This window comes from Helianthus annuus, chromosome 14 (assembly GCF_002127325.2).
Source record: "Helianthus annuus cultivar XRQ/B chromosome 14, HanXRQr2.0-SUNRISE, whole genome shotgun sequence".
Taxonomy (NCBI): Eukaryota; Viridiplantae; Streptophyta; class Magnoliopsida; order Asterales; family Asteraceae; genus Helianthus; species Helianthus annuus.
In genome coordinates, this window is record NC_035446.2 from 32,219,625 (window position 1) to 32,291,713 (window position 72,089).

At 38.8% G+C, this 72,089-nt stretch overlaps 2 protein-coding genes and 1 long non-coding RNA gene across 27 annotated transcripts; all 3 read left to right on the forward strand.

Moving 5' to 3' along the window:
* Nucleotides 1–554: 554 nt before the first annotated feature.
* On the forward strand, nucleotides 555–1,570 carry LOC118486465. Its single transcript, XM_035982939.1, has 2 exons — nucleotides 555–867; nucleotides 1,407–1,570. The coding sequence occupies exons 1-2, from the start codon at nucleotides 555–557 to the stop codon at nucleotides 1,568–1,570; spliced, it is 477 nt and encodes a 158-aa protein (XP_035838832.1).
* Nucleotides 1,571–20,099: 18,529 nt separating this feature from the next.
* LOC110906593 (cold shock domain-containing protein 3-like) lies at nucleotides 20,100–46,944 on the forward strand. Its single transcript, XM_022151703.1, has 3 exons — nucleotides 20,100–20,793; nucleotides 40,017–40,061; nucleotides 46,775–46,944. The coding sequence occupies exons 1-3, from the start codon at nucleotides 20,100–20,102 to the stop codon at nucleotides 46,942–46,944; spliced, it is 909 nt and encodes a 302-aa protein (XP_022007395.1).
* Nucleotides 46,945–52,119: 5,175 nt separating this feature from the next.
* On the forward strand, nucleotides 52,120–56,032 carry LOC110908265. 25 transcript variants are annotated; one of them, XR_002574385.2, is made up of 8 exons: nucleotides 52,138–52,566; nucleotides 52,645–52,734; nucleotides 52,896–53,051; nucleotides 53,488–53,592; nucleotides 53,948–53,990; nucleotides 54,627–55,108; nucleotides 55,223–55,339; nucleotides 55,791–56,032. It is a non-coding gene; the product is annotated as an uncharacterized LOC110908265 (long non-coding RNA). The 25 variants fall into 25 exon arrangements; XR_004879132.1 differs by adding an exon at nucleotides 53,324–53,387 and having other exon boundaries at nucleotides 52,123–52,566; nucleotides 53,488–55,108; XR_004879134.1 differs by adding an exon at nucleotides 53,334–53,387 and having other exon boundaries at nucleotides 52,123–52,566; nucleotides 53,488–55,108.
* Nucleotides 56,033–72,089: the final 16,057 nt, after the last annotated feature.

The window sequence follows — 72,089 nt, forward strand, 5'->3', positions numbered from 1 at the left end:
ATCAAATTCGACAATTCACTATATGATTAAACAAATTATTATTACTTGGTTTGTAGCCCTCAAAGCTTCACCATGGCTGACTCCTTTAAAGCTCACAATCATCCAATTGATCGGAATGATGATGCAAGACTAAACTTAACAAGCACCGAGTTGCAGGCTATGATAGATACAGCCGTAAACAACGCTGTGGACCGTGTGTTGAAGGATCATAAGCGAAAGCGCGATAATACCCCAAATAAGGGATACAAAAGGGAAAGACTGGTTCAAGCTATAACCAGTCCAAATCAAAGAAGGCAAAACCCGAATGTAAAACCTGCGGGAAGAAACACTTCGGAAAATGTTTCTATGATCAGACCAGGGGATGTGTCATCCGTAAGGAGACGGATCACAAGACCCATGAATGCAAGGATATGAAGGACAAACAGCAGACCGGTGAAAAGACCAGATGCAAAACCTGTAGGAAATACCACCTTGGGAAATGCAGATTAGAATCTCAGCCTTCACCTTGTGGAATCTGCAAGTCCAAGGAGCATAAGACCTTGGATTGCAAGAAGATGGAAGATGCGACCTGTCATGGTTGTGGCGAAAAAGGGCACATAAAGACCAGCTGCCCAAAGAAGGCGACTAAAGGAAAAGGCACTTCAAATGCGCAAGCTAAGCCTTGTGGAATCTGTAATAGGGGAGGGCACAAAACCTTGGAGTGCCAAGACATAAAGGACGCAACCTACTATGGTTGCAATGAAATAGGGCACATCAAAACTAATTGCCCTAATAAAACCAAGAAGCCTGGGGAGGCTAAGAAGACCAAAGCTGGAAGCTCTCAAATGGATACTCAAGAGGCTATTCAGGATGACAATGTCACAACAGGTACTTTCTTTATCAATAACGCTCATGCTAAAGTATAATCTGATTCAGGTTCAGATAAGTCTTTTGTAGACAATAGAGTTTGTAACTCGTTAAAATCTGCCTGTTAAAACTCTAAGCGTTAAGTATAAAGTAGAATTGGCCGATGGTACCTCAGAGACTGCTTCAGCAATATTAGATGGATGTTTTATATCCATTAGGAATCATTCTTTTTCCAATGTCCTAGTTTCCGTTAAAATAAGGACTCAATATAGTGGTAGGAATGGATTGGTTATCCTGTAACCAAGCCCATACTTTGTGTGATTAGAAGCAAGTAGTTATCAAGACTCCTTATGGTGAGCCTTTGACCATTCAAGGAGATACTGGGTATGGATTGCCCAACCACTTGTTAAATTTGGTGTCTAATACCAAAGATTCGAGTATGGAAAACTCAGAAAATACAAACAATAGACGCGATGTTGGAGATGCACAAGTGATAATGGTGCATCCAATGTGAACCTCAATGTTAATGGAGTTAATCTCCAAAACGTTGATTAACGCAGCTATTAGAAAGGCTATGAGAAAAGCCATGAAAGGGTTCAAGAAGCCAGATGCTGCACGCTTTAAAACACATGTCGCTGCTCATAAGAAGAGCTCTATTCAGGCTTCAAATGCGAAGTATAACCCGAACAAAAATCATTTGTGGCAAGGAGCCCATTCCTTTTAGAATGTACTTAAAAGTACTCCGTCTCTTGGAAGTCAAGAGACTTCAATAGTAAAAAGGGGCCATCGATTTCAGGAAATTGATGGATGAAGTAGAAACCGTTAGGTATCTCAGCGGTTATGTTTGAAAGAACATGGTAAGATATACATCACAGTCATTCGATGGAAATGCCCTTAATTGGTGAGGACATTAATGAAATCCTCAAGAAGGATCCTCTTATACATTGTGGGATGGTCCAAGTTTTAAGGCCCTTATTAGAAAAACCTAGGATCCGCTTCGCCTAATGGGAAAAGATGGAATAAGAATTTTATGACCCTCGCCATAGAAGTTCTAGGTTGTTGACAGTATGTTACAAATTTTAACGCATTGGCTGAGATAGTGCCCCAATCAGTCTACCCGAAAATCTATGCTTAATGCAAATAATTATTGGTGGTTAGTATCGGCATTAAGAAGGCACATTAAGGTTTCAAAGCCTGCTTGTTATAAATCCATTATGGATCTACCTCAGCTACTCACGTTATATAGATTAAGAAATAACCAGTCAAAGCTAAGACTGCCCTAAAGTTGTCTAAGATTTTACAGCTAAGTTTAAAGGGGTTAAGAATGGAGGCGTTTAACCCTCCTGGTGAATGATTAGAGGCAATTCATGTTAATAATGACACCAGATAAATCCCTCATTTTGATTTGATTGTTGGGAGACACGTTAGGTTCAGGTGTTGCTAAGTCTCTCATAAGAACCTAAGCTTAGCAAACTTTTAGAAATTTTCCGGTAATAACTCCAGATATTAAGTGTAAGATAAAACTTACCTGCGAAATCATAAGAACCATTTCTTTTGTTCTTGTCAGAAACCTTCAGTCGTAGAATTTTAGAAGTATTCTCTCTAAAAAGAAGTGTGTCAGCATACGTAGTTGATATTTCTTTGATCCCTATCAATTCAGAATACCCGATGGTATGATAAAAGCGTCATATGAGGATTGGTGTATCTTAATAAGTTCCATAGATTGCTTCCATGCCTGAGCAGTATAGAGGTTTAATGCATGGAGCCCCAAAGATACTCCGATAGGTCATATGGTGCTAAAGTCAACTAATGGTATTCAAAGGAGATATCCAGAATGGAATTGTCAAGTAAATGTTCCCGATTAAGGAATTCGTGGACTTGTAACATAAATGTGTCACTTATTTGACACGAGCAATGATGGATGAATTGGAGCCTGAGATTTGTAAAAATCTCTGTAACCTCCTTGTATCTTGATTATCTTCTCCTAAGATTACCCTGTTTACCCCTGAAATGCAGGTAGGATTAAGATTTATATCCCATTTAGGGCTGTATCATTAGGAAATTTCCAAGACAGCTAGTGCCATTATTGGAAGAATCGAAACCCTAATTAAGTAAGTGTTTGAAATAAAGATTTCATATAGCCAAACTCAATATCCTGAGAATTTGGTATAGTTAACTATGAAAGACGGTTCATTTTTTTTCTTATGCATTGTTTACCGCAACCCTAATTAGGCAACGATTAAGAATCGCCATCAGATGCCCAGGATCGTCGATTTGTTCGACTAACTGTAAGGATTAGCTACTCCTTAAGATTAGTTTTAAGCAATGGTTGGACTAACCATCTCACCTTAAGATAAGTTTTTCAATAATAGTTGTTATATAAGTATCAAGGTGGCTCTTTTGGAGACCTTGTATAGATGAAATATCAAAACATCCGTTGGATGGACGAGACTTTGGGAAGTCCACTTATCAAGATCTGAAAGTTTCATTGGAAACAAAGAATAAGATCATACGAATCCCTAATCATCCGTAAGTTGCCAGTATTCGGCAGAAAATCAAGAATTAATGAAAGTAGCAACCCTCCTAAATTCTTGTTAAGGAATAAGGTTCAACAAAAGATATCACCCAGGAAGGGTGTGCCAAATTGTTAAATTTTCAGGCTAGTTAAGCTCTGAGTATATAGAATCATTCGAAGGAAATCGAATGTATCAAGATCAAGTAGCTTATAAGCTAAAACCTATTTAAGGAGCTTGGCGGAGCTCGCAATACATTGCACACTAGTGACTGAAGGATGTGTTTCGCCAATAAGTCAAGAAGCACTATCACATAATGATATGCAGATTTATGATATAATGAGCAACCTATGTCGATTAAGGATCGACAGGTGAAGAAACTCCAAAAGGATACATGTACCCATTATAAAGGTCAACTTGGGAGCTTGGAAAGACTCCAGGTATGCTATAGAAGTTAAGTCTATTACACGACAAAAAGTACTTTCAGCATTTCAGTAAATCTCAAGGTCGAGATTTCTTTTAAGGGGGTGAGGATGTAACACCTCAAAAATTCGTGTCCAATAATGTATCGACACGTGTCATGAGCTTTAAACATGTAAAAGATCTCTTTAGAAGGACTAAAGTTGACAAACGAAGAAACTATGTGAATATAAGGGTTCAAAGTGTCAACGATGGATAAATATACTTCACAATAACCCCACATGATGTTTATACCCTTAAACGAATAAATCATGGATCATACGAAGCTAACTGTGAAAGAAAGTGGGAGATTACAAACTACGGGGGGTTAAATGTGTCAACATGTTTAGAGTATACCACTGAGTGATCTTTTAGCAAACCCGAAGCTTTGTAATGATTAATTATGCTCACTAGAATAAGTGATTAAAATTTCACAAAGTTTTGGTAAAGAATGAGGAAGTTATGACAATATTCGTATACGAAGGGTTAAAAGCGTCAACGTTGAAATTTATGACATTTCGGGTAAACATAAAGTGACCAAGGACTTAACGAAGTGGGTAAAAGTCTTGAAGCCCTTGTAAGCAAATGTGAAGGGGCCATAGTGCAAGAAACAAAGTTGGATTGCCCTTTCGAAGAACCAAGAGCCAAGATGTAATAATTGGAAAGTTTCGAATCTGATCAGAAGACCCACACGGGCCGCGTAAGCCTTGTTAAGGCCTTACGCGGGCCACCTGACTTGCCCAGATACAGAAAAATGATGGCAGCAGCTTGTTTAGCCTTCTAACCGACTTAGAACGATATTTTCACCGCATGGGCGACCCCTAAATAACCCCTAGGCCCTTAGGGACATCTGTGGATGATCCATGGCCATTGCTAGGCTTGTGTGTCAATGATCTAGTGAGTTTTGAACACTATATAAAGGCCCTTCTTGCAACCATTTTGATCACACCTCACTTCTGCATTTCTGGAGCTTCCTGGAGCTTAAGAGCAGATCCTAAGCCTTCCTAATCGTGCATAGGACTTCAGTAAGTATGCTTAACCTTTCTTAGTTGAGTTTTCACTTAGTTTTAGCTTAAAAGTCAAACCGTCATAATTAACGGTTGACTTAGCGCTTAATCACTAATGGTCCAGTGATAAGTCGAATTGAACGTAGTTATAAGTTGGTAATTATGTGGGCAGTAAACCCTTATGGGGGCACCCTCTGATTCCCGCTCTAACTAGATCAAATGTCGGGTCAAAGTTGTTTAGAAAAAGTCAACAGAATGCTAATTTTCGAATTAACGCATAATTAACAATGTAGAAGGCATGTAACCTATTTTATCACTCATATAACTTGGTAATAATTATAAGAACTGGTCTAAGCTTGTGTGATCCGACAATTTTCTGTTTTGACCCGGTTCGGAACCGAAAGTCGCAAAACTTTGACTTTTGCTTTGACTTCAGTTCTGACCTGTTTTAATAGAGTCTAGAAATGCCTTAGGACTTCCTTAGGACCAGGTTACATGATAGTATAACCCTCTGTGACTGGTTCATTGATTGTCCGAGTCGTTTGCACATTTTCGTTAAATGCTTAAAAGTTGACTATAATGCCCTTTTGATCAAATAAAACGAGAATTTTGGGAATGTGAGAGAGCAAAAATCTTTGTTACTGATTTATAAACATGTCCCGAAAGTTTCATAACGGTTCGATGTCCAGAATAGGAGTTATGCTAAATAGCGCAATTAAGAAACTTTTGTTAATTAAACGGCGCACTTAGCATAAAGCCTATCTAAAACCCAATTTCGACACCAAACCTTTTACACACTGATATAATATAATATTTTGAGATTTTTAAAGATTTTTAATTATTTTTAACCTGCTCATAACCTAAGGTTATGGCATTGATTCGGTAAATACCGATTATACCCTTTTCAGGCATAAAATGAGGTCTACATAGTATTTTGACACAAATCCAATTGCTACTGATTTTATATGATAAATAAAGTATTTTGAACTATATAACCTGATCAGAAAACTCAGATTTCCTATATAACCTGGAAATCGCTTAAAATGGCTTTTTTCGCATATTAAACACCTAGTATAGGTTTAAAACCATTTTGTCATATAAAGATTTATTACCTACTGATGTAACTTGTTAAAGTAAGTGGTTTTACTGATCGCTTCATACCCGAACATCAGAATTATAATTAATCTCTTTTATAATCTTTGAAATGACCAAAATACCCCTACGGGGCGTATTATGGGATTAAACTCGTTTTGGCATGATGGAAGATATCCTACTGATATCACAACATATTTAGGGCATATTAACTTAGGGAACCTGTATAGGACTTTTACGGTTACCCATTACGCTATTTACGCATTCGGTTCGGGTTATGTAACTAGTTTGCATAAATCAGCCGAAACGGGTCAACCCTTGTCGTTTTTATCTCAAAATCCGGAATGTGGTTAGATTACCCATATTATACAAGTCTTCAAACTTGTCGCGTCTAGATCACATTCTATTCCGGTCTTCGCTTAATCACACGTTCGAACCGTATCTTCCTTTTGAAAATTAACCTGTTTAAGTCAAGACTTAATTAAAGACCGGTTAGGATTCTAATAGGTTGTTAAAAACCTTCATTCCAGATTAGGAGCCCAGTAAAAGCTCTCTATACTTGCTGAATTGATATACGGCTGGGATTGAATTTATATTTAGCGCAAGTAAATACTTTTAACTATTTTCCCTTACACGGGCTTGGGGTACGGTATATAAAATACCGCTTGGTCGGGCATTTGACCTTAATCGATTGGTGGTTAAGTATTATCAAGATGACCCGTTTAAAAATTTGTTTTGTTTGTTTTACGCCTTTGGGAGTTTAATGACCATGTCCCGGATATCCTTGGCATCATTCATGAAATGGCCACGACCTAAGCACGGGGTGTAGGCGTACACCTGACAGCTGCATATGTAAAAACTGGTATCCCACTTAAAGGAATAACCTTGTGGGCATTATACCTATGGTGTGTCTATTAGTCTTTAACCCGGCATGATCCGGGCAACTGAACGCATAACAAACATGTAATTCTTTACAAGTATTATATTCAAATAATTATCCCAAGTTATAAAGAGTTTGTGCCACGTGCATTCAAATCAATTTTATTAAACTTTTCAAAATGAGTCAGTTAATTGTATTTACCAGTGTAAACTGACGTATTTTCCAAAAAGGCTAAATGCAGGTACTATACGTAATAGGCTGGCTACTCCAGGCATCAATAATCAAGTCTCGCAAGCTTTAGATGTTAAAGTCCGTTGAACAGTGTTATCTTTCTATATTAGATCCGCCTGTGGATCCATCTTACATTCCGTTGTAATATTTGATATTACTTTATATCGGGTTGTAATATATTTATCTTTTGCTTCCGCTGTGCATTTATATATTGTGTTGTTTGACTATGATGATATCAACTACGTCACGATACTCCCCACCGGGCCCACCGGTAGTACGTGGAAATATCGGTGTGTGACAATTAGTAAGTGGATCTCACGGGTCTTGGAAGTTTCATGCTGCGTTGTGAATAAAAATGTCATCCATGGTGTTGAGGTTTGGGTTGGGTGTCTTATTCCTGGACGAGACACATCTTCCAAACCTTGGTTTTATTTAATACCTTTTGATGAGTCCTTAGTGAACTCGTAAACAATTCGCATGGTTTGTAAAACTTGAATTTGAAGTCTATGCTTAAACAATGATGTTGTGATGTTTTCAAACTTATTTAATGGATGACAAATCTATGGTTTTTATCATATAGTTGTTGTTATAATTGAATGCAATGGTAATAAGAAAGTCACACCATAATCACGCTTCCGCAAAAGTCAGGGTGTGAAAGGTTAGTATCAGAGCTTCGATTGTAGCGAACTAGGATTCCATCTCGAGTCTAGACTACAATCATTAGGGCTCTCATGAAAATGTTTTCATAACCTATTTTCATTGCATACACGAAACGCCCAGATCCTGAAAAAACAAACATTTTTACAAACAAAAGACACAAAACACATTTCAAGGGTTATGTTTATGGTTCAGTCTGAGAGACTGGGTGGTTCAGTCTGAGAGACTGGGTGGTTCAGTCTGAGAGACTGGGTGGTTCAGTCTAAGAGACTGGGTGGTTCAGTCTAAGAGACTAGGTGGTTCAGTCTGAGAGACTAGGTGGTTCAGTCTGAGAGACTGGGTGGTTCAGTCTGAGAGACTGGGTAGTTCAGTTTGAGAAACTGAGAGGTTTAGTCTGAGAGACTAGGTGGTTCAGTCTGGGAGACTGGGTAGTTCAGTCTGGGAGACTGGGTGGGATTGTCTGGGAAGACTAGGACGGATACGTGAATACATTGTTATTAACTACATGCTTAATGATTGTTGTTGATATATGTGCATATGTTGTGATTGTTTTGTTACAGACACTATGTCTTCGTCTGAGAGTGGACTGTCTGATACTGTCGACCCCATGGCCATTGTTTCTGACGATGAGATCGTCCTAGAGCCAGAGATCTTTACCTCCGACACCGAGAGTGACCCGAAGATGATGTCGGATGACGAAGACGATTTTCAGCCATTTGTGCTGCCCGACTTTGGCGATGATGTACCGCATGCTGATGGTCTCCCCGACGAGGATCCCTTTCTTATTCCTATTCCTGCCCAGGACCATCTCATCCTCGGACATCCCGATGGTGAGCACGTCGTGGCTCCGATCCTCGCCCCTTTGACTCTTACGGCCTTTCCTTTCGAGGATTTGCCTTTTGATGACTTGTCTGATGATGATGTCGATCTTTTTATTGATGGTCCCCCTGATGATGCCCAGGGAGATGGAGTTTTAGCTGAGGATGTCATTGTTGTTCCACTTGTTGAGATTCCTATTATTGAGGTTTCCTCTGATCATTCTGTTCCAAATTCCTTCGAGTCTGTGTCATCCACCGCCTTGCATGCAGTGGGACTGCGATGTTACGCCCCTGATACTGATGGCGACACAGCCATGTCGGCTGCACCAATTCCCCCACCTGACGTTGAGCCTGGACTTGAGCATGATTTTATTCCTGTCGATCAGCCTATTGATGCACCCGCTGATCCTGAGCCGATACCAGCTCCTGAGCCGATGCCCGCTCCTGAGCCTTTGCCTGATTTTGATCCTATCCCACTTGGCATACCTGATGTTGCACCGCTCATACCAGATCTGATTCCTGCACCTGCTGATCTTGCTGCTTTTGCCAGTCAGATAGACCCCTGATACGCTTCCACCAGCAATGGGTGGATAAACGATGATGATGATGTACCCCCTTTTGTTGAGCCAGTCACTCCCCCTCATGCACCTGCACCTGCTGATGTTGCCCCTTTTCACCCGATTGTGTCCGATGTTCACCACACTGACCTGGCTATCACTTTCTTGTAGGAGATTCCCACACCCCGTCCAGGGGAAGGCCCGTCTAGCCAGCAGCCTAGCCATGTTCCACACATGTCAGCAGCTTTTCCTCACATGCCTCAGTATACACCTACTACTCATTTTACTTCTTCACCGCCAGGTGAGCCACTCATATGGTTTCCCCCGAACACCATGCCAGTTTCTGATCCCTACCATCCCTCACACTTTACTGGTTACACACGGGTGAGTTACTCTTGTCATTGCAGCTTTAGTATGAGATCCTATGTCGTAGAGTTATGGAGCTTGAGAGGACTCCACATCCTCCACCTTGTTCATGTCCGTCACCTTTTGCGACTCCACCTGCTCCTCTTTTGCCTTATCCAGATTTTGATGTTCGATTTCTCACCATGGAGCAGCAGATCAGTTATCTGTTGCGTTATGTTTATGACCTTGAGGAGGAGCTTGCGCATGTGCGCAGCTTGCTTTTTGTTCCTCCACCTCCTCCTCCACCGCCATCAACATAGCCGGTTTTTTGTTTTATGTAGGTAGCTTGCTTTTGATGAGAGCACCACTATTGAGCCTACCTTGCAAAGCCTTTTGGAGACCACTTTTTGATTATATGATTGTTGTAGACTGATAGACAGTTTGGACAAGGGTGGTGTGACCCTGTAGTCCCTTTTGATGTGATACGATACATTGTAGAACATGTAACTGTATTTGTGGTCAATGATTAATGGAAGCTCAATCGTAATGTTCTCATTAAATACGGTGATAAATTACTTGTTTATGCCATGACTGTGATGATTACATGCTTACTTGTTATGACAAACACTATTATACACACACTACTTATTATATACATAAGACCTGACCAATACAATCTTCTTTTAGAAGATGCCTCCTCGAAGAAACAATCAGTTGCCCACCAACAGAGGCTGAACTGCAAGAACGGATTTCACAAGCAATCGCACAGCATCAGGCCTTGCGCTCTGAACACAGCGGAGGTACCTCAGGAAATAACCCACCTCACGGTAATGTTTAAGTCACTTAAGACACATTATGTTTGGACATTCCATGTGTGTTTGCTAATGCTTTCTATGAATGACGTTTCTTGTACAGGTTGTACTTAAAGCAGTTCCTTGACAGCAAGCCTCTGAATTTCGACGGCACTGGAGGTGCTGTAGCTTTTGTTAGATGGGTTAAGAAAACCGATTCTGTGCTGAGAATGAGCAAGTGTGCGTCGGAGCACCAGGTCACCTACATTTCTAGACTTTTCCTAGACGGAGCTCTTTCGTGGTGGAACCTCCAAGTTCAGACTCTGGGAGAAGAGGTTGCGTATGCTATGACTTGGGACGAGATGAAAGAACTTATGCGCAAGAAGTACTGTTCAAGGGCTGAGATTCAGAAGTTGAAAACCGAGTTTTGGAACCTTAAGATGGATGGTCCAAAGATTGCTGAGTACGTGCAGAGATTCCATGACTTATCTCGCGTTGTTCCTTACATGGTTGAACTAGAGTTCAAGCGAATCGAGTGTTTTATTTGGGGATTGGTACCCCAAATCATGAGCATGGTGACGACATCAAAGCCTCCAACGATCACTAAGGCCATTGATCTAAGTGTGGCATTAACTGAAGAAGCAATTAGGCTGAACAAGTTCTCAATCTCTGATGGAAAGAAAAAGGAGACTCATGTTGAGTCGTCAGGCGAGAACAAAAGGAAGTTCTCGAACTTCAAGAAAGGTACTCAAGGAAACAACGGTGGTAACAAGAAAAGATATGCGAACCCACTAGCCGAGGTCAAGACTGGTGTTGCAAGTTCAGAGAACAAAGGGAAAGGATACATGGGCACCTTGCCTAAGTGTGATGTATGCCAGCTCCATCATGCCGGCCCATGTAGGTATAGGAAGTGTGAATCTTGTGGGAAGAATGGTCATTCGAAGGAGACATGCTGGGCCGGTACTGGTCGTGGAAATGGTGGTCAGAAAGGAAATAGTAGTGGGAACAGAAACCGTGGTGGAAACGGTTACGGAAACCGCAATCAAGGAGGAAATGGCGGTAATGGTAATCGTGGTGGTACTGGAAACCAAGCTGGAAATGGAAACCGCAGCAACAACCAAGGTGGTACTAGAAACAAGCAAGGATGCTTTAGTTGCGGAGATATTGGGCATTTCAAGAGAGATTGCCCAAAGAACAACCAAGCCCAAGGAAGAGTTTTCAACATTGGAGCTAGGGAAGCTCGCCAAGATCCGAACATAGTCACGGGTACGTTCCCTATCAACCAACACTTTGCATCTGTACTATTTGATACTAGTGCCGATTATAGCTTCGTATCCCTAGAATTTAAGAATATACTTGGGTTAGTAGCTAGTAAACTAGATATTCCGTACTCGACAGGACTAGCTAATGGAAAGCTAGTAGAAGCAAACGAAGTAATTAGAGGTTGCGTTATAGAGCTTGGAGAGCACGAGTTTACTCTTGACTTTCTGCCAGTCGAGTTGGGAAGCTTTGACGTGGTAGTTGGAATGGATTGGTTATCGAGTAACCGAGCTGAGATCGTAAGCCATGAGAAGATCATTCGCGTCCCGATGGTGAATGGAGAGACAATTGTAGTGCATGGAGAGAAGCATGATACGCCTCTAAGGGTTATCAGTTGTTTGAAGGCCCGAAGATGTTTGCCGAAAGGATGTGTTGCCTTCTTGGCACACGTTGTGGACAAGGAAGCCGATGAGCCGAAGCTGGAAGATATCCCAGTTGTAAGGGAATATCCTGAAGTCTTCCTCGAAGACTTGCCAGGATTGCCGCCTCAATAACAAGTCGAATTTCATATTGACTTGGTTCCAGGTGCCGCGCCTGTAGCCAAGGCACCTTATCAACTTGCGCCTTCCGATATGCAAGAATTGTCGACGCAACTTCAAGAGCTTTTGGACAAGGGATTTATTAGACCAAGCTTCTCGCCTTGGGGAGCTCCAGTACTGTTTGTCAAGAAGAAGGACAGTAGTTTTCGTATGTGCATTGACTACCGTAAGCTAAACAAGTTAACCATCAAGAATCGGTATCCCTTGCCGAGGATTGATGATCTCTTCGATCAACTTCAAGGTTCGAGTTATTACTCCAAGATCGATCTTCGATCAGGTTATCACCAACTGCGAATTCAAGAAGAAAGTATACCAAAGACTGCCTTTAGAACTCGTTATGGACATTATGAGTTTCTAGTAATGCCGTTTGGGTTGACAAACGCGCCGGCAGTATTTATGGATTTGATGAATAGAGTCTGCAAGCCATATCTCGATAAATTCGTGATTGTGTTTATCGACGATATTTTGATATTCAAGGACGAAGGAAGAGCACGAACAACACCTTAGAGCCATTTTAGAGCTGCTCAAGAAGGAGAAACTATACGCAAAGTTCTCAAAGTGCGAGTTCTTGTTGCGTGAGGTTCAATTCCTTGGTCATGTAGTAAATGAGGATGGAATCCATGTGGATCCCACCAAGATCGAGGCGATCAAGAATTGGGAAACTCCGAAGACGACAACCGAGATCCGCTAGTTTCTAGATTTAGCTGGGTATTATCGCAAATTCATTGAGGATTTTTCGAAAATCGCTCAACCGCTGACTTCCCTTACTCAAAAGGACAAGAAATATGAATGGGGAGACAAACAAGAGGAAGCTTTTCAGCTGCTTAAAAACAAGCTTTGCGATGCCCCTATTTTATCCCTACCCGAAGGCACCAATGACTTCGTGGTGTATTATGACGCCTCGCGTCAGGGATTGGGTTGTGTGCTGATGCAGAAACAGAAGGTTATCGCTTATGCTTCGCGCCAGTTAAAGGTTCATGGGAAGAACTACACCACACATGATTTGGAATTAGGCGCAGTTGTGACAACTGGCACAAAACCGGTAACTTCCGTACACTTTAATTATTATTTAATGACTGCAATTATGTGCTTAAATGTCAACATTGACTGATTAGATGCTAAGCAAGTGAATTCATGCACGTTGTATACTACAAAATATTGCTTCATGCAATCGAGGGCGCTGCGTCAGAAATATTAGTAAACTCACCGGTAAGACACACTGTGTCAACGGAACTACAGAAAGCAGTCAGACATTAGAATTGAGGCCTAGGTGTAGGTCCTACGACAAAGGTACATTAAAACCCAAGAGTACATATAAGGGTTTAATTTATGGTCATTACGAAAGCTAAAACACGCACTAAAAGGCACCCGAAACACACTTTAAGTGCAGAACTTTATTAAATTCAGCACAATTCAGCTTTTAACAACATAAATATTGTGCAGAGATGTCGTTTTATCATCCAGAATATTTCCCTAAGTGACGGGAATTCTTTGTGTCACTAAAAATAACACTAACGACACTTTAAATGCTTATTAAGCACTTTAACGAATTAGTATCTAACCGAAAAACCGAACAATTTGATTCGATACCGATTTCAAGCTTTAAATCACTTTCTGGAAGGTTATACGCAAACTGGTGCTTAAAAGCAATCAGTTTAACGCGATGTACACTCCAGAACTGTGACGTAAGCCAAATATACCCTAAATATCCCTTACGTAACTTAGAAATAAGTTTCGAAGGATTCGGTATGGCGAAAACATGTTTATTTGAACTAAAGAACTAATTACGACAAAACTGCGAAACGAACGTTGGTGGCCGCCCGGATAATATTTAATCCCACAAATATTCTGTTATGATTAAAATTTTATTTTAATCAGGTTCGTGTTGAAAAGTAAATTAAAACGCTTAAAAACGTTATTTTTCAAGTTTAAGCGCGTACCGTGTGTTCCTACGCAACACAGTGCTTACACTGCAAAACACAGACAACGCAGTAAACCCAGGAATATGCCAGGAATATGCCAGGAATATGCCAGGAATATACCAGGAATATGCCAGGAATATGCCAGGAATATGCTAGGAATATGTCAGGAATATTCCAGGAATATACTAGGAATATGCCAGGAATATGACAGGAATATGCCAGGAATATGCCAGGAATATGCCAGGAATATGCTAGGAATATGCTATATGGAAGGTCTATAAATACCTTCCCTCTCTCCCTCCCTTGTTCTCGGCCCAACCAAGCACCACCGCCACCCTCATTTTCCAACATCATCCATCCATTCCAAGGTGATATTGAGGAGTAAGAAGGCCACTAACGAAGCTCGGTGCAAGCAGATCTTGAAGGACCTTCTTCATTTGCTTTTATCCACCTCTTTTGTCCTCTTGAACTCCCCTAGCCTTGTGCTAGTAGTAAGTGCTTCTAAACATCTTCTTGTTCTTGTTTATGATGGTTAATAGATGATTTAATGGCTAAAAATCATAAACACTAAAGATCACCAACTAAAAGTCTTGTAAAATGATGAACTTAATGGATAAAAGGAAAGTAATGGTGTAAAACTTGTTAAACTTGTTTTGTGATGATTATTTTGTGTTGTTTAATGCTAGTAGTAGTTCGGATCGTCATCTAACCCGGCTAGGTTATGTTCATAGAACATGAACTAGTGTATGTCAAAGTATGAAAAGGACTAGATGATGAACACTACTACACAATAACATGAACTTGTGTAAAAGTAAATTTTCTTGTAAAATGAAGTTCTAAACTAGTAGATCTAAAGATCTACAAGTGGTATTTTCGGGAAACCAACTGTAAGACGAAACCATGTTTTAAAACCGGATCTTTCATGAACTAGAGGTGTTTTTATGAACAAACAAGTGTGTGGACACTTGTGTAACAAAAGTTTTAACAAAGAAATAATTTTCGTAAAAACCGACTAGAAGTTGTGAAACTTCATATTCCTTAAAAATAAAGTTTTTAAGAAATTAAACTTATTTTTAAAGATAACAAGACTTACTAAATGTGCTAGTAAGTTACTACACATTTTTGTGAATATTCAAGTTCATGGAATAGAGGAATTAGTATATATTGTTGGTGATTATTGTTGAAGATTGATTGTTGATTAATTAAAAGAAAATAAACACATGTTTTGAAAACATGGGAAACCTCCATTTTTAGGGGAAACTCTGTCAAAATTTTTATAAATTTTGACACTTAGAAAAATATAAGTATTTGAAAAACTTATTCCCTAAAAATGTATTTAAGAGTATTACCAAGGTTTCCCTAAATTTTTGTGATAAGAAATAAGGATTTCTTCAAGAATAAAAATGGATATAAGTATGTATATTTTTGAGAGAAAAATATATATTATTTTATCACCAACTTTTGTGCTAAGTGTATATAGTATGTGTTATACGTGCTAGCGTATTAAAACTTAAAAATACACTAAATACTCATGAGGAGTATAAACATAAGAACACACATACAACATACAAGAAACATAATTCAGGTGCAAAGTGCAAAACACGAGATACTTAAATTAATATGTGAGGAAATAATATAAGTAAGATGCTTAGTTAAAAATATAAAATATTTTTAACACAACAATACGAATACAAATGAGAGTGACTGTACTTGTGCGACGCAAGTCTAGTGACTAACGTTAAGAAAACACATATAGGTCGCGACGTTAATTAAGCAAACCCGGTGAAGTTTACGACGCACAGGAACACAAAGTTGTGAGTTCATGCTCCCCCTTTTCTTTTAACTGTTTTTAGCTTTATAACTCGGAGGTGAAATACATGTTACAAATACTTCAATATTATATGTTGTGTACTGAAACGAGAAGTACTCTTGGCGAAAACTAGTGCCAAGAATTGATACGAGAAATCGTGTCACGGATAGGGTACCATAAGCACCATTAATCGTGTACATACTAAGACCGCAGAACAAAAGGTTAGATCTAATGGGTTTCAGGGCAGCCCCACTCTTGGTGACAACTAGAACCAAGTAGTGTTTTTGTGTCTCAGTCGTGAATCGACTATAGAAAAATGCCTATGGTTTGGTGACTTCCTATGTCGTGTCACATGTTAATGGCTTTGAAACCCATTAACACTTGATACATATAGAGATACTTGACTCATTCATGAATACGCGTTTTGAAACAAAATACATACCATGTTTTTCAAACAAAGTATACAAACGTTCAATACAAAAACTGCATGAATTCACACCAACATTATGTTGACGTTTTTTTTTCCAAAACTCACATGTATTTCAGGTAATTAAAGGTGGATGTGCGCGCGGTCTTACTTATGCTCGTGGATGTCGCTATGTTTTATTTTCGCTAAATAAAGTTGTAACTCTTAAGACAATATGCTATCACGTGTTGTAAGCACTTGACTTATGTTTTGGTAATGTAATGTTTGAAGTTATTTTGAGCATATAGTATGTTTACCTTTCGTATGCAATGAGAACCTTTCATGATCACACCTCGTGCTTCCGCCGTAGAAAGGGGTGTGACAGATTGGTATCAGAGCTGCGATTGTAGTGAACCAGGATTCCTTCTCGAGTCTAGTCTACAATCTCTAGGATCCTATCACGAAAACAATTTTTCAAAAAGTTTTCATTGCATAAAACGTCCCGCGACATCCACTGCCTAAAACTATTTGCATGAGTCTAGAAAAAACGCTACGTGACCTAGGGTGCACTGGGGTAGCACTTGTCTATGATTAAGGATTACTTGCAAATATGTGTGATAATTAGCATATACATGTACTAGATGTAGAATACCCCTAGTATACATGGCTTTGCCTGAAAACAATGATGTTGTGATGTTTTCAAACTTATTTAATGGATGACAAATCTATGGTTTTTATCATATAGTTGTTGTTATAATTGAATGCAATGGTACTAAGAAAGTCACACCATAATCACGCTTCCGCAAAAGTCAGGGTGTGAAAGGTTAGTATCAGAGCTTCGATTGTAGCGAACTAGGATTCCATCTCGAGTCTAGACTACAATCATTAGGGCTCTCATGAAAATGTTTTCATAACCTATTTTCATTGCATACACGAAACGCCCAGATCCTGAAAAAACAAACATTTTTACAAACAAAAGACACAAAACACATTTCAAGGGTTATGTTTATGGTTCAGTCTGAGAGACTGGGTGGTTCAGTCTGAGAGACTGGGTGGTTCAGTCTGAGAGACTGGGTGGTTCAGTCTAAGAGACTGGGTGGTTCAGTCTGAGAGACTAGGTGGTTCAGTCTGAGAGACTAGGTGGTTCAGTCTGAGAGACTGGGTGGTTCAGTCTGAGAGACTGGGTAGTTTAGTTTGAGAAACTGAGAGGTTTAGTCTGAGAGACTAGGTGGTTCAGTCTGGGAGACTGGGTAGTTCAGTCTGGGAGACTGGGTGGGATTGTCTGGGAAGACTAGGACGGATACGTGAATACATTGTTATTAACTACATGCTTAATGATTGTTGTTGATATATGTGCATATGTTGTGATTGTTTTGTTACAGACACTATGTCTTCGTCTGAGAGTGGACTGTCTGATACTGTCGACCCCATGGCCATTGTTTCTGACGATGAGATCGTCCTAGAGCCAGAGATCTTTACCTCCGACACCGAGAGTGACCCGAAGATGATGTCGGATGACGAAGACGATTTTCAGCCATTTGTGCTGCCCGACTTTGGCGATGATGTACCGCATGCTGATGGTCTCCCCGACGAGGATCCCTTTCTTATTCCTATTCCTGCCCAGGACCATCTCATCCTCGGACATCCCGATGGTGAGCACGTCGTGGCTCCGATCCTCGCCCCTTTGACTCTTACGGCCTTTCCTTTCGAGGATTTGCCTTTTGATGACTTGTCTGATGATGATGTCGATCTTTTTATTGATGGTCCCCCTGATGATGCCCAGGGAGATGGAGTTTTAGCTGAGGATGTCATTGTTGTTCCACTTGTTGAGATTCCTATTATTGAGGTTTCCTCTGATCATTCTGTTCCAAATTCCTTCGAGTCTGTGTCATCCACCGCCTTGCATGCAGTGGGACTGCGATGTTACGCCCCTGATACTGATGGCGACACAGCCATGTCGGCTGCACCAATTCCCCCACCTGACGTTGAGCCTGGACTTGAGCATGATTTTATTCCTGTCGATCAGCCTATTGATGCACCCGCTGATCCTGAGCCAATACCAGCTCCTGAGCCGATGCCCGCTCCTGAGCCTTTGCCTGATTTTGATCCTATCCCACTTGGCATACCTGATGTTGCACCGCTCATACCAGATCTGATTCCTGCACCTGCTGATCTTGCTGCTTTTGCCAGTCAGATAGACCCCTGATACGCTTCCACCAGCAATGGGTGGATAAACGATGATGATGATGTACCCCCTTTTGTTGAGCCAGTCACTCCCCCTCATGCACCTGCACCTGCTGATGTTGCCCCTTTTCACCCGATTGTGTCCGATGTTCACCACACTGACCTGGCTATCACTTTCTTGTAGGAGATTCCCGCACCCCGTCCAGGGGAAGGCCCGTCTAGCCAGCAGCCTAGCCATGTTCCACACATGTCAGCAGCTTTTCCTCACATGCCTCAGTATACACCTACTACTCATTTTACTTCTTCACCGCCAGGTGAGCCACTCATATGGTTTCCCCCGAACACCATGCTAGTTTCTGATCCCTACCATCCCTCACACTTTACTGGTTACACACGGGATGAGTTACTCTTGTCATTGCAGCTTTAGTATGAGATCCTATGTCGTAGAGTTATGGAGCTTGAGAGGACTCCACATCCTCCACCTTGTTCATGTCCGTCACCTTTTGCGACTCCACCTGCTCCTCTTTTGCCTTATCCAGATTTTGATGTTCGATTTCTCACCATGGAGCAGCAGATCAGTTATCTGTTGCGTTACGTTTATGACCTTGAGGAGGAGCTTGCGCATGTGCGCAGCTTGCTTTTTGTTCCTCCACCTCCTCCTCCACCGCCATCAACATAGCCGGTTTTTTGTTTTATGTAGGTAGCTTGCTTTTGATGAGAGCACCACTATTGAGCCTACCTTGCAAAGCCTTTTGGAGACCACTTTTTGATTATATGATTGTTGTAGACTGATAGACAGTTTGGACAAGGGTGGTGTGACCCTGTAGTCCCTTTTGATGTGATACGATACATTGTAGAACATGTAACTGTATTTGTGGTCAATGATTAATGGAAGCTCAATCGTAATGTTCTCATTAAATACGGTGATAAATTACTTGTTTATGCCATGACTGTGATGATTACATGCTTACTTGTTATGACAAACACTATTATACACATACTACTTATTATATACGTAAGACCTGACCAATACAATCTTCTTTTAGAAGATGCCTCCTCGAAGAAACAATCAGTTGCCCACCAACAGAGGCTGAACTGCAAGAACGGATTTCACAAGCAATCGCACAGCATCAGGCCTTGCGCTCTGAACACAGCGGAGGTACCTCAGGAAATAACCCACCTCACGGTAATGTTTAAGTCACTTAAGACACATTATGTTTGGACATTCCATGTGTGTTTGCTAATGCTTTCTATGAATGACGTTTCTTGTACAGGTTGTACTTAAAGCAGTTCCTTGACAGCAAGCCTCTGAATTTCGACGGCACTGGAGGTGCTGTAGCTTTTGTTAGATGGGTTAAGAAAACCGATTCTGTGCTGAGAATGAGCAAGTGTGCGTCGGAGCACCAGGTCACCTACATTTCTAGACTTTTCCTAGACGGAGCTCTTTCGTGGTGGAACCTCCAAGTTCAGACTCTGGGAGAAGAGGCTGCGTATGCTATGACTTGGGACGAGATGAAAGAACTTATGCGCAAGAAGTACTGTTCAAGGGCTGAGATTCAGAAGTTGAAAACCGAGTTTTGGAACCTTAAGATGGATGGTCCAAAGATTGCTGAGTACGTGCAGAGATTCCATGACTTATCTCGCGTTGTTCCTTACATGGTTGAACTAGAGTTCAAGCGAATCGAGTGTTTTATTTGGGGATTGGTACCCCAAATCATGAGCATGGTGACGACATCAAAGCCTCCAACGATCACTAAGGCCATTGATCTAAGTGTGGCATTAACTGAAGAAGCAATTAGGCTGAACAAGTTCTCAATCTCTGATGGAAAGAAAAAGGAGACTCATGTTGAGTCGTCAGGCGAGAACAAAAGGAAGTTCTCGAACTTCAAGAAAGGTACTCAAGGAAACAACGGTGGTAACAAGAAAAGATATGCGAACCCACTAGCCGAGGTCAAGACTGGTGTTGCAAGTTCAGAGAACAAAGGGAAAGGATACATGGGCACCTTGCCTAAGTGTGATGTATGCCAGCTCCATCATGCCGGCCCATGTAGGTATAGGAAGTGTGAATCTTGTGGGAAGAATGGTCATTCGAAGGAGACATGCTGGGCCGGTACTGGTCGTGGAAATGGTGGTCAGAAAGGAAATAGTAGTGGGAACAGAAACCGTGGTGGAAACGGTTACGGAAACCGCAATCAAGGAGGAAATGGCGGTAATGGTAATCGTGGTGGTACTGGAAACCAAGCTGGAAATGGAAACCGCAGCAACAACCAAGGTGGTACTAGAAACAAGCAAGGATGCTTTAGTTGCGGAGATATTGGGCATTTCAAGAGAGATTGCCCAAAGAACAACCAAGCCCAAGGAAGAGTTTTCAACATTGGAGCTAGGGAAGCTCGCCAAGATCCGAACATAGTCACGGGTACGTTCCCTATCAACCAACACTTTGCATCTGTACTATTTGATACTAGTGCCGATTATAGCTTCGTATCCCTAGAATTTAAGAATATACTTGGGTTAGTAGCTAGTAAACTAGATATTCCGTACTCGACAGGACTAGCTAATGGAAAGCTAGTAGAAGCAAACGAAGTAATTAGAGGTTGCGTTATAGAGCTTGGAGAGCACGAGTTTACTCTTGACTTTCTGCCAGTCGAGTTGGGAAGCTTTGACGTGGTAGTTGGAATGGATTGGTTATCGAGTAACCGAGCTGAGATCGTAAGCCATGAGAAGATCATTCGCGTCCCGATGGTGAATGGAGAGACAATTGTAGTGCATGGAGAGAAGCATGATACGCCTCTAAGGGTTATCAGTTGTTTGAAGGCCCGAAGATGTTTGCCGAAAGGATGTGTTGCCTTCTTGGCACACGTTGTGGACAAGGAAGCCGATGAGCCGAAGCTGGAAGATATCCCAGTTGTAAGGGAATATCCTGAAGTCTTCCTCGAAGACTTGCCAGGATTGCCGCCTCAATAACAAGTCGAATTTCATATTGACTTGGTTCCAGGTGCCGCGCCTGTAGCCAAGGCACCTTATCAACTTGCGCCTTCCGATATGCAAGAATTGTCGACGCAACTTCAAGAGCTTTTGGACAAGGGATTTATTAGACCAAGCTTCTCGCCTTGGGGAGCTCCAGTACTGTTTGTCAAGAAGAAGGACAGTAGTTTTCGTATGTGCATTGACTACCGTAAGCTAAACAAGTTAACCATCAAGAATCGGTATCCCTTGCCGAGGATTGATGATCTCTTCGATCAACTTCAAGGTTCGAGTTATTACTCCAAGATCGATCTTCGATCAGGTTATCACCAACTGCGAATTCAAGAAGAAAGTATACCAAAGACTGCCTTTAGAACTCGTTATGGACATTATGAGTTTCTAGTAATGCCGTTTGGGTTGACAAACGCGCCGGCAGTATTTTATGGATTTGATGAATAGAGTCTGCAAGCCATATCTCGATAAATTCGTGATTGTGTTTATCGACGATATTTTGATATTCAAGGACGAAGGAAGAGCACGAACAACACCTTAGAGCCATTTTAGAGCTGCTCAAGAAGGAGAAACTATACGCAAAGTTCTCAAAGTGCGAGTTCTTGTTGCGTGAGGTTCAATTCCTTGGTCATGTAGTAAATGAGGATGGAATCCATGTGGATCCCACCAAGATCGAGGCGATCAAGAATTGGGAAACTCCGAAGACGACAACCGAGATCCGCTAGTTTCTAGATTTAGCTGGGTATTATCGCAAATTCATTGAGGATTTTTCGAAAATCGCTCAACCGCTGACTTCCCTTACTCAAAAGGACAAGAAATATGAATGGGGAGACAAACAAGAGGAAGCTTTTCAGCTGCTTAAAAACAAGCTTTGCGATGCCCCTATTTTATCCCTACCCGAAGGCACCAATGACTTCGTGGTGTATTATGACGCCTCGCGTCAGGGATTGGGTTGTGTGCTGATGCAGAAACAGAAGGTTATCGCTTATGCTTCGCGCCAGTTAAAGGTTCATGGGAAGAACTACACCACACATGATTTGGAATTAGGCGCAGTTGTGACAACTGGCACAAAACCGGTAACTTCCGTACACTTTAATTATTATTTAATGACTGCAATTATGTGCTTAAATGTCAACATTGACTGATTAGATGCTAAGCAAGTGAATTCATGCACGTTGTATACTACAAAATATTGCTTCATGCAATCGAGGGCGCTGCGTCAGAAATATTAGTAAACTCACCGGTAAGACACACTGTGTCAACGGAACTACAGAAAGCAGTCAGACATTAGAATTGAGGCCTAGGTGTAGGTCCTACGACAAAGGTACATTAAAACCCAAGAGTACATATAAGGGTTTAATTTATGGTCATTACGAAAGCTAAAACACGCACTAAAAGGCACCCGAAACACACTTTAAGTGCAGAACTTTATTAAATTCAGCACAATTCAGCTTTTAACAACATAAATATTGTGCAGAGATGTCGTTTTATCATCCAGAATATTTCCCTAAGTGACGGGAATTCTTTGTGTCACTAAAAATAACACTAACGACACTTTAAATGCTTATTAAGCACTTTAACGAATTAGTATCTAACCGAACAACCGAACAATTTGATTCGATACCGATTTCAAGCTTTAAATCACTTTCTGGAAGGTTATACGCAAACTGGTGCTTAAAAGCAATCAGTTTAACGCGATGTACACTCCAGAACTGTGACGTAAGCCAAATATACCCTAAATATCTCTTACGTAACTTAGAAATAAGTTTCGAAGGATTCGGTATGGCGAAAACATGTTTATTTGAACTAAAGAACTAATTACGACAAAACTGCGAAACGAACGTTGGTGGCCGCCCGGATAATATTTAATCCCACAAATATTCTGTTATGATTAAAATTTTATTTTAATCAGGTTCGTGTTGAAAAGTAAATTAAAACGCTTAAAAACGTTATTTTTCAAGTTTAAGCGCGTACCGTGTGTTCCTACGCAACACAGTGCTTACACTGCAAAACGCAGACAACGCAGTAAACCCAGGAATATGCCAGGAATATGCCAGGAATATGCCAGGAATATACCAGGAATATGCCAGGAATATGCCAGGAATATGCTAGGAATATGTCAGGAATATTCCAGGAATATGCCAGGAATATGCCAGGAATATGACAGGAATATGCCAGGAATATGCCAGGAATATGCCAGGAATATGCCAGGAATATGCTAGGAATATGCTATATGGAAGGTCTATAAATACCACCATTCCATCACTCCATCTTCGCTTCCCTCTCTCCCTCCCTTGTTCTCGGCCCAACCAAGCACCACCGCCACCCTCATTTTCCAACATCATCCATCCATTCCAAGGTGATATTGAGGAGTAAGAAGGCCACTAACGAAGCTCGGTGCAAGCAGATCTTGAAGGACCTTCTTCATTTGCTTTTATCCACCTCTTTTGTCCTCTTGAACTCCCCTAGCCTTGTGCTAGTAGTAAGTGCTTCTAAACATCTTCTTGTTCTTGTTTATGATGGTTAATAGATGATTTAATGGCTAAAAATCATAAACACTAAAGATCACCAACTAAAAGTCTTGTAAAATGATGAACTTAATGGATAAAAGGAAAGTAATGGTGTAAAACTTGTTAAACTTGTTTTGTGATGATTATTTTGTGTTGTTTAATGCTAGTAGTAGTTCGGATCGTCATCTAACCCGGCTAGGTTATGTTCATAGAACATGAACTAGTGTATGTCAAAGTATGAAAAGGACTAGATGATGAACACTACTACACAATAACATGAACTTGTGTAAAAGTAAATTTTCTTGTAAAATGAAGTTCTAAACTATTAGATCTAAAGATCTACAAGTGGTATTTTCGGGAAACCAACTGTAAGACGAAACCATGTTTTAAAACCGGATCTTTCATGAACTAGAGGGGTTTTTATGAACAAACAAGTGTGTGGACACTTGTGTAACAAAAGTTTTAACAAAGAAATAATTTTCGTAAAAACCGACTAGAAGTTGTGAAACTTCATATTCCTTAAAAATAAAGTTTTTAAGAAATTAAACTTATTTTTAAAGATAACAAGACTTACTAAATGTGCTAGTAAGTTACTACACATTTTTGTGAATATTCAAGTTCATGGAATAGAGGAATTAGTATATATTGTTGGTGATTATTGTTGAAGATTGATTGTTGATTAATTAAAAGAAAATAAACACATGTTTTGAAAACATGGGAAACCTCCATTTTTAGGGGAAACTCTGTCAAATTTTTTATAAATTTTGACACTTAGAAAAATATAAGTATTTGAAAAACTTATTCCCTAAAAATGTATTTAAGAGTATTACCAAGGTTTCCCTAAATTTTTGTGATAAGAAATAAGGATTTCTTCAAGAATAAAAATGGATATAAGTATGTATATTTTTGAGAGAAAAATATATATTATTTTATCACCAACTTTTGTGCTAAGTGTATATAGTATGTGTTATACGTGCTAGCGTATTAAAACTTAAAAATACACTAAATACTCATGAGGAGTATAAACATAAGAACACACATACAACATACAAGAAACATAATTCAGGTGCAAAGTGCAAAACACGAGATACTTAAATTAATATGTGAGGAAATAATATAAGTAAGATGCTTAGTTAAAAATATAAAATATTTTTAACACAACAATACGAATACAAATGAGAGTGACTGTACTTGTGCGACGCAAGTCTAGTGACTAACGTTAAGAAAACACATATAGGTCGCGACGTTAATTAAGCAAACCCGGTGAAGTTTACGACGCACAGGAACACAAAGTTGTGAGTTCATGCTCCCCCTTTTCTTTTAACTGTTTTTAGCTTTATAACTCGGAGGTGAAATACATGTTACAAATACTTCAATATTTACAAATTGATATGTTGTGTACTGAAACGAGAAGTACTCTTGGCGAAAACTAGTGCCAAGAATTGATACGAGAAATCGTGTCACGGATAGGGTACCATAAGCACCATTAATCGTGTACATACTAAGACCGCAGAACAAAAGGTTAGATCTAATGGGTTTCAGGGCAGCCCCACTCTTGGTGACAACTAGAACCAAGTAGTGTTTTTGTGTCTCAGTCGTGAATCGACTATAGAAAAATGCCTATGGTTTGGTGACTTCCTATGTCGTGTCACATGTTAATGGCTTTGAAACCCATTAATACTTGATACATATAGAGATACTTGACTCATTCATGAATACGCGTTTTGAAACAAAATACATACCATGTTTTTCAAACAAAGTATACAAACGTTCAATACAAAAACTGCATGAATTCACACCAACATTATGTTGACGTTTTTTTTTTTCCAAAACTCACATGTATTTCAGGTAATTAAAGGTGGGTGTGCGCGCGGTCTTACTTATGCTCGTGGATGTCGCTATGTTTTATTTTCGCTAAATAAAGTTGTAACTCTTAAGACAATATGCTATCACGTGTTGTAAGCACTTGACTTATGTTTTGGTAATGTAATGTTTGAAGTTATTTTGAGCATATAGTATGTTTACCTTTCGTATGCAATGAGAACCTTTCATGATCACACCTCGTGCTTCCGCCGTAGAAAGGGGTGTGACAGATTGGTATCAGAGCTGCGATTGTAGTGAACCAGGATTCCTTCTCGAGTCTAGTCTACAATCTCTAGGATCCTATCACGAAAACAATTTTTCAAAAAGTTTTCATTGCATAAAACGTCCCGCGACATCCACTGCCTAAAACTATTTGCATGAGTCTAGAAAAGACGCTACGTGACCTAGGGTGCACTGGGGTAGCACTTGTCTATGATTAAGGATTACTTGCAAATATGTGTGATAATTAGCATATACATGTACTAGATGTAGAATACCCCTAGTATACATGGCTTTGCCTGAAAACAATGACTTAACTGAAGGAAGAAATACGAGGATGAAACGAACTGTGCGGACTGTGCAAGGAGTTACGTAATTATGGATGCATACATAATTATGGAATTCAGTGCACAGAAACCACAGCAGGTCTTGTCACGTGTAGATTCCCTCAGTGCAAGCCTACTAAGTACTCTGCTAGAGTAATAATTGTTTGATGTTAATTATGTGGTATATACCTGTGAATATATATGCTACTACCGTTTAGTACGACGACATCAAACAAATATTTAACCCTGTTGTGTTATGTTCTATCAGAACATGGCACCCAGGAGAGCTGTGAATGCTCGAGGTGGTGATCAACCTCCTTCTCCCCCACTGCCAGAACTGCTGAAGAGCTAGACGCTCTACTGGAAGAGAGGATCTCTGTTGCTATCGCCCAGTATGAGGCGAATCGTACCCAAGACAGTAGAGGGCCAAGCAATGCTAGGCGTAACGGACATGGAGATTCGTCAGGAGGAAACGCAGCCCAAGGTAACCTTAAGACAATTTGCTAGGCATGGAGAAATTTATGAACGGTCCTTGCTTCATTATTTCTCCAATTGCTCATATGTGAATTGGTTGGGTTAATTACAGGCTGCACCTTCAAGCAGTTCCTCGACTGCAAACCAATGAACTACGATGGCACTGGAGGAGCGGTAGCATATGTGCGTTGGACGGAGAAGACTGAGGCCACTATCCGCATGAGCAAGTGTACCGCGGATCAACAAGTCACCTTTGCAACTGGGTTATTTGTCGATGAAGCTTTGACTGGGTGGAACCTACAAGTCCAAACCCTAGGCGATAATGCCGCGTATAGCATGACTTGGGATGAACTGAAAGAGAAAATGCGAGAGAAGTATTGCTCTCGTGCCGAACTCCAAAGGTTGGAGACGGAGTTCTGGCACTTGACTATGGTAGGTGCTGACATCACAGGGTATACTCGAAGGTTCCATGATTTGTCTAGGGTGATTCCCTACATGGTAACTCCGGAATTCAAGCGCGTTGAACGCTACATTTGGGGATTGGCCCCGGAATTTCGTGGCATGGTGACTTCAGCCAAACCCCAGACAATCACTGAGGCTGTAACTCTGGCTGTCAGCCTTATTGAAGACTGTGTTCGCATGGAGAAGCTATCACTGAACCCGACAGAAAACACCGAGATGCATGCTGAGTCGTCCGGTGGCAAGAAAAGGAAACATGCAAACTTGAATCAAGCAACTCGTAACAACAAGGGTTCCAACAAGAAGCGTGGCCCCAACCCGCCTCAGGAGGCGAAATCGCTTGCAGCCATGGACGGCGCTCCAGCTAAGGGATACCTGGGCACCTTGCCCAAATGCCATTGGTGCAAACGCCATCACGAGGGAGTTTGTCGCATCTCAAAGTGTGACAAATGTGGAAAGTTGGGTCACCGCACTGAAGACTGTTGGAGTAAGAGGAACGGGAATGGAAATCGTAATGGGGCTGATAATAGAAACAATGGTGGAAATGGAAATGGTGTTGGCAACGGAAATGGGCGAAACCAAGGATGCTTCAGATGTGGAAGCAAAGATCATTTCATGAAGGATTGCCCAGAAGGAAACAATGCTTAGGCCCGAGCATTTGTAATTGGAGCAAGGGACGCACGCGAGGACCCTAACGTGGTCACCGGTACGTTTCTCGTTAACAATCACTTCGCATCCATATTATTCGACACTGGAGCCGATTATAGTTTCATGTCCGTGGAATTTAAACGTACGCTTGGAATAGAATCTAGTAGATTAGAAATTCCTTATTCCATAGAACTAGCCAATTGTAAACTTGTTGAATCGGGCGAAGTTGTTAGAGGCTGTACACTAGAACTTGGTGAACGAAAATTTAGCATCGACCTCTTACCTATCCAATTAGGTAGCTTCGATGTAGTAGTCGGCATGGACTGGTTGTCCACAAACCGAGCTGAAGTTATTTGTCATGAGCAAATCATTCGCATCCCTTGGGCAAATGATGAAACTCTCATCGTACATGGAGAAAAACGAGATGCACCTCTTCGAATCATCAGTTGCATGAAGGCACATAAATGCTTAAGGAAAGGATGTGTTGCCTTCCTAGCACACGTGATAGATAAGAAGACTAAGGAGCCGAAACTTGAAGATATTCCTGTAATGAAAGAATTCCCTGATGTCTTTCCCGAAGATCTGCCAGGACTACCTCCGCAACGACAAGTCGAATTCCGTATCGACTTGGTTCCAGGAGCCGCTCATGTAGCCAAGGCGCCCTATAGACTTGCACCATCCGAAATGCAAGAATTATCCACACAACTCCAGGAGTTGTTGGATAAAGGATTCATAAGGCCAAGCTTCTCGCCCTGGGGAGCTCCAATATTGTTCGTGAAGAAAAAGGATGGAACTCTGCGAATGTGTATCGATTACAGAGAACTGAACAAGGTCACTATCAAAAATCAGTACCCACTACCGAGGATTGATGACTTATTTGATCAGTTGCAAGGATCAAGCTACTATTCCAAGATCGACCTTCGATCTGGATATCATCAGTTAAGGATCCAAGAAGAAAGCGTACCAAAGACGGCATTCAGAACACGTTATGGACATGACGAGTTTCTTGTGATGCCATTCGGGCTGACGAATGCACCAGCGGTCTTTATGGATCTGATGAACCGCGTATGCAAACCATATCTCGATAAATTCGTGATTGTATTTATCGACGATATCCTAATCTACTCAGGGACGAAAGAAGAGCACGAACAACACCTCAGAACCATCCTAGAACTACTGAAGACAGAGAAACTGTATGCAAAGTTCTCAAAGTGCGAATTCTGGATTCGCGAAGTACAATTTCTTGGTCATGTGATGAATGAGAAGGGAATTCATGTAGACCCGTCCAAGATTGAAGCCATAAAGAATTGGGAAGCTCCCAAAACCCCGACTGAAGTTCGGCAATTTTTGGGCTTAGCGGGCTACTATAGGCGATTCATCGAGAATTTCTCAAAAATAGCTCACCCACTAACCGCCCTTACGCAGAAAGACAAGAAGTATGGCTGGGGTGTTAAGCAAGAAGAAGCTTTTCAGCTACTCAAGATCAAGCTATGCGATGCACCAATATTGTCACTACCCGAAGGCACAGAAGACTTCGTGGTATATTGCGACGCCTTGCGACAAGGACTGGGTTGCGTACCTATGCAACGCCAAAAGGTCATCGCTTATGCTTCAAGGCAATTGAAGGTGCACGAAAGAAACTATACCACTCACGACCTGGAACTGGGCGCAGTGGTATTTGCCTTAAAGATCTGGCGATACTATCTATATGGTACTCGATGTACAATCTTCACAAATCACAAAAGCCTGCAACACATACTTGATCAAAAGGAACTGAACATGCACCAGCGGCGATGGGTCGAGCTGTTAAATGACTACGACTGTGAGATTAAGTACCACCCAAGAAAGGAAAATGTTGTAGCGGACGCGTTGAGCCGAAAAGAAAGGGTTAAGACCCTAAGGGTTCGAGCATTGGAAATGACTATCCGAACGAACCTCACTTCACGTATTCGTGACGCACAACAAGAAGCCCTTAAGGTGGAAAATCACAAAGCTGAATACCTCCGGGGTGCATTGAAGTACATGGCGCCAAATGAAGAGGGGGCCTTATACTTTAAAAAGCGCATTTGGGTTCCGCTCTATGGTGGCCTACAAGAAGTCATCCTTGATGAAGTGCACAAGTCAAGAAACTCGATCCACCCAGGGTCGGACAAGATGTATCAAGACTTAAAAGAATATTATTGGTGGCCAAGACTCAAAAGCGACGTTGCTGTCTATGTAGGAAAGTGCCTGACCTGCGCTAAGGTTTGTGACAACCAGTAACTTCGACGAATTAAATCTATACTTATTTAGTTTATGGTGTGTAAACGTGTAGTCGAAACCAAGTCCATATTGTGATGAACCGACTCGAACCGTTTGAACCATGACATAACTCGCAACTTATGAGCCCTGAACCTGAGCATGATCATTATTACATTATATGGGTTGATTAATTATAGTCTTATTGTTAGTTTGTTTTAAAAAAATAAATAAATAAATAAATAATAGTAATATTAAAACAACGAAGGCTGCCCAATCCTATCTCACACCAATTCTATTGCTTTGTTTTGTACGGCCCAATCATTGTTCCCAAGCCCAGTTGCCACATCCCTTACCATGCGGCCCAACCTCAAACAATTCTCAAACCGCCTCAATATGAAGGAGACATTATATTTACGTTCATGCTATAGGACATGATCACAATCCCAAAAAAAAAGGGCTTAAACCCTAATCTCCTCTTCCTGGTCATCTATACCGACGGCAGCCCCCTCCCCCTCCACTCGAAGCAAGATCCTCTCCTGTTCTTGATGTGTTCCTTCGAATCCCGAGTCTCGGTTAGTTAACTCACACCTAGTTTGGCCTGAATTTGTATTATAATTTATGGTGATTATGTTTGATAATGATTAAGCGATTACGTGAAACTATATGGATGTATATGTTCGTTTGTTGGTGTGTATATGTATCGTTCCTACTCGATGTTATGCATGAAAGTATGGCTATGATAAGTGCTTAGTTTGCACGCAATACGTATGACGCATATGATGCTGGATTCGCTTCACTCTTACCGGTCGACTTCGTTTTAAAACTATGAAAATTTACATGAATCCTAGTAATACATGTACACGTAACTACGTATATCTTTGTTACATATTGTATCCGAACGGAAACGTAGGGAGTAGATTTGAATGATAGTTTCGGTACGACTCCGGCATAATAATATGAACACATATACGGACTGGCATGCTTGGTATAGACGTGTGATTGTATATGTGATACCGTGTTCGGTCGATCGTTGGTAGTTATAGAGGGTCTAAGGCTTTAAAATTTAACATATATGTGCGAACACATGTGAAGTAAATGATGATATGATAGTGTAGATTATAGTTGTTTGTGTTATCATCACTTATTTGATATATGAATATGTGTCATATGAACTTGAAGTATAAACTACACAGTTTAATGAATGCAAGATTTCTTCTTGATAAAATGCTAATTTAAATATCTTAATTTAAAGAAGGACGTTCAGATTTGTTAACTTGATAATCATGATGATAGTTGTTGATGTTCATATTGTTTCCTTTTAAGCGTACAACCATATATACTTAGGGTACAACCTGGTCATGCACATCTAAAAAGTCAAGGATATATAAGTGATGTTCTTTGCATGTTGAATGCTCGGGCCTGTTGTCTGATGGAACTATAATAATGATGATGTTAGGGATTCTATATATATGTTGACTAATATTATATGAACATGTGATTGGTGTTATATAAACATGTTGACTGATGGACTCCATAGTCGAATAAGGAATGATAGTTTTCTGTGATTGGGTCGATCAAATAAGTAACATGAAAACTGATGTGGGCCTCAGGTTAGCGGTAACATCTAAACTCGGTCAGCTTAGTGGGCCGAAGAGTTATGTGATTTCTTGATTGATGTTGGGCCATGCTATATGGGTTATGGAATATTATAAACTATGGTTAAATGCACATTCTTGAGTTGTGAACTGTGTTAGTGTGATATGTGTTCATGTAATATGAAAATACATAGGGCCCGAACACCTATTATAGTTTGTGTAATGATACGTGCCATGCTTGTTCATAATTACATAATAGGAATAGGTGAATTATGTGTGTAAGTAACTAACTGGCGTTGAAACCATACTAGGATTGGATTGATCGAACAGTGAACACATACTTTAATCTTACCGAGCAAATCGAGGTGAGTTCACACTCTTACCAAGGCATGGGGTTCCCAGGGTGGGAATGGGATTGAATGATTTATTCGTACATACTTAGTTAATCGAACCTAATGATATGGTCCTCGGGTGAGGAAGAGTAAAGATAAGATACGGCTAGACTAGTATACCTATTGAACTGATCTTCGCATACACGCCAAGGGTTGGCCGCGATATTATGACTAATCATTCGCACACATGCCTTGGGAAGGCCGCGAACTATAGATACTAAAACTTCGCAAGTAATGCCAGGGTGGCCGCGATACAAATATACAGTCTAGGACATTTGGGAGTATTTCCCCAAATCTTCGCATACATGCCGAGAGGGCCCGCGATGGAAACTAATACGATACATGACTTAATGAACGAACACAAGGCTTACTATACTATTACGATTACTGAACTATTGACTGTGAACTCGCTCAACTAGTTGTTGACTCTCTGCTGCATGCCTTGCAGGACCTTAGGTACATATGGAGCTTGCACAAGGAGGAGCAGGTCGTTGTGGGACATGGATCGTGGATGCCATGTTAACATTTAAACATTGAACCTATGATTTACATTGGATTTACATACTTACGCTTCCGCTACTCAAATTACGTTTTGTTAAACACCAATTATATTGTGATGGGTTGTTTTGATTAACTTTACTATTTAAATGTTATGTTCAATATGATTGGTGGCTTGATCCTGGTCATGTCACGCCTCCAAGCGGTGGTACTCCGCGTGTGGATTTTTGGGGGTGTGACAAGGTTAAGGCTGAATACCAGAAACCGTCTGGCCTACTACAACAACCAGAGATCCCCATGTGGAAGTGGGAGCAAATCTCGATGGATTTCATAACAAAATTACCCAGGACCCCGAGAGGGCACGATATGATATGGGTAATAGTTGATCGATTAACAAAGTCTGCGCATTTCCTACCAATCCGAGAAAAGGATAGCACTGGAAAACTGGCAGAGATATGTTTGAAAGAAATTGTGGCACGTCATGGAGTGCCGACCTCCATTATTTCAGACAGAGATGGACGCTTTGTCTCAAGAATCTGGCAATCATTTCAGGAAGCCTTTGGATCTTAGCTAGATCTAAGCACGGCATTCCATCCACAAACAGATGGCCAGAGCGAACGAACCATACAAACATTGGAAGATATGCTTCGCGCATGTGTCATGGATCTAGGCGGCAGCTGGGATACTCACCTACCCTTAGTTGAGTTTCCCTACAATAACAGTTATCATACAAGCATAAAGGCCGCGCCGTTCGAAGCTCTGTATGGCCGCAAGTGCCGATCGCCCCTATGTTGGGCAGACGCTGGTGACAAACGTATGGTTGGTCCTGAACTAGTACAAGAAACAACCGACAAGATTGCGCAGATCCGAGAGCGCATTAAGGCGGCTCGAGATCGACAGAAGAGCTACGCTGATCAAAGACGAAAACCCTTAGAATTCGAGGTGGGAGACAAAGTGTTGTTAAAGGTCTCACCTTGGAAGGGAGTAGCCAGATTCGGAAAACGTGGGAAGCTGAATCCACGATACATTGGACCATTCAGAATCTTGGAGAGAATTGGTATCGTGGCTTACAAGTTGGAGTTACCGGAAGACCTTAATGGAGTACATGATACGTTTCATGTGTCCAACCTCAAGAAGAGTCCAACACAAGAGAACGTGATCATCCCCGCGGATGAAGTGCATATTAATGACGCCCTCCGATTTACCGAACAACCCGTTGAGGTTACCGACTGGAAAGTCAACAAGACCAGGAGGAGCAGTGTGAAACTTGTCAAAGTACGTTGGAACTCTAAGCATGGGCCCGAATACACATGGGAACACGAAGACCAGTTCAAGGAAAAGTATCCCCACTTATTCAAGAAGACTCCTGCGAGAGTTAGTTCAGTCTGAATTTCGGGACGAAATTCTTTTAACGGGGGGAGACTGTGACAACTGGCACAAAACCGGTAACTTCCGTACACTTTAATTATTATTTAATGACTGCATTTATGTGCTTAAATGTCAACATTGACTGATTAGATGCTAAGCAAGTGAATTCATGCACGTTGTATACTACAAAATATTGCTTCATGCAATCGAGGGCGCTGCGTCAGAAATATTAGTAAACTCACCGGTAAGACACACTGTGTCAACGGAACTGCAGAAAGCAGTCAGGCATTAGAATTGAGGCCTAGGTGTAGGTCCTACGACAAAGGAACATTAAAACCCAAGAGTACATATAAGGGTTTAATTTATGGTCGTTACGAAAGCTAAAACACGCACTAAAAGGCACCCGAAACACACTTTAAGTGCAGAACTTTATTAAATTCAGCACAATTCAGCTTTTAACAACATAAATATTGTGCAGAGATGTCGTTTTATCATCCAGAATATTTCCCTAAGTGACGGGAATTCTTTGTGTCACTAAAAATAACACTAACGACACTTTAAATGCTTATTAAGCACTTTAACGAATTAGTATCTAACCGAACAACCGAACAATTTGATTCGATACCGATTTCAAGCTTTAAATCACTTTCTGGAAGGTTATACGCAAACTGGTGCTTAAACGCAATCAGTTTAACGCGACGTACACTCCAGAACTGTGACGTAAGCCAAATATACCCTAAATATCCCTTACATAACTTAGAAATAAGTTTCGACGGATTCGGTATGGCAAAACATGTTTATTTGAACTAAAGAACTAATTACGACAAAACTGCGAAACGAACGTTGGTGGCTGCCCGGATAATATTTAATCCCACAAATATTCTGTTATGATTAAAATTTTATTTTAATCAGGTTCGTGTTGAAAAATAAATTAAAACGCTTAAAAACGTTATTTTTCAAGTTTAAGCGCGTACCGTGTGTTCCTACGCGACACAGTGCTTACACTGCAAAACGCAGACAACGTAGTAAACCCAGGAATATGCCAGGAATATGCCAGGAATATGCCAGGAATACACCAGGAATACGCCAGGAATATGCCAGGAATATGCCAGGAATATGCCAGGAATATGCCAGAAATATGCCAGGAATATGCCAGGAATATGCCAGGAATATGCCAGGAATATGCCAGGAATATGCCAGGAATATGCCAGGAATATGCTAGGAATATGCTATATGGAAGGTCTATAAATACCACCATTCCATCACTCCATCTTCACTTCCCTCTCTCCCTCCCTTGTTCTCGGCCCAACCAAGCACCACTGCCACCCTCATTTTCCAACATCATCCATCCATTCCAAGGTGATATTGAGGAGTAAGAAGGCCACTAACGAAGCTCGGTGCAAGCGGATCTTGAAGGACCTTCTTCATTTGCTTTTATCCACCTCTTTTGTCCTCTTGAACTCCCTTAGCCTTGTGCTAGTAGTAAGTGCTTCTAAACATCTTCTTGTTCTTGTTTATGATGGTTAATAGATGATTTAATGGCTAAAAATCATAAACACTAAAGATCACCAACTAAAAGTCTTGTAAAATGATGAACTTAATGGATAAAAGGAAAGTAATGGTGTAAAACTTGTTAAACTTGTTTTGTGATGATTATTTTGTGTTGTTTAATGCTAGTAGTAGTTCGGATCGTCATCTAACCCGGCTAGGTTATGTTCATAGAACATGAACTAGTGTATGTTAAAGTATGAAAAGGACTAGATGATGAACACTACTACACAATAACATGAACTTGTGTAAAAGTAAATTTTCTTGTAAAATGAAGTTCTAAACTAGTAGATCTAAAGATCTACAAGTGGTATTTTTGGGAAACCAACTGTAAGACGAAACCATGTTTTAAAACCGGATCTTTCATGAACTAGAGGTATTTTTATGAACAAACAAGTGTGTGGACACTTGTGTAACTAAAGTTTTAACAAAGAAATAATTTTCGTAAAAACCGACTAGAAGTTGTGAAACTTCATATTCCGTAAAAATAAAGTTTTTAAGAAATTAAACTTATTTTTAAAGAGAACAAGACTTACTAAATGTGCTAGTAGGTTACTACACATTTTTGTGAATATTCAAGTTCATGGAATAGAGGAATTAGTATATATTGTTGGTGATTATTGTTGAAGATTGATTGTTGATGAATTAAAAGAAAATAAACACATGTTTTGAAAACATGGGAAACCTCCATTTTTAGGGGAAACTCTGTCAAAATTTTTATAAATTTTGACACTTAGAAAAATATAAGTATTTGAAAAACTTATTCCCTAAAAATGTATTTAAGAGTATTACCAAGGTTTCCCTAAATTTTTGTGATAAGAAATAAGGATTTCTTCAAGAATAAAAATGGATATAAGTATGTATATTTTTGAGAGAAAAATATATATTATTTTATCACCAACTTTTGTGCTAAGTGTATATAGTATGTGTTATACGTGCTAGCGTATTAAAACTTAAAAATACACTAAATACTCATGAGGAGTATAAACATAAGAACACACATACAACATACAAGAAACATAATTCGGGTGCAAAGTGCAAAACACGAGATACTTAAATTAATATGTGAGGAAATAATATAAGTAAGATGCTTAGTTAAAAATATAAAATATTTTTAACACAACAATACGAATACAAATGAGAGTGACTGTACTTGTGCGACACAAGTCTAGTGACTAACGTTAAGAAAACACATATAGGTCGCGACGTTAATTAAGCAAACCCGGTGAAGTTTACGACGCACAGGAACACAAAGTTGTGAGTTCATGCTCCCCCTTTTCTTTTAACTGTTTTTAGCTTTATAACTCGGGGGTGAAATACATGTTACAAATACTTCAATATTTACAAATTGATATGTTGTGTACTGAAACGAGAAGTACTCTTGGCGAAAACTAGTGCCAAGAATTGATACGAGAAATCGTGTCACGGATAGGGTACCATAAGCACCATTAATCGTGTACATACTAAGACCGCAGAACAAAAGGTTAGATCTAATGGGTTTCAGGGCAGCCCCACTCTTGGTGACAACTAGAACCAAGTAGTGTTTTTGTGTCTCAGTCGTGAATCGACTATAGAAAAATGCCTATGGTTTGGTGACTTCCTATGTCGTGTCACATGTTAATGGCTTTGCAACCCATTAACACTTGATACATATAGAGATACTTGACTCATTCATGAATACGCGTTTTGAAACAAAATACATACCATGTTTTTCATACAAAGTATACAAACGTTCAATACAAAAACTGCATGAATTCACACCAACATTATATTGACGTTTTTTTTTTCCAAAACTCACATGTATTTCAGGTAATTAAAGCTGGATGTGCGCACGGTCTTACTTATGCTCGTGGATGTCGCTATGTTTTATTATCGCTAAATAAAGTTGTAACTCTTAAGACAATATGCTATCACGTGTGTAAACACTTGACTTATGTTTTGGTAATGTAATGTTTGAAGTTATTTTGAGCATATAGTATGTTTACCTTTCGTATGCAATGAGAACCTTTCATGATCACACCTCGTGCTTCCCCCGTAGAATGGGGTGTGACAGCAGTGGTGTTTGCATTAAAGATTTGGCGACATTATTTGTATGACACCCGATGCACGATCTTTACTGATCACAAGAGCTTACAACATATATTCGATCAGAAAGAGCTTAACATGAGACAACGACGATGGGTTGAGTTGTTAAACGATTATGATTGTGAAATCAAATATCACACAGGAAAGGCGAATGTAGTGACAGACGCCTTGAGTCGAAAAGAGAGGATTAAGCCCATAAGGGTTAGGGCTTTGGAGATGATCATTCAAACAGACCTCTCAAGAAGGAAAACTTGAAGGATGAATACCTCCGTGGGATGGAGAAGCAGTTGGTACCCAATGAGGAAGGAACTTTGTGTTTTATGGGACGAATTTGGGTTCCCCTCTTTGGTGGTCTCAGAGACGTGATTTTTGATGAAGCACATAAATCAAGGTACTTGATCCACCCAGGATCGGATATGATGTACCAAGATTTGAAGGATTTCTACTGGTGGCCGAGATTGAAAGGTGATGTTGCAACTTATGTTGGAAAGTGCTTAACCTGTGCCAAAGTAAAGGCCGAGTATCAGAAGCCCTCAGGTCTTCTACAGCAACCCGAGATACCCATGTGGAAGTGGGAGCAAATCTCAATGGATTTTATAACGAAGTTACCAAGGACACCTAGAGGTCATGACACGATTTGGGTAATCGTAGACCGTCTGACAAAGTCTGCGCACTTTCTGCCGATCAGAGGAAAAGGATAACACTGGTAAGCTAGCTGAGTTGTACCTAAGGGAGATAGTAGCACGTCATGGAGTGCCTATCTCGATTATTTCTGACAGAGACGGAAGATTTGTATCAAGGATTTGGCAATCTTTCCAGGAAGCGTTTGGTTCTCAACTGAATTTGAGTACTGCTTTTCATCCGCAGACGGATGGTCAGAGCGAGAGAACAATTCAGACGCTTGAAGACATGTTACGAGCTTGCGTAATGGACTTGGGTGGCAGTTGGGACACTCACCTACCTTTGGTTAAGTTCTCCTATAACAACAGCTACCATACAAGTATACAAGCTGCACCGTTTAAAGCTCTTTACAGACGCAAGTGTCGATCACCGTTATACTGGGCAAATGCGGGCGATAAACAGCTAGTTGGTCCCGAGTTGGTTCAAGAAACAACAAATAAGATCATACAGATCCAAGAGCGCATTAAGACGGCTCGTGATCGACAAAAGAGCTATGCAGACCAAATAAGGAAACCTTTGGAATTCAAAGTGGGAGATATGGTTCTATTGAAAGTCTCACCTTGGAAAGGTGTGGCACGCTTTGGGAAGCGTGGAAAGTTAAACCAACGATATATTGGACCGTTCAAAATCCCGGAAAGGATTGGTCTTGTAGCTTACAAGTTGGATCTACCTGCGGAACTTAACGGTGTTCATGATACATTCCATGTATCCAACCTGAAGAAGAGTCCAACACAGGAAACGGTGATTATTCCTGCCGATGAAGTTCACATTGACGACACACTCCACTTCACCGAAGAACTCGTTGAGGTTACGGATTGAAAAGTTAACAAAACTCGAAGGAGTAGTGTTAAACTTGTCAAGGTCCGATGGAACGCACGTCACGGACCAGAGTTTACTTGGGAGCGTGAGGACCGCATGAAAGCTAAATACCCGCATTTATTCCCTAACACCCCTGCAGGTAGTAGTAAAGCTAAAAATTTCGGGACGAAATTTTCTTAACAGGGGGAGAATGTGACAACTGTAAAAAATCCAGGTATCCGTATAATTAATTAATCTTGATTAGTGTTTAATGACTATGCTGAAATTTCAATTAACTGCATTTTGATTACTGCCATACACAAACATGTGCATCATACATTGTCAAATGTCATACCAATATTGCGTGAAAGCTATATTGCCTCAAATGATGCATTAAGTACAGTTAGTACAGTTATCTGATAAAGCAGGAATATGCTGACGGAGTTCAGTACATAGGCAGACAGTGTGTTGAGACACAGAATGAGCCAGAGACTAAGTACTAAGTACTACATAGGCAGACAGTGTGTTGAGACACAGGTTGAGAAAGTTGTTGAAGTCGAAAAAATAGTCGAAAAGATTGTTGAGGTTATCAAGCCGTGTGAAAAATGCTTGGAATCTTGCAAGCAGTTTGCAGAAAAAGATGTGAAACTGAGTGAGAAAGACAAGATGATAGAAAAGTTACTGTTTGATCTCAACTACGTGAAAGAATCTTACGATGTGTTGAACAGAATGGTAACTGGTCTGTAAAAGACTAATTCTGAAAGAGAAGATGCACTGACAATGCTGAATGCAGTGATGATGTCGAAGCAGAAAGCTATCAATTTCTATATTGAAGAAAGTGCAAAATGGAAGCAAGAGTTGGAAACTGAAAAGATAGAAAATGAGAGAATCAGACGATTATTACAGAGTTATTCTAGTTCTGATTATCTTATTGACCGAATTTATCCAACTGTTGCAGGTATGGAAGCATTTAAAGATGAGAAGCTGAAGAAAAAGGATACTGGTAAGAAACAGAGTGTTAGTTACAACAAGTGTCCGCCTCCAATCTGGGAAGGATATTCTCCTAGAAAACCAAATGAGGAGCAAGTTCAAAAAGCAGTCAATATAAAACTGAAGTCTGATATAACCGATGAGTTACCAGAAAACATTGACATCACTTTTACATTGTCTGACACTGATCATGAGTCCAAGTTGATAAAAAAGATGGTCGATCAGGTGTTGGATAAAGATGAGGAGTCTGAGTCTGGAAATTCGAGTTCGTCGGTCAACAGTCCAAAGACATCGGTTAAACGGGCTTACAGTAAAGAGTTTTTGTTATCAAAATCAAATTTGGATGATGAAACATTCGAAGTTGCATATACTTTGAATGATTCTGACAAATTATATTTTGATAAAGAATTTCCAATAAGAAGTGTTAAATTTGAAATGATCAAAAAGGTTTTCAAAATGACAGAAATTAATATTTCTGAAATAAAAGATTTAAATCTTACTGAAAACCTAAAAAATACACTTCAAGAGTTCAACAAAGATTAAACAAGAAAAAAGGTTACAGTTCTGGTTCAGGTTTTCACAAGAAGCCAAACCATAACGGTAATTTCAAAAAGAAAGGTTTAGGTTTTATTGCACCTGAAAATTATAAAAATGATAAAATTTCTAAAACAAACACAAAATTTGTTTCAGGAGGAAGTGCTGAGGAAGAACAGAAGAAACCATTCTGGAGACAATCAAACCAGGAGTTTCTTGCTGAGAAGAAGAGAATAGGAACTGTTGTTTTTCATAGAAAAGATACGAGAACCTGTTTTAAATGCAATGAATCTGGTCACATTGCATGGAATTGTCCGTTGGATACAAAGAAAAAACAGGGAGTTTCTGAAAAATTCAAAGAAAAAGTTGTCGATGTTGAACCACCAACTGAAAAATTCAAAACTTTTGAAAATTCTACTTATGAAGTTGGTAAGTGTTCAAAGAAAAATTTTTACAAAAAGAAAGCCAAAGACAACCAGATGTGGGTTGTTAAGAAGTCTGAAGTAAAATCGGCAATGATTCTGGTTCTACAAAGCCAGAAGAGCCACAGATTGAGTGTAAAGAAGAGAATTCAGTACCTTCAGTGAATGATGATAATTTTCCATCATTAAAGGATGAAAATGTTAAACAAAAGGTTGGTAAGGTTGAGATTTCGAATCAATTCTATTCTGAAAAAAAAGAATTTGATGTCGAGAAAGCATTTAATGGAAATGTGAAAAAAGATTTTTGGAAAAATGGTTGAGGGTAAAGTTCAAGGGGTTAAAGATTTTTATGCGACAAAGAAGGCAACTTATAACCCAACTGAATCAGAGTTAAAATCACCCAAGGTTGGTAAGACTTGGGTGGAAATTATTTTTCCTTAAAAATCTGACTTGCCGGAGCTCCCAAGTTTGTAATCGCGGAGCAGGAATCGACATCATTCTTGATAAAAATTGATTTTGTGAATGAATTTTAAAGTTAAATTTTACAGGTTGTGACTTGCCGGAGCTTCCAGGTTGGTAAGTGTGAAGCAAGAATCGGCATCTTTATTGGTAAAATGAATTTATGTAGATGTTTTATTCCTACATGTGGTGCAGATGGTAATTTTACAAGTGATTCGTCAAGCTCATTAGGTTGAACTTGATGTAATCTTCTTTCTAGTGGTTGATAATGGGGTTCATCTATCTTAAACAAGAAAAAAAACAAAGTGATGATCTTATCCGGGAACCTACAAGTGGTTAAAACAAAAAACTTATTTTCCGAAAAAACCATTTTGATTAAAACAAACTTAAGTGTTTTGAAATCTTAATGGGAAAATAGTTTGTTGTAAGGGGGAGTTCTGATTGTTTATGCTAAGTGGATGGCGAATTGAAGCGATTCACAGTAGTTGTCAATTTTCTTGTACAGTTTGTTTTTAAATTTTTTTAATTGTGTTTGCATTTTAGGGACAGTAAAAATTTCAGAAAATCCAAAAACATTAGAAAATTTGAAAAAGCCAAAAACATAAAAAAATTCAAAACTGAGTTTTGATGTATAAAAGAGGAAATGATAGTACATCAGTGGACTATCACAACATGCTAAAGAAATGGAAAGTCAAAATGTGATAAACAATCTCACTGCGGATTTGCCAGTAGGTTTTTGCACATTTAGTAGATTGTGACGAACATTTCTTGGATATATGGGTAACCCCCAAAATCTTGTTTGAAGGGTCCATCTTTCTGAGATACTAGGTCTTTATACTCAGTGATATCTGGGGTATTATCCCGGGACTTCTGATTTTGCGGAAGCAATAGCCTAGTCCCCGTATAATACTTTGCAAAATGCTTTGAAATATAAGCTCACCCTCAGCATAAAAAATGATAAAACATTGAAAAATGTAAATCATGTGATGTTGAAGAAAAGATTCTCTAAAGGGAACACACCAAAAGTCGAGCCGTCATCACTCTGCTGAACGGAAGTTCTGACCTGAGCTCTCACGGTTTCGCATTTAACCCTTTAACAGATATCATCTAGGTATACTCACCTATAAGACTGAATATTGGGATCTGGATACGGGAGTATATTCAAGTGGTGGGACACGCGAATAAGTTTAAGTCATTAAAACATTAATCTCGTATCTCGAAACAGTTGAACTTTGTGTGAAAGTTTAAGTGGACCAATATACTGACAATCTAGGTGAATTGTTTAGAACTTAAAATGAAATGAAGCTTAACGATGTTAGTGATTTGTCTCAAAAACTGATATGATCCTCTTACACAAACTCACAAAAATATTGTCTATAAATATTTCTTTACTGCATTTCTTTAAAATCAAAAATTCAAAAAACAATTTGAGTGTGTTTTAGCAAAATTTTTGAAAAATTAAAAAAGATTCTCGACAACTGGTGTTGAAGAGCTGATTTTCAAAATTTCAAGTGCTAAACATGATGACATTTCGTGAGGGGGAGTTTGTGTGTAAAAGTTTTAAAATAATTAAATCATTCTTTCAAGAGGTTCACCAGAAAGAGATCTACAGGTGGAGTCTGTGTTTGTCAAGTTTTAATATCATAAAACTTATGTTTGTGGTTGAGACAATGCAGGGTTGAAATTTGAGAAAGAGCCCGGTTTGTATACCTGAGGACTCTGTGATAAGAGAAAGCCAGGTTCCGATACCTGAAGATCAGAATGGATGCCAGGTGATGATCCTGATTACGAGCATAACTCGAGGGAGAGTCTGCTTGTAAAAGAGGAGCCTGTGGATGCAAAGAGCCAAGTTACGATTCTGGAACTAAAGTTCACGCAAGCTGATGATGCTGATGAACTTAAGGAATCAAGAGATCTGATCAAGAGAATTGGAGAAAAGTTTGAGCCATGTTCTGATCCTGATCCTAAAAAAGGCATGTTGAGAGAAGGAGTCGGTTTGGTGCTGATAGAAAAGAGAGCAGTCAGACTGATAAAGACTGAAGATGCAAAGACTCGGCATACAGTAGACTCATCAACATCTGAGGGGGAGTCTGTTGGTTCATACATCGGTCGACTTCGTCTTGTATCGAGTTTTGCATTTCACATGGCATAAAGATCGAGGAATTATGACATAGAGCTAATTTCGCATGTAGATGGTAATTCCGCATGAAGACATCTTTCAGTAATTCCGTGCGGAATAACATTGTAATTCCGCATGAGTATGTTAATTCCGTTTCTGATGTAATTTCGCATGTAAGTGATTTCATTTAAAGTCTGTTTCAAACGGAATTAGCTTGTCTATATATAGGGTTGATTCCGTTTCACTTGGTACGGAATTAGACTGTGATACCGAGGTGCTGCCGGTTTGTCTACTGATTGTAAACTGTGTTATATCAATATACAAGACAGTTTAAGTGAAGATGTAGCTGAATTCATGCATTATGTCTCTTTCCACCTTTCATAGTGTATAGAACACCTCTGATTGACCCCCTTTTACTTTAACTGTTTTCAGTTTTATAACTTCGGGGGTGAAGTACATGTTACAACTGTTTACAAACGTTATTATTTGGTATGGTTAGCTAAGGAAGGGTACACTTAGATCATGTGAGTGGTGGGTATAACGCTTAAGGCCATCAATCCCCGTAGTAAGACCGAGGACATGAGTGATAGATCTATTTGGGTGTAGCGAGCCCCGCCCATGTTGGACCAGGGTTTGGCCCATGGGTAGACTATGTCTTACAGCCGGAAGCCCGGTGCAAATCTGCTAGGTTTGAGCTTTCCTACATCACGTTACACATATCAATGGCCTTGCAATGGTTTCAAAGGTTTCAAACTTACATTCATACTTACAATGGTTTCAAAGGTTTATCCATACACACAAACAAACACACGAACTCGCTCAAATTTTGTTGATGTTTTTCAAAATATATGCATTTCAGGGAATTAGTAAGTGGATCTGGCGGGCGTTGGAAGTTTCATGTTGCGTTGTCAATAAAGATGTCATCCATGGTGTTGAGGTTTGGGTTTGGTGTCTTATTCCTGGACGAGACACATCTTCCAAACCTTGGTTTTATTTAATACCTTTTGATGAGTTCTTAGTGAACTCGTAAACAATTCGCATGGTTTGTAAAACTTGAATTTGAAGTCTATGTTTAAACAATGATGTTGTGATGTTTTCAAACTTATTTAATGGATGACAAATCTATGGTTTTTATCATATAGTTGTTGTTATGATTGAATGCAATGGTAATAAGAAAGTCACACCATAATCACGCTTCCGCAAAAGTCAGGGTGTGACCTAAAATTCTCTAGTTAAAGCAACGCAACATATGTTATTTCCTGTAATCACAAAAACTCAACAAGTGGTCATCAATTATTAATGTCAAATGGTATTAACACACCATTTGACCCATCTATTCGAAATGACCATTTTCAACATATGATGGTATTTTTAATACCATCTCACCCCTTTCCCTATTTTGGTTTGCATCGTGAGTTTTATTTACCTAAAAGACAATTTCTCATTTTGTTTGACCCGTTATAACTTTCATCAAAAGGTGTTCTTTCAAATCTATTATCTATTCGCTAATCCATGCCCGGATTACTACTTTACCATTTTACCCGCCACGTTTACACCACAACATAGCATTTCAAAATTTTATATTTGTTCATCATCTCACATCAAGCTTACCTTATTTACCCTTTTCACCATAATCTATGGTTTTTGCCATTCTCACTTGTTCCGACCCGTCTTATATCGTGCCGAAACATCTTATTTCATCCACTTAATAGAATTCATAAACAATACTTGCAATTTAAATATTTTGTAAATAATGTAAAGGGACGTAAGCTTTACTTACCGTGCATCCATTTTTGCTCTTTCTCCGCGTATTCAATCCGTTTGATCCGCTTCTTTCCTAAACCTCCATCTAGCTTGTCAAACGTCAAACTATTATATAATATTCACATGGTGATTAGGTTAGTCATTCTAGATCATAACCTTTATGCCTTATGAACCGTTATACTACTTTTCTTACCGAACTTTATCATAGGTCGGTTTGGCCTTTTAAAAGTTAAACTACCTCATAACACATGAGTTTTGGACACTTAAATTTAACAACTCATTTTGGCATTTCGCCTTTTACCCAGTAGGCGCTAATCCTAGGCCACCGTTCAAATTTCACTTCCTACTAATTTCATCTCAATTTTACTATCATTCGGGCATTTTAACAAACACATTGCGGGCATGATTTGTACACTATTTTTATCTAACTCATTACTAGCTTTTAACCAAGTTTATATTATCAAAATCAAGCCCTTAGTCTAATATTCAGGAATTATATCACTATCTTGCATTGTATCATCAGTTTCCTCACAACTTAACATACAAAATCTTGCTATCATCACAATGATATAAAAACCCACTTAGTACATATATGGGGAAATCATCAAATCCCTAGTTTTTAACACTAATTCATCAAGTTTTCAACTAGGGTTTGTTTCTAAACATGAATTCAACACTATATCACTCATACATTCAAGATTCATTCCCGAATTTTGATTATGAGTGTTCATCATAAATTTAAAACATCACCAAATTACAAAATTTGACATACCTTACGATCCTTTTGACTTGGTGATCGTCTATACGTGTTCATGCATTGATTTGGAGCTTGGATTGAGCTTCAATTTGATGAATTGTTGAGCTAGGGTTTATAACCCTATTCTCCTGGCTTCTCCTGGTCGATCAAATAAACACACGCATGTGTGTGTTTTTATTTTTTTTTTGTTTTAAATGTTTTAATTAAAACACTTTCCTATTTGCCCATATTTAGTCCCTCGTGTTTAGAAGTTTCTATAAAGAGGGTTATAAGTCTTGATTTTTATTTTTATTCTTTCACTTAATTACCCACTAATAACTTAGTTAATTATTCCTAGTTAGCTTAGTAGGTTCCGGGGTTCATAACCCGTTTTACTTTAAGTCTCGTTAACTCAGACCCTTTTTATATACTTTGTTTCTCTCAAAGTATTTATCCTCCTTTTAATTAATGTTAGGTTTATTTATTAAATCCTAATACTTATCGGGTTAATTTCACCACTAACGGTATTTTTATCCGTTCATAAATATTAACGTGGTTTGATTACCAAACCCGTTTTCGGGGTGTTACAATATGATCTATAATGACAATGTTCTCGCTACAACTGAAAAAGTGCACATTTCATAAAACTGAAAAAAAAATGTATGACTCACCTGGAAACTCTGTAAAAATAGGTTCCGGATCTTCAACAACTCTGCTCTCAACCAATGCATCTTCATATTCATTAAGTGCAAAATCAGGTAAAAGATTATGTGGGATAACATTTAAGGGAGAACCCGTTAAAGAAGTTTCCGGATCTTCATTGAATGCCGCCGTACCACCGGAAACACTCCGTGGTGGTTAGCTATTCAAGTCAACCATGTTTAATGCAATTTTTTTGTGAATGGTGTTTATGGGTATTCACTCTCATCCACTCTCTATTTGGAGAAAATCAGATGTGAAAGAAACCCACAATAGTTATGTTATATGTACAAAATAAACAAAAAAGTTGTCATAGTACAAAGTACACTACACATTAAATGTGGGAGAGGAGAAACAAGCAAAACAGGCACCGTCTCTCTCTCTCTCTCTCTCTCTCTCTGATACATATTCAGTAAAAAATGAGTAAATGACAAAATCATCATTGGCTTCATCTTTATACATATAGTGATGTGGCTAAATCCTAGCCACACAACAGGGTTTACTGGGTTTTCTTAACTAGGTGAGTTTTCTCATTATAATTAGCATATATATATATATATATATATATATATATATATATATATATATATATATATATATATATATATATATATGGAGCCGCTAAAATGAAAACCACCCTCAGTTGTAAGAACCGTGAGAACCACTCTCCACCAATCATATTCTGCCAACAAAAAGGGTAATTTGGTCATTTACCCCAATTGTCAAATCCTACCTCTCTCCTCTGTCTTTCTTTTAAAGCTTCTTCTCTCCTCTGTCTTTCTTTTATAGTTGCAGACTATTTCTTTCTTTTAAAATAGCATCTCTCATCATCTCTCTATCTTGAAATTTCACCACCATCTCTCCATTTTTTGTGAGAAATTTCCTGTTTAATGGATAAAAACCAAAATCAAAACTCAAACCAACCACCACACCCATCTCCCTTGTCTCTCTGCCAGCGACTAAATCAAAACTCCGGCAATGGCTTCCGCCGCAACACCCGTCGTTTTCTCTCTCCTCCCCACCACCACCACCGCCCGCACCACCACCCTCCACATCTCATCGCCGGAAACAAGATCCGGCCCGCCTAGAGGGGAACCCACTTCACCAACAGGATAAGCAGATGGGTGAAGGGATCAAGTCGTTTTGTTCAACTAGATCCGAGACCCGACCCGTTTTGGGCGGTGGTTGATGTCATGATGAGCTCCTGCAAGGAGTTTTTTATGAATTACTAGATTCTGGTGGTGCCGGATTTGTGTTCTTCGACGGTTTTCGGAGAGGGTGGTGGCGGTGAAAGATTGGTGAAGGGATGGTTGCTTGTGGTGGGTTAGGGGCGCCGGTGTGTCAAAGGCTGTGGTTGCGGTGAATGATGGGTAGAGGTTCAGCTTTGGTGACTTTGAAGAAATGGCTTCCATTAATGGAGGTTGTGAAGGTTCTTTTTCTTATTGATTGATTTGCAGCACATAGTTTCTTTTGTTTTTGTTTAATCTTGTTTGAGTTTTGGATCTTGTGTGGCTTCCAGTTTGTTGGGTGGGGATTGTCTGTGTTTTTTGAGGGGGACGTTTTGCTATGTTGGGGGTGTCTGTATTCTTGAATCTGATGGTTTTTTGATATGTTGGGGGTTTTTATTTGTGTTCTTTGAATCTGTGGGTTTTGATACGATCGATTGGGTGGCGATGATGCCAAAAAAACGTAGATTTTGATGACGATGGCACGGCAAGGACGGCGGAGGGTAGGTTTTTTGAACCTGCAACCCCACTTTTGCAGACTTTTGATTATCGGATAATCTGAGCCAAACCCCGTTTTTTTTCGATATACACTTTGTTTTGATGTTGTTAGTTTTTTATTTTTTCCCCCTAGTCGATGATGATAACAATATATCTGAGACACCTCCCGAGTTTGCGATTTCTGGGTGCGTTCGTTTTTGCGTAAAAACGTTTTTATAAAAAAAAGTTAAACCGTAAACTTATTAACGTAAACCGTAAACTTTTTAACGTAAAACGTAAAAACGTAAAACGTAAAAATTTTAACGTAAAACGTAAAGAGTTTTACGTAAAACGTAAAACATAAAAAGTTTTACGTAAAACGTAAAAATTTTAACGTAAAACGTAAAAAGTTTAACGTAAAACTTAAAACGTAAAAAGTTTAACGTAAAACGTAAAATGTAAAAAGTGTATAAAAAGGGCGCGTTAAAAAAAACGTGAAAAAAGGCACGTTAAAACGACGTGTAAAAAAGCGTGTAAAAAAACGTGTAAAAAGGCGTGTAAAAAACGGCACGCTAAAAAAATGTGTAAAAAATGACGCTTGAAAAAACGGCGCGTTAAAAAAATGACGCTTGAAAAAGTCCGACGTTAAAAACGGCGCGTTAAAAAACGACGTTTAAAAAAGCCCGGCGTGCAAAAACCGGCGCGCAAAAAAATTTGTCTTGTTAAAAAAATTTGAATTTAAAAATTCTTTTGATAAACAATAAAAAGTAATATAATAAAACAAAAAAGTAATAAAAAAATAATAATGACAAAAAGACAAAATAGAGTAATTTTACTAAACTACCCTTTTGGACTAAAATATTTAAGACTTAATAAGACAAAATGTATTTAATATTTATTTTAGTTACTTTTAATCTCATTCATCCATCTTTTTGATCTAATGGTTAGGAACTAGTTCTCGCGGTTCTTACAACTGGAGGTGATTTTTATTTTAGCGATCCCCTATATATATATATATATATATATATATATATATATATATATATATATATATATATATATATATATATATATATATATATATATATATATATATATATATATATATATATATATATATATAGGCTGGTTAACGTACAATACGGCTTAACGTAAATCACGTACAACAGATAATTACGCACGTTCATTTGAAAATCACGCACGTTATAACTTAAAAAACCCAAATCACGCATGTTGGAAAACATTAATCACGCCTGATGAAAACATTAATAACGCACGTTATACACATAATCACGCACGTTGTTGTACGTGATGTACGTTAAGTCATATTGTATTTTACACTTTTCCTATATATATATATATATATATATATATATATATATATATATATATATAATAGGTAAGAGCATAAACTGAAACATGCGGGAGCTACAAAGATAGTTATTAAATCGTTAGCATCGCATAAAAACATTCATCCTATAGTAGTTGTTAATATGAATAAGAGAAACTCTATTATAGCCATTTCTGTACATTCAATGTACCCTACAGATAGAGGAATACATAGAGTTGAACATAGCAAATTAAGAAATTGAAAGCTTTTGTTGAAATTGTTCGTTTGAAAATTTCCCGAAAAGCTAATCATAGATTCCTCTCTTCATCGAAACAATAGGGTCGTTATAGGCTTCAAATTTTGAAACGCACATTTAAAAGAAAGTAAAGACCCTGTACCTTGTACATTCTTCTCTAGGTTTAAATATATAATTGGTTATATATGGGCTTCCAATTATGAAAAGCCCATTTGAAAGAAAGTAAAGACTCGTACCCATCTTCCTTGTATCTTCTTCTCTCTTATTAACTAGTGTTATGCCCACCCGCATTGCGGGGCATTAAATCAAATATTTCTTAGTTTCATAACATGTACGTATGTGTTTAGGTTATTTGTACATACTAATTATTACACGATCTCAATAAAAAAAATACATCGAGACAACCAATAAAACCAAAACACCACCATAGTTTTACTAAACAAAAGTAAAACGATTACAGGTCTGTAATTTTGAGTTGGGGTAATATATTAATTTGTCAGGACCAATAAGCGAGTGCTAGACAACTGTTTGACACAATACAAGTTACATTGAGTCAATCAAGTAAAATAAAATACTACTATAGTTTTGTAAAAAAAAAAAAAAGCTGAAACGGTGGCAATATCACATTTTTTAACTGGGGAAAAGCGTAATTTTTGAAGTGGGGCAAAATCATAATTTTATTTTAAACTGAGGGTAAAATCATAATTTTGAACTGAGTGCAAAATCGTAATTTTGAGTTAGGGAAAAAACATATTTTTTTTGAACTGGTGACAAAAACGTAGTTTTGAGCTGAGGGCAAAATCATAATTTTGAATTGAGGGTGAAATCAAAATTTTAAGTTAGGGGCAAAAACATAAATTTATTTTGAACTAGAATAAAAAACATAATTTGGAACTAAGGACAAAACCATAATTTTAAACTAGGGATAAAATTGTAAATTGGTTTGACCAATAGGGAAGTGCCAAGCAAAGTGCCTGACACTGTTCCCCCAACTTATAAATATATATGTCGTATAATAGCAGTTTTTATTTATAGTACAACCCTAGCCGTAAACACCATTGTGCTTGCTAGAAAAAAAAATATGTCAATCTTATTCACTTTCGCGAATGCTTGAGGGTGGGCATAGTCCCACCCTACTCAATGAGTGGATCCGTCACTGTATATATTGGATTTTTTTTCTAAAAAACACGTGTCCTCGGAATAACGGATCCTGGTTGGTGGTACTCGTCATCCACCTCTAAGGCTAAAGGATGTGGGGGGCATGGTTTGAGTCATTAATGCCACATAGGACCATTATTGGATTGCTACACCACCCATTGCCTCATTCACTATGGTTGGCATGGATTAAACCATGACAACCATGAGACTTCTTTCCTTTTTTAATATTTCCTTTTCCTCTTCACAAAAATAAATTTAAATAAGAAAATAGTGGTTTGAGTCATGATCACACCCTTAGGGTAATAGTTTTGGATGATGGATTAGAAGTGGGTGACATAGCGCTAATGTAGATCGTCATGGTGATCATGGGGGTCATGACCACACCCAATAGTCTAAGACCGCCCCTATTAATCCGTATTACACTAAAATATCTATCAAACGTAAAATCTTTAAACAAAGGAAAAAAGATTATTGAGTTCAAGTATTAAAAAAAAATTGCGGAACAGGAAGCTACGCCGAAATTCTTGAATTTTTTGAATTCGTCAACTCACATAGACTTTGAACACTGTTTACAATTAATGTACACTTGAACGATTCATCAATGAAGATTCCCTATTAAGGAATTTCAATAAATTAAATTTAAAATAAATTGATTTTATATTTGATAAACTGTCTCTTGCTAATCGAGAGGGTAACCCAACAATTAATTAATTGAAGGATCATGTCATTATCAATCTTAATCATCGACAATCTGTCATCAACCATAAAATAACAGTAAATGCGTGTAAGAGGGATATTTAGAATGATAAAATATCAAGGGTATATCCCGTTAACTGACATCATTAAGGATTAGTTGATCTTTTGATCTATATATATATCTAATAAAGCAAACCATTGGGGGACACATGTCACCCTATGGTTGATGCCAAATAAGCAGTCACATCATCATACACTTGGCATATCTCATAGGGGAGGATTGAATCTGGTTTCTCACATACGCTATACTCTCTCTCTCATCTCTCATAACCCTAATTCAATCTCCCTCTCTTCTCTTCTCTGGCGAACACGGCAACGAAACAAGAGCCAATACTTTTGATCAAGAATCAACGTATTTGAAGATCTAACTCTACGGTACCATTAATCAGAAACCCTAATCGCCGATTCCTCTCCCTCCTCCGGATCACAATCTGCCTCTTCCGGATCTCACTCAACAATCGACGGTAATGTCTGACAGATTTAAGGTAAGATTGATCTCAAATTTGACATTGGTTAATCGATTCGCACCCTCCAATCTCTTCTGCGTCGCTCATCTAGGGTTTCTTCCAGAAATCGCAGTAGGTACTATTTATAACCATACTATTATTTTGTTTTGGTTTTGATTTTTTATTGATTTTGATTATCAATTTGGTCAATTAGAAGGAAGTGGTTGCAGTTTTTAGGAAGAAGAAAGTGAAAAGGAGTTCTTCAGAGAGCAAATCAAAGCATTGTTATGGTAGTATGATTTAGGTAATGGTTTTTTAAGAAGCATACTTGATTAATGGCTTCCTCCTAATCGAAGACTGAAAACCCTAAATCTTTCTTGATTTCACTATTTGAAAACTCAAAACCCTAGATTGAATCATCGCCTTTTTGTCTGTTGTTTAATCTGAAATTTGAATTGTAATAAGGATGATCAGCAGGAAAGTGGAGGAGTGAAATGAAAATATTATAAGGGGTTTGATGAAGCTTCCTCCTAATCGAAGATGCATCAACTGCAACAGCTTGGTATGAGTTCCGCCCCAACAGATTCTTCGTGAAATGTGTGCGTTTTCATGTTTATGTAGGTAAGGTGTTCGATGAAATGCTTATTTGTTTTTTGCAGTCCTGTAAGAGCAAAGTTATGTATGATTCATAGTCGAAGTCAATTGGGCTACGATGACTTTGATTAGAATGTTTGGCAGTGTAATGAACCTAGGATAGTGTACTAAATATTTTGACTTGATTTTTTTTCACTTCAAGGGCAGAATCTGGTTGGAATTTGTAATTTAGTTTAATTGATTGCAGTGTTTTTTTAGCATAATGCCAAATCTTGCTTATGAAATTAGTTTTTTTTTAGTTTGTAACAGGTAATATTGGGAAAAGGCTTCACTATTTGCAATAGACATCTTCATAATGTGATAGTTAAGATTTTTAACTGAAATATTAAAAATGGATCCTTGATTTCTGACCTCTGATACTTAAACCAAGTATGGAGATTTTCTGATTTATATATATACGCAGGAGATCAACTATATGTTGGATTTATAAATGAAGCATTCTCTGTGTTTTCTCCATTGAAGCATATTTCAATCAGTCGAAAACACACATTCCTAACGATTCTTTGAGGTATCTTCTCCTTTTACAGATTTCAAATCGTATATCAGATCTAATGTGATCTTTTCCCTTTCTATTGCACATATACGAATCAGATCCAATCTGTTTAGAATTAGGGTTTATTGAATTTGACTGTTCATCTTTCATCTATTTAGTTTTTTTTATTAATATTAATCTTTGTTTGATCCATCAATCGTTTAGTTATGAAACCCAATTTATTTTCTTATATGTCTTTTTTCCAATAGGTAAGAGTTTGTTTCAATTGAACCTATATTTTATTCACTCATTGACATCCTCCACTATTTCTTTATATGTTTGGTATATTGTTTTTTTTTAAGGATGGAAATGCCTTAATATGTTTCTGCAGATGTCATGAATATCCTTAAAGTTGAAATTGTAAGAACCATCAGGTATATAGTATTCTTTAATTGAATATTCATGAAATATTAATTTGTTTACCAACTTATTAGTTTATGGTTTCTACTAATAATGGAAGCCATTTGGTTTTGTTGTTGCTGGTGGGTTGGGTTGGGTTATGCTGGGTGAGGGCCATAATAGGTTCGGATCATAATAGGCTAACTAATAATGGGTTTAATTTGGTTCGAGTCAAAAATGGTTTGGGTTAAAATAGGTTGGGTTTTAAATGGGTTGACTAAAAAACACAGCTGGCCATATTTAATAACAAACTATTAAGGATTTTTTTTCACACATTGTCTAAAAATCTATTGGTTTATGTTATAAGTTTTGTGATATCTTGATTTTATTCCCGTTTTACATGTTTAGTTTTTTTCTTATGGGTAATGTAAAGTCAGTTTAAGTGTATATATCATTCTTAGGAAATGATATATTGTCTCAAATTGTGTATGTTTGAATATCAATTCTAAGTAAAGGATAATATTTTTAGTAAATATATATGGTATATATGTATGTCTACAGGTATATAAACAATCTTAAGAATTGAAATGCCATTTGAACCACATTCTTAAACATCCTTATCGAACCCTTTTTTTTATTTTTATCTATGGTAATTCTTTTGATGTTAGCAGGTTGGATTCAGTAACGAGTCAAAAATGGGTTCGGATCAAAATAGGCCACGTAATAATTGGTTCAATTTGGGTTCGGATGAAATACGAAGCAGTGTTTCAGGTGTTTTATGGACCCTATCTAGCTGTTAAAAGCTATGGTGTGATCGAGTGGTCAATGGGCATCACTCATGTTCCATCAATTCGTGTCTGGGGGCTGCATGGATGGTCAAACATTCCCGAAAAAACAACTGGCTGTCAAAACTGGACAGCAAGGTGACACTTTCGAGCGTGATTTCCATATTAAAAGTTTTAGAATGATGCAGTAGCGAGTAGGAAACTTTTGCGGCTATTTGAAAGGTGCTTCAGGGCCGAGAACTCTGTGTAAACAACCATGGTAAGTGTTGGTAAGGGATGCCAAAACAGATTGAGAACGTCAAGACAACAATGAACGTTTCTGGTCTGAATCGAGGTGTATGAATGACGGGTCTGTACAAACAACCATGGTAAGGTTTTGTGTAAATGAATTCACCTTTATTTAAGGTTTTGTGTAAATGTATACATTTATTGGCATATATGTATATTCATTTTTGTTTATTGTTTTTTATATGTTGGTAAAGGGTCTCTGCGTATATGAAGAACAAAAGATAGAGCTAGGGCTTCTTGTGCACAAGGAGTTATGATAAGAATCGTTTATCTAAAATGATTGCACCTAAAGACAACTCATATGTTAGCAAGTACGTACGTAATTTCTTTTTCTTTTCTTTTCTTTTTATTTTGTGAATTTGCTTAGGAATGAACAAGAATAAACAAGTTCAACGTTTGTAATAATCACCATATCCAACAAAAGTTTAGAAAAATGTTTTGATGTTAACAATACGCTAAAGTATCAACCTTTTGGATAAAAAATGCATAAGAATTCTTTAAAGCTATAAATAAAACTATGGATAAAAAGATATTTGTGGGTTGTTTTCACCTTACCCGTTTTAACCCATTTTGACCCACATTAAAAATCATTGAATATTGACACTAACCTATTTTGACCCGTTATTATACGCGTTTTAACCCCGTGGTGCCACCATTTAACCCTCATTTTCATTGTTTTAACTATATGACTGATTTGGCCGATTTTTGTTTATAGTCTAATCTAAATTCATGCCAGTAATTTTTACCTTATTTGTGAAACAGGTATGCCAGGTTCAACCTGATAAAATTCCCTATGATCCTCAAGCTATCAAGAGATACATCGAAATAATCCTTGTTGTGTGAATATGAATACTTTTAGAGGAACATATGTTATTGTACTTGTGTGTAGATAATTTTTTTCTTTTTTCTTTTTTTTCATTTTTTAGTGTTTTCATGTTGCTTTAATGGCATGTAAAAATTAATCCGCAAATAGTGTTTCTTCCAATGTATGCGTTTTCACAGAATATTAAATTTCAAAGTAGATAATATGGTTTTGGTTGAACCCGCGCATCGCGCGGGCTTTAACCTAGTATACTATATATCAAATAGAAGTTCATTTCATTTATCAAATCACTCAAAAAAACTCATGCGAATGATCTTTAGATCAAGTGGTGGAAGTCTTGCATTTCTTTTGAGAGTTGCATTTGGTATAGAGTGAGTCATTGGTGGGCAATGATAGCAGATGTTGATGCATGAAATGTCTGTTGACTACGTCTGCATTACGTCTTAGGTCAAGATAGGTCAACATAGGTGCTAGAATGTTAAAATTAGGTTTTATGTTGATAGTTTCGCTTTTATGTACATACTTAGATGAGGTTCCGCTTATTAGTCAATATAGGGTTTCGCTTATAAGGTTAGTGGAGGTTTCGCTCATTTGTCAGTCCATAAGAGCGAAACCATAGGGGCTATAAATAGGCCTCATAAGCGAAACCTGGTCATTCACTGGTGTACATTGGAGCGAAACTCTGTCATTGTTGCTGTAACAAAACGCTGTCAAATTTACTTCAGAAAGCAATAAGAGAGAATAAATTGAATAGGAAAAGCTGTGTAACTTCATTTACATTGATTCCGTCTTCGTATATGAAGATGAACGTTCTCAACTGACTATTTAGGGTCAGAACACGGTCCAACAAGTGGTATCAGAGCTCAGGACGAGGAGTTCATACTACTACAGCTTGATTCTACCGAATTCTCTGATTTCTACTCACTTTCTCTCATACTTTTTCGATTTGAACTGGTTCATACGGTTGAAATGGCCTAATTTTTGAGTATAACGTGTGAAACATACAATTAACAAACCCTAGAAAGTTTCAGGATAAAACTCGGCTTAAAAATGATAAAAATTGGGTAAAAACTAGGTTCCGCTTTTACGGACACACAAAGGTTTCGCTTGAAAATCCTAGTTTTGCTCATAGGTTCCGCTCAAAAGTACTAGTTTCGCTTATTCAAACAGTGTAGTTCCGCTCGAACGAACAATTGGGGTTTCACTCGAACGGACAATTGACTTTCGCTCATACGAACTGAGTAGTATCGCTCATCCGAACATTTGTAGTTTCGCTTTTAGGGACACTTTTGGTGTTTCGCTTATACGGACAGTACTAGTTCCGCTTATTTGTCACAAAACTGATAGTTTCGCTTATCAGTCACCATTATTCAAAATTTTGAAAATTCGTCTAAGTGATTGCTGATTTTGCAGGTACATTCAAGATGGATGATATATTCTTGAACCCGTTCAGTGATATGTACGCATTTGCTGGAAATTCCGGAAATGATGATACTTCATCAAGCAATGCAAATGAGAATCCAACGATTGTGAAGAAAAAGGAAGCTTGGGAATCTGAAAGTGCTTTCGGAACGTTCAATAAACCTCCAAAGCTATTGGCTATCGAAGAATATAGTAGGTGGTCAAGAAAGTTTGAAGATTGGTTGATGGCATTTGCATTTCCCAGCTGGAAGAGTTTGAAGAACGGTTATGACAATGGAAACAAAACTGGTGAAACTTTGACATCAGCTGATGAGATTGATTCATTTGTAGCTGAACAGAAATGTGTGGCTTTGTTATTCCAATCTGTTCGTGAAGACATTATCTCACTAATTGATTATTCGAATGCAAAAGATCTTTGGTAGAAGTTAGAAAAGAAATGTATAGGTAGTGAAGAAATCAAGAAAAACAAAATGAAACTACTTAGGAAAGAGTTTGATATGTTTGGGTGTTTAAAGAATGAGTCTGTTTGTAAAATGATAGAAAGGTTTGGTCACTTGAAGCTGGAATTAGCAAGACATGAAATCAGATATTCTGAAGAAGATCTTATTGACAAGTTGTTTTATTCGTTGCCAGACGAGATGGATTGGAGATATTACGCGTTAAGGCTGAAAAATACCATCAAGGCACCAGAAAAGTTAACATTAGATTTGTTAATTGAGAAACTTGAGAGTCATGAGCTGGAGCTGAAGAAGACATTCAAAGTCAATCACTCATCTTACCAGCAGAATTTGGATCTTTACTATCCAAAGAGCATGATACCAAAAGCAACTTCTCCCAAAACGGTTTTTTCTGCTGAGAATGTGTCCACATCAAGCAAAGAAAGTCAAAGTGGTCAACACAGTGGGAATCACAGTGGTTATCACAGTGGATCTTCATCATCTGCAAGTCATTCTGATGCAAAGAATCGTTTTCAATGCAACATTGCAATAGACTTGAAGAATGCTCAGAATTTTGATGAGGAGTCGGCCAAACAGCAGATGATTTTCCTAGCATCGGTGTTGGAATCATATGAAGGGTTAGTAGCTGGGAAGATAGGCAATACCAACCTAACGAAAGAGGACTATGATCAAATAGATCCTGAAGAAATGGAGTTAATCGATATTCGTTGGGCTATGGCAAGTGCTGTTCGTCGAGCACAGTGTTTCATGGAAATTACCGGCAGGAAGACAATTGGTGGTCCTTCTACCAAATTGGGTTTTGATAAGTCAAAGGTGACGTGTTTTAAGTGTAAGCAAAAAGGTCACTTTAAGAGAGAATGTAGAAACGCATATGCTGATGAGTCAGAGAATCCTTTCAGAGAGGATTACTACAAGAAGGCGATTTATCACCAGAATAAATCTGAGCCGCCTAGATTGAAGCAGGTTGAAGACAACAAAGAGAAATCTAGAGCTCTTGCAGTGATTTACGATGATGAGGGGTATGACTGGAGCCAAGAAGTTCTACCGGAGGAAGATGCGATTGGTTACGCATTCATGGCGAAAAATGAACCTATTCCGTGGAAAGATAATCGTATTGAAGAGCCGAAGTATAGATACAGAAAAATGATTGCTGAAAACAAAATCATTAGACTTTCTGGTGTTTATCTGGAAGCGAGAAGAGCAAAAAGATGGGATCCGGACAGAGAGTGTTACCTTGATCCGTATGGAAATATTGCGATTGATGACAAAACTCTTGATCTAGAAGCCATAATCAAGGAGTTAAAAGAAGAAGATGAGTATTGGCAGAATAAATGGTGGGGAACTGGAGACGAGAAAGAGGAAGAAGAGAAAGAGAGAAAGGAGAAAGAAGAGATAGAGAAATCAAAGAAGATTGATCATGGAGTTATCGATACAACACAGGAGTTGACTGCGGAGAACCTGGGAAAATGGCTGACAAAGTGCTGGCTGCTAAGGCACTTGAGGTAGATTCTAACTTCGTGTCTGAGTCAAAAAGCCAGGTCAGTTCAAACTAGTCAACAAATGCGTCAGGTAAGAAAATTGATGGAAATGCTAATTGCAAAAATTGCAACAAAGAGTGCAAATTTTGTAATACAGTCACGTATCTCAACGGTAAGAAAGTTGAAGATTTGACAGCAAAGGTCAGAAGCGTTGAGAATCAAATTCTTGGTCGTGACAAAACAGTTAAAGCTTCAACTGAACGGATTAAAGAATTAACTGCTCAAATTGAAACAAGAAAATGAAAGGTTAATTCTTGAAAACCGTCAGATTTTTGAAAAATTTGAAAAACTCAAAAGCACAATGAAAGATAACGATGATCGGAACGGTAAAACATATAAAGAAAATGTTCAACTAAAAGCTGTGCTGAGAGTAAAAGAAGAATCAATCAACCAACAACTGGATGAAATCGCTAAACTGAAACTTAAAGTTCAAGAGGCTGTAATTGAAAACGAGCGAATCCAGTTGAAGGTTAATAGTTACAGCTCCGCGAGCTTTGTTTTGCAACACATTGTTCCCAAACCCATAGGGAAAAACAGAGCTGGCGAAGATGTTTATTCTGATGGAACCGGGGTGGGTTTTCATAGAGTTCCACCACCTGTTCTTGATAACTACACGAAAAAGCAATCGGGGTTGGTTGAAACTGAGGAAGAAAGTGAAGTAAAACTTCCGGAGAACATTGATGTCACGTTCACGTCTTCCAATGACGATAGTGTCCAAAATGATATTGTAAAATAGATAGTGACACTACTGAGGATGATGGTGACACTACTGAGGATGATGGGTGTTTCTTGGATAAATACATTCCGAAACAAAAGTCTAAGAACAACTTAAATGAAGAATCAAATCTTGTCATGTACAAGATGTTGGGTTCAGATAAGTTGTTTTCGGATTCAGAGTTTCCAATAGAGAATGTTAACATGAACAAATTGACTAATGTTTTCAAATTGGTTGAAGTTAAAATGTCAGAAGTGAACAATCTGAGTCAAAAGAAAAGTAAAATGAGGTTTGAGAAAGAAAAAGTTTACAATAAGAAATCTGTTAATCCACCACGTTTTTATAATAACAACCAAAACAATTGGTCGGGTGGTTATCAGGGGGGTAAATCGTATCAGAAAAGAAATGTTTCAAACAAGAGGTTTGTTGAGAAGAAAAAGTTTGCGAACAGTTCGAGTTCACTTGCTGATGAAGAGAAAGAAATTTTTTCAAAATCAAACAAAGAGTTCTTTGAGAAAAGAGCTTCTCAGTCTCAGTCTGAAGGCATAAGTCGAGTGGCTGATACTCAAACTTGTTTCAGATGTAATCAAGTTGGTCACATTGCACGAAAGTGTACCAATGTGAAGCCTAAGACTGAAACTGTGAAGACTCAACAGAAGAAAGTTGAGGTGAAGGGTAAAGCACCAATCGTTGTTGAGAAAAAAGAGTGTGAAAAATGATAACATCAAAGTGAAAAATGAACCCGTAAAGAAGTCGATAACTAAAAATGACAAATTTTACAAACGGGTTGCATTATCTCAACAAGTTTGGAAACCCAAAACTGAGAAAAAGGTTTCACCTTCTGAGGATTCAATTCAAGTTGATTATGATGCAAATTTTCCACCTCTGAAGGCTGAAAACTTTAAAATTCAAGTTGCGAGAGTTAAAATGGTCAAGGTTACACCTAAGGCTGATGAGGCCTGGGTGGACACCATGTTTGACTAAGCAGTTCGAATTGCCGGAGCTTCCTGAATCGCTAAGCATGAATCGGCATCTTTCTTGAAGTTGTTTAAGTCATAGTTTGTTATGTGCAGGATCTTCCAAAACTTGTATCCAGATGGATTATGGATAGTGGAGCTTCAAGACATATGACAGGGAAGACTGCGTTGCTATATGATGTAAGAAATATCAACTGTGGTTACGTAGGATTTGCTGGTAATCAAGGAGGAAGGGTTATAGGTGAAGGAACATTATCCAATGGGATCATAACGTTTGAGAGAGTTAATTACATTGCTGAGCTGGAGAATAATCTGCTGAGTATCTCCCAGATCTGCGACAGGATGTATACTACTCACTTCACTGACAAAGAATATTTGATCTTGAAACCGGGTTTTGTGATACCTGAGGAATGGATCATCATGAGGGCACCAAGAGTCAATGAGCTGTACGTGTTGGACATGAGCGTAAAAGTGGTGGATAAAAGAAAACTAGGGTGGTCCTTGAGCTTCCGAGTGCACCAAGCTTACTTGTTGGACCTCTTGCACCTTTGTATGTATGGAAATGGCTTGAAAGAAAGTTGATGGTGGTTGTATGGTGGATGGTGGTGGCGGCCGTGAGTGGGGAAGGAGGAGAAGAGAAGTTGTTTGATGTTGGGTTTGTGAAATGAAAGTGATGAACCAAAGTGTTTATTTATAAACCAATTCTAAGTTTAACCATCATGTAAAATGTCCCTTGTGACATCTGTGCTTGTAATCATTGTAAACAATTCAGTTATCAATGAAATAAAGTTATTTGATCCCTATGTTTGTTGGTTTGTGTTTGATGTTTTTCATGTTTTGACTTTTATTCGATTTCAAACTCTATATCGCTTTCTAGAGAATTATACGCAAACTGGTGCGTAAACGTAATCAGTTATATGCAACAAATACTCTGAAACATCAAATTATGCTTAACATACCTTAAATAACCTTTACATAACTTAGAAATAAGTTTTAGAAGGTTTGGTATGCCGAAATCTAGTTTATTCGCTTACAGGGACTAAAATTGACAAACTGCGAAAGTATGCCGATTTGAACTGTAACGAACATTCCGGAACATGCCCATAAGTTAAACACACCCTAAATATCCTTTACATAGCTTAGAAATAGGCTTTGAGGGGTTCGGTGTGCTAAAATAAACTTTTGGGTCATTCAGGGACTAAAAGCGTCAAAAAGTGCATAAGTTTGCATTTTCGCGCATAACTTACGTTCTGAATACATCCGGACATCCAAAAATTTATGTAATCATTAAAATATTATGTTTTAGTGATTAGCTTGTCAAAAAATCCATTCGTCGCGCAATTTGGACCGTTTTTGCATCCGTTACGACTTCCGTCGTAATTAACCGAACAACGCAATTGTACGGCCAAACGAACCGACGTCCGGCATATTTTTGAGCATGTTTTATGTTCCCTATACTTTAACATCCTTGTAGAGCTTAGAAATGGGTTTGACGGGTGTTAGAAGTGCCAAAACACGACCATACGCGCACAGGGACCAAAGCTGCCAAAACTGAAACATTGCTGGTCTGCAGGGTCCTTACGGACCGTATGGACCTGCTTACGGTCCGTAAGCAACCCCCAGAACAGCAGAAAGTGCTTTCCAGCTTGTTACAGCTAATACCCACTTGTGCACATGGTTTTTGGGTCTCTATGGGCTGGTTTGTGTGCCCATCAAGGTACCAAATCAGAATTAAACAAGTGTACGGCCTAGATCGTGCCCCCTTCTCCAAGAAACGATCCTAACGGTAGTGCTTCACCTATAAATACCCAACCCCAACTTCATTCAAACCCACTTGATTCTGAGATTTTCTCTAAGTTGGAGTTATAAACACTTCATACCTGAGAAATACTCGGAAATCAATCTTGCGGGGACCTTCTGTAAGTATTCTTTCGCGTTTTTCGTTCGTTTTAGCGTTAAAGTCAAACTGTGTTTGACTTTCTACATTGACCAGTTTTTGGTCAACGCGAAGTTCGTTTGAACTTCATAACGTGAGCGTAATCACGATGGTTATAGTCCCTAGTAACTATACCTACTGATTACCACGTTATCTAGGCTCAGTGACGAGTCGTAGTTTCGGCCAAAATGCGTTTTCTCGCGTATTTTGTAACCAAACTACTCTAGGGTATTAAAACCGTTTGTTTTAATACCAAACCTGTTTTCTAACATTGCTAAACATGTTCTAGCATGTTTAGCTCGTCGCTTTTAGATTTGTGCTTGTTTAGGGTCGTAAAGGTAAGCGATCTAATCAATCGCTTATGCTTACGAACCCGACCCATTTGGTCGATCGTTAGGATCCGACCAAACATTTTAGGTGACCATAGTTGTATAGGGAATAACCTTCCGAAGTTATACCTTATGGTCACGACGTTTAAGTAGTTGTATTGTAATGCCCATAAATTTAAAATCATTATTCTAGAAATAAAAAGAATAATAGTAATTATAAACCACTAGAAAACCCTAATTAAGACACCCAAGCATGGCAATCAAGCAGGTAGGTAGGCATGTCAATCAAGCAGGTAGGTAGGCATGTCAATCAAGCAAGTAGGTAGGCATGTCAATCAAGCAGGTAGGTAGGCATGTCAATCAAGCAGGTAGGTAGGCATGTCAAGCAGGTAGGTAGGCATGTCAAGCAGGTAGGTAGGCATGTCAATCAAGCAGGTAGGTAGGCATGTCAAGCAGGTAGGTAGGCATGTCAATCAAGCAGGTAGGTAGGCATGTCAAGCAGGTAGGTAGGCATGTCCCAAAAATTAGTATAAATAGAGGACATTGGGACTTGATCTGGGAAGTTGAAACGACACTCATAAGTTCTGTGTACATCGAGTTATAGTTAAATCAGTCCACAACACACACTAATTCACGAAGTGCTGCCACAATCAGGGTAATAACTCGATCGCTATTACGATTCATTTTCCGACTGATCAATATATCCAATGGATGTTTAAGTGCCGCCCACATTAGGGTTATACTTTGTCGTTCGTCGTTAATTCGATGAATGAGTTTAAGTATCGTACTTTGTCATTCGTCGTTAATTCGATGGATGTTTAAGTATCGCACTTTGTCGTTCGTTGTGAGAATTTGATCTCGTGAGTTATCGTAAATGCTGTATTAAGTTACTAACCTAGTTTGTGTGCATGTTATTTAAATTAGGTTAAAAGATTAATCAGTAGTCTAAACTCTGCCCATATAAATCTAAAATATTAGCACAAGGTAGCTTCACTTTGGAGTTATTAAGGTACGGATCCTTACCCCACTCTTTGTTGCTTCATATTCAAATTGTTATAAAACCACTAAATTACTATATCTGTTAAAAACTCCTCACGTCTTTGATTATCGATTCATTTGACAGTCCGTTCGATTCCTATCCTAATCATTTGATTTAGCTTTCATGTCATGCGATAGTATTATGTTATACTCATTATCGCATGTTCCAATATATGTTCCGTTTTGTTATGAAAATAAGTTTTATAAGTTATGTGAATAAGACCATTTGTACTCTGATACCCTGAGTATCGCTTCTCGTGGAGTGTCCCACGAGCATGTTGTTGCGGCATCGACATCATGTGCTCCATCCGTGACGGAGAGATCAGTTCACGGCGTCTCTTAAGTACAAGTGTGGTACATAAGGCTATTAGGAGGCGTATGGATCGATCCTAGGATTTAAGTATAAGGAGGTGGATAACGGGTATGCCAATTCGCCATCTCATGTGATAATTATGCAGGAGTAGCTACCTGTGTATTGTCACGTTTTAAGTTTGCTCATGGGTACATCCGTAAGATATGATTATGAAATTATGTTCTTGCATCGTATCATTTTCGCATAAAGTTCCATCCGGATAAGATTTCATATAAAGCATTATCTGTTATTTGAGCCTAAAATTCCGTACTGAGCATTCGGCTCATTCCGTAAACTTTTTGTATATACAGGTCCACAGGTTACTTTGGGAGGGGAAAAGAGAGAAGAATAAAGCCTAGGAATAAATCTGAAGATGTTAGTAAATTAAGATGAATGTCTCCGCTTGTATATTAATCTTAATTTTAATGGTCGTGTGGTTGTATCCTTATCAAATAAATAAATGGAATTATGACTTTTGTTTATGTTACCGTTATTGTGACACGTCAGCCCTTCCGGGTTGGGGTGTTACATGTATGATAAGTAGTTCTTATGCCTTAGGTAAATTACCAAAATACCCTTTTTGTGCAAAAATTCATTTTAAGCCTATGTAACATAATTTTTGACATCCAAACTGATTTAGCAACAATATTAAGCATGTTAAGGCATATCTTACTTGTCATAGGACTAGTTAGGCTTTCCGAACGCGTTTTACGCGAACGACGCGTTAAAGTAGCATAAGCTACCTAAACGGGTCGCAACGGGTCAAAAGCACTTAGGATAAGTTTCGTTTTAGTATGTAGGCTTTGTCAAACCATATTACATAAGTTCCCATACTAATTTGGTTTATGAACCCTCGTACTACCCGATCCTCCGATAGGTCCGTTTACTAATGTAGATACCTATATAGGTGCCGTTTGATTCCGTGATCTACTAGCATTGCTTGGTGGTTATCCTACGACTTCTAAGCAATCTCAAGTGAGTACATAGTACCCCTCTATTACTGTTTTCCAAACATTTTGGGGTGAAACACATGTGCCTACTTGTTACTTTCGTGCTTTCTTGTTTTCACATCATATGCTTGCTATGTTCTTAGTACGCTTATAGTACATGTTTTCATTACGTTGTTTTGCTATGTATGTTGACTGAGCATGCTAGCACATTGATTTACATTACGTTGCTTTGCTACATATGTTTACTTGGCATATTAGCACATTGTTTTACATTACGTTTTCTGCTATGTATGTTGACTGAGCATACTAGCACATTGTTTTACATTACATTTTCTGCTATGTATGTTAACTGAGCATACTAGCACATTGATTTACATGACTTTTCTGCTTTGTATGTTAACTTAGCATACTTAGTACATTGTTTTCACATAACTTGTTTACATTTGGTATGACATTTGGTTTGCATAAACGGTTCTTTACTACATTCATTAACATTAGCTACGCCGCTCGGTAGTAAGTAATGGTACCATAGGACTTGACAAATCCCGTTCCTGACATCCTGGGTTGGTTTGGATGAAAGGAATGACTGAATTCGAAAACATTTTACTTTGATAACCTTTACTCTAAGGTTATCCTGCTGTCTCAAGGCTTGAATGTAATGCGTTAACTTACCACATAAATGTTTGTATCAATAAAACAAGCTTTTACTTGGCAAAACATAACTTTTTGATTTATTCAAAATACTTTGTTTTGTTCCTTTTTTACTTATGGTTAAGTATTCTCATTTTGTTACTTACCATACATAACTTTTGTTTACACATACTTATCTACATGACTACATTTTGGGTTTTAAACCTTGACAGTGGTTTAGACAAGAACATTTGATGATTGGTTTGAACATGAACTATATACTTTGGTGGTTTGTTTAAGTGACTTAAGTAACGATATGTGTGTAGTATGCTACAAGCATGGTGGATACGCCGCTGGTACTTCCTATATATAAGTGCTTGTATTGTATTACATGACACACCGTTATTTAAATCATTCGATTTTGGACTTATAAATTTTTGCAAATAACATATTTTTCACAAGACTTCGTTTTTCAAAACAATTTATTTCATACAACTTATTTTTACTTGGTTATTCTTTTAACCATACATCATTCTTTTATATACATACATATTAACTGATTTGTTATCACTTTTCAAACATTTTATAAGCAAAATGGATTCATGACAAGTTTTCATTAAACATTTTCTTAAACCTAAGTCATGAATCCTATTTTCACAAAACCTATGTATCTCACAGGCATTTTTATGCTGACGTACCTATTTTCACGTGTGTTTCAGGAGCTAATGCATAGGGCGTTCGTGACACGCTAGGGTGGACTTGGGCCTTAGTGATATAAAATGGAGCTAGACTTAGTTTAATTATGTGATGTACTTTCGTTTTCTTCTATCTTAAGACAATGTGACTTGTGGGTTCTCGTTTGAAACAATGTATTCCACCCTTGGGTGATGAATAAAATATTATTTTAATTACCATGGTTGTGGAACAATAATTCTGTTACAACACTCCCCGACGTTTCCGCCACGATTTGATGTTTTACGTGGTCGGGGTGTGACATCCCTTACCATCCAACATCTAAATAAAATAATCAAAAGAATGCAAGGGTGGGTCACCCTTATGGTGACCATCAAATTGGGGGGGGGGGTTGGGTTGTAATGTGATGGTTACTGATCTAGTTAGTTTTGAATTGTATAGTTAGTATATTAAGGTGTGTGTTATAATATAAAGTGTGTTAGGGTGTTCGGGGACCCTAACTAGCTCAGAAAAGTAAAAGCAATGTGTTTGGCAATATTTTTATGTTCCGGGTAAAGTCCGGTTGTTCGGTTGGATGTTGATCCGTTAAAGTGTTAAATAAAGCTTTAAAGTGTCTTTTATATTGTTTTTAGTAACACATTAAATTCCCAACACTTTGGAAAGTGTCTAGGACTATTTACCAAGTTTTTTCACTTTACTAGCATTGTTAAATGCTGAATTTTGGTATTTAGTGTAGAATTCTGCACTTTAAGTACGCTTTAGGCACTTCCGGGCACTATAACTATCACCTAGTGACGCAGTTTTATGGTCCTCACCTCCCTACACTCCCTACTTGTGTAGTATTATATTCCTGGCTCATACTGGCCTCAGAAACAATGTCTGTCTAGTGCTGGCATTGTCAACATGCTTACTGGGTTATCCGCTCACTGTGCTAATTGTCCTTTCGTGCATCAAGTTTGTCACTAATGTTTGTGTGTAAATAATAGAGTGACAGTATAAAATGTGATGCATGGGTATGTATGTATCAGAAAACAGAAAGCAGTTTAATCATAATTGAAATCAAGCACAGTAATTAAGCACTAATTAAATATAAATTAATTTCTACGGATACCTGGAATTGTGAGGGTTGTCACAGCTTCTACCTGAGCATCTCGTATTTGAGCGGGAAGGCGAGAGTTAATGGTAAGCTGTAACGCACGTACACGCTTAGGTATAGTATCCTTTCGACAGAGAGCGTCGGCCACAACATTGGCCTTGCCCGGATGGTATTTGATGGCGCATTCGTAATCGTTCAAGAGCTCGACCCATCGGTGTTGTCGGATGTTTAACTCCTTTTGCTTGAAGATATGCTCGAGACTCCTGTGTGACACCCCAGGAAAACCATGCAACTTAACTAGCTTCCTCAGTGAGTACGTACCAAATTTCGGGACGAAATTTCTTTCAAGTTGGGGATAATGTGACAACTCGTATTTCAAACTTCTCTTGGTGCTTAGTATAACTCGTTTGATGCTTATGTGATCGTTTGAACCTTATGTGATTGTTTGAACCTTATATGATTGTGTGAACTTAAACGGTTACTTGAATGCTATATGGTTATGATTTAGTGACAATGTGTATCGAATATAAACAAACCGAACCTTAATCTGATTACACAAACCCATTCGGCCCACACATCTTGACTCGAGACCAAGGGCAGCCCAGTAAGGGGGATTCGGCCCACTCCCTTATACGAATATACATACCCATTACGAGGTTTTGATCCTCATAACTTGCAAACCACAAACACACACAAACCCTAGGAGCTCTCTCTCTCCCTCTCTCTCGAACCCGACGGCAACACTTTCACCATCAAAGCCTACGGATCACGGCTCCCATCTCGGTTTGGTTAATTACATCACACTCCTGGTTCGTGTCTTATCCTTGTTTAGTTGTATGTTTTGTGATGTTATTTTGTTATAAGATTGGTTAGGGTTTTATGCTAGTGACTCTGTTAATGAGATTTTTCTTATGAAATCGGATCATGTGTTTAGATGAATAGATGGTTTACAAGCAGCCTTGGTTTGGGTATTGCATGATGTTCGTGTGGCTAGGTTTGATGCCATAATCGATGATTGTATGTTGCGTGATGATTGGTTTTGTGATCAACTGATTGTTTGATCTAGCTCAATGATTTCAGGATTAATTGATTGGCCGTGATGTAGGGATTACATGCTAGTCCTTGAATTTGTTAATCAGATGATTCAATTGAATGTGTAACGGTTGTTCATGATTAGAGAAATATTTAGGGTGCATGATTGTTGAATAATTGTGATTTGATCTGATTTGTGAAACTGCTAAAGTTGTTTGCTGATATTACGGAGTCAATGAGCTGCAAAGTAGGAAACTGTTACACATTCATAGTCTCGACAAAGGATTGCGAGTCGAGACCCCACTGTCTCGACTCGAGACCACAACACCCACACACAAACAGAACAACTCGAGACCACTGATGCGGGCCTTGTTGCGACTCAAGACCTGACCCGAGAACATCCAGTCTCGAGTGATAAATGCATAAGTCGAGATCACCATTAGTTGCGACTTGAGATCGTTGAGGCTATAACTCGAGATCACTGTCTCGACTCGAGATCTCTAGTCTCGACTCGAGACCATATACACGTGCACACTGTTGGACTTGCACACTGTTACGGGCCTAAGTAATTGGGCCGCACTGTTGGACTTTGATTGTTTACGTGATGCTACTGTTGAATTCGTATGAACTGATGATAATTGCCATAGTTACATGTGTATGCCATGATCAATACTTGTACACAACTTGTTAGAATACGTGAAGAACATATACGTGCACTACCTAAATACGAACCTGAGTTGTATGGTAACCATGGTAGGATGTGGTTGACCACCAAATAGCTTGATTGACTTTTCTGTGTATCTGCCGAGCAAACCAAGGTGAGTTCACACTCTTACCAAGGCATGGGATTCCCGGGGTTGGGAATGGGATTGAAGGAATGGGATTGTACTTACACTGTTACTAGACTATCTACCATCGTCCTCGGATGCGAAGGATACATGCGTAAAACCTACGTATACTTGTACTCATCACTGTCCTAAGGATGTGAAGGACACTTACGTAAAACCTACGTAAACTAATACTCACTACTGCCTTGGGTTATGACAGGCACTTACATAAAACCTACATAAACCCTCGCGTACCACTGTCCTCGGGTTGAGAGGGACGCTTACGTAAAACCTACGTAAATCTTGTACGTACTACTGTTCTCGGGTTAAGAAGAACACTTATGGTTACAAATAGTCTAGTGTATATACAAATATGGGAAGCCCCCACTAATAGAGCATACTATCGGCCTAGTAGAGCCACATGTTACAAAACGAACTTACTTACTGTGAACTCGCTCAACTAGTTGTTGACTCTCTGTTACATGCCTTGCAGGACCATAGGTACTCATGGAGCTTGCACGGGAGGCGCGATCGTTGTGGGCACATGGACTGTTGAGTTCCATGTTAAACATTTATATTTTGAGAACTTGATTCTTATGTTGGGTTTTTCATTAATGCTTCCACTACACTTGATTATGTTTGGTTTTGAAAACACCTTTCGTATTGATGAATAACTTTTACTATTTACTTATATGTTCGATATGATTGGTGGCTTAATCCTGGTCATGTCACGCCTCCAAGCGGTGGTACTCCGCGTGTGGATTTTTGGGGGTGTGACATCCTGTGATCGGTGTAAATGGTGCACTTGGTACCGTGCAGGTAATGTCTCCATATCTTAAGTGCAAAAACAACTTCTCCCAATTCCAAGTCGTGCGTAGTGTAGTTTCTTTCATGAACCTTAAGTTGGCGCGATGCGTAAGCAATGACCTTGTCACGTTGCATTAACACGCAACCAAGTCCTTGGATGGAAGCGTCGAAATAAACCACAAAGTCATCTGTGCCTTCAGACAATGAGAGGATAGGCGCGCTACAAAGTCTATGTTTTAAGTGCTGAAATGCGGACTCCTGTGCATCACCCCAGCGATAGGTGACACCCTTCTGAGTCAGTGAAGTGAGAGGTTGCACAATCTTGGAGAAATCCTTGATGAACCTTCTGTAATATCCTGCCAATCCCAAGAATTGGCGGATTTCTGTTGGTGTACGGGGTGCAGGCCAGTTCTTGATCGAGTCAACCTTAGATGGATCCACATGAATTCCATCCTTGTTTACCACGTGGCCTAGAAAGTGGACTTCGCGAAGCCAGAAGTCGCATTTCGAAAACTTGGCATACTACTGCTCTGTTCGAAGAAGTTCCAAAATAAGCCTCAGGTGTTGCTCGTGTTCCTCCTGACTCTTTGAATAGATCAGGATATCGTCGATGAAAACTATGACAAACTTATCCAGGTAAGGTTTGCACACTCGGTTCATGAGATCCATGAAGACCGCAGGTGCATTCGTCAATCCCAAAGGCATAACAAGAAACTCGTAATGCCCATAACGAGTCCTGAATGCTGTTTTAGAGATATCCTCGTCTCAGACTCTCAGTTGATGGTAACCTGACCTTAGGTCAATCTTGGAATAGAAACTCAACCCTTGCAACTGGTCGAACAAGTCGTCAATACGTGGGAGAGGATAACGATTCTTCACGGTCACCTTGTTGAGTTCACGATAGTCAATACACATTCTGAAGGTACCGTCTTTCTTCTTCACAAATAACACTGGAGCTCCCCAAGGCGAAGAGCTAGGACGTATGAAACCCTTTTCCAAGAGTTCTTGTAGTTGCTTGGACAGTTCTTCAAGTTCTGATGGAGCTAGACGATAAGGTGCTCGAGCTATGGGTGCTGCTCCAGGAGCTAGCTCGATTTGAAACTCAACTTGACGATGAGGCGGAAGACCAGGTACTTCCTCCGGAAATACCTCAGGAAAATCACGTACAATAGGTATGTCTTCTATCTTCCTTTCTTCCGAGGATGTATCAGAAACGAGGGCTAGAATAGCAGTGTGGCCCTTTCGCAACCACTTCTGGGCCTTAAGGAAAGAGATGGTGCCCACAACAGCACCACTCTTGTCGCCACGAATTACGAGGGGTTCTATACCAGAACGAGGGATGCGGAAAATCTTCTCGTTGCAAAGAATTTCCGCTTGCTGATGAGATAACCAATCCATCCCAATAACAACGTCGAAACTACCCAGAACAATAGGAATA

Excerpts from the sequence above, each read along its gene's own strand:
- LOC118486465 (XM_035982939.1), top strand. The coding sequence starts at position 555 with ATGGAAGATGCGACCTGTCATGGTTGTGGCGAAAAAGGGCACATAAAG. Across the intron at positions 868-1,406 it reads GGATGACAATGTCACAACAG|CTATTAGAAAGGCTATGAGA; the intron begins GTACTTTCTTTA and ends TGATTAACGCAG.
- LOC110906593 (XM_022151703.1), top strand. The coding sequence starts at position 20,100 with ATGGTGACGACATCAAAGCCTCCAACGATCACTAAGGCCATTGATCTA. Across the intron at positions 20,794-40,016 it reads AGATCCGAACATAGTCACGG|GTATGGAAGCATTTAAAGAT; the intron begins GTACGTTCCCTA and ends CAACTGTTGCAG. Across the intron at positions 40,062-46,774 it reads GCTGAAGAAAAAGGATACTG|GTTCCGGATCTTCAACAACT; the intron begins GTAAGAAACAGA and ends CTGTAAAAATAG.